General features: G+C 43.2%; 2 protein-coding genes and 1 long non-coding RNA gene across 7 annotated transcripts; 1 reads left to right on the forward strand and 2 right to left on the reverse strand.

Annotated features, from left to right (window-relative positions):
* The first annotated feature begins 14073 nt into the window (after window positions 1-14073).
* Window positions 14074-17930, forward strand: LOC119364305. 3 transcript variants are annotated; one of them, XR_005174820.1, is made up of 6 exons: window positions 14096-14471; window positions 14545-14780; window positions 14863-14964; window positions 16887-17075; window positions 17160-17235; window positions 17328-17930. It is a non-coding gene; the product is annotated as an uncharacterized LOC119364305 (long non-coding RNA). The 3 variants fall into 3 exon arrangements; XR_005174818.1 differs by having other exon boundaries at window positions 14074-14471; window positions 14863-17075; XR_005174819.1 differs by having other exon boundaries at window positions 14075-14471; window positions 14562-14780; window positions 14863-17075.
* A 752-nt stretch (window positions 17931-18682) lies between these two features.
* Window positions 18683-42402, reverse strand: LOC119364306 (DExH-box ATP-dependent RNA helicase DExH7, chloroplastic-like). 3 transcript variants are annotated; one of them, XM_037629757.1, is made up of 35 exons: window positions 41983-42400; window positions 41798-41903; window positions 41247-41449; window positions 40295-40394; window positions 39782-40155; window positions 38068-38286; window positions 37756-37867; window positions 37450-37665; window positions 36879-36955; window positions 36672-36794; window positions 34665-34751; window positions 31413-31513; window positions 31210-31267; window positions 30962-31027; window positions 30760-30842; window positions 30465-30648; window positions 29715-29873; window positions 29527-29628; window positions 29270-29422; window positions 29093-29197; window positions 26036-26176; window positions 25570-25659; window positions 25309-25365; window positions 25098-25181; window positions 24094-24192; window positions 23853-23990; window positions 23598-23668; window positions 23047-23116; window positions 22094-22192; window positions 21688-21900; window positions 20921-21013; window positions 20501-20623; window positions 19845-19931; window positions 19521-19591; window positions 18683-19006 (listed from the first exon to the last, which is right to left on the reverse strand). In XM_037629757.1, exons 1-33 carry the CDS (start codon window positions 42280-42282, stop codon window positions 19851-19853), a joined length of 4287 nt encoding a protein of 1428 aa, XP_037485654.1. In that variant the 5' UTR covers window positions 42283-42400; the 3' UTR covers window positions 18683-19006; window positions 19521-19591; window positions 19845-19850. The 3 variants fall into 3 exon arrangements, with proteins under 3 accessions (XP_037485654.1, XP_037485655.1, XP_037485656.1); XM_037629758.1 differs by having other exon boundaries at window positions 19492-19591; XM_037629759.1 differs by lacking the exons at window positions 18683-19006; window positions 19521-19591; window positions 19845-19931; window positions 20501-20623 and having other exon boundaries at window positions 21688-21884; window positions 41983-42402.
* A 16072-nt stretch (window positions 42403-58474) lies between these two features.
* LOC119364307 (cytosolic invertase 1-like) lies at window positions 58475-61051 on the reverse strand. Its single transcript, XM_037629760.1, has 4 exons — window positions 60401-61051; window positions 59788-60219; window positions 59099-59660; window positions 58475-59029 (listed from the first exon to the last, which is right to left on the reverse strand). Exons 1-4 carry the CDS (start codon window positions 60803-60805, stop codon window positions 58734-58736), a joined length of 1695 nt encoding a protein of 564 aa, XP_037485657.1. The 5' UTR covers window positions 60806-61051; the 3' UTR covers window positions 58475-58733.
* Window positions 61052-72089: the final 11038 nt, after the last annotated feature.

Consider the following 72089-nt stretch of genomic DNA (forward strand, 5'->3'; position numbering starts at 1 on the left):
GACCCTTTCTTTGCTTTCTTCAATTCCCTCGGAGACACATACGCTGGTGGAGGCGGCGGTGTAGCAGAAAAACTAGCAGGTGTAGCACTTGTAGCTCCCTTCTCTACCAGCACTAGCGCTTGGTTTTGGTCATTGATGACTGGATTTAATCCTATGTTGTTTCTCTCGCTAAAAAAGTTGCTACTAGCAGTAAGGACATCATTCAGGTTACGTCATGCCGCTGGTTCCTCACTAGATTCAGTGCTAAGGGCTGCAGTAGGTTTTAGTGGACTAGTCACATCTGCATCAATATCCTCTCCCTCATTAAAGCCAGCATCCTGTGATGACCTCTTGCGTGGGGCTTCCTGTTCCCTTGGTGGAACTCTGCCACGAACAGCTCTACCTCGGCCCCGGGACCAGCCCCCTCGAGCAGAATGACCAAACTACTGTTGTTTAGGGGTGATTCCTTGCGCTGGGCCAGTATCCAGCTTCCAAACTGCCTATGTTTTGGTTCCCACACCCCATAGCCACATTCTTCATGATTGTGCCCCATGAAACCGCATACCTGGCAAAAGTAAGGGATCTTCTCATATTTGACTGGGAGGAACGACGCCCCTCTCCCGTGACATTCAATGGCGTCACTCTGGTAAGGGGCTTATTAACCAGCACCCTTGCACGAACTCTGACATAGTCACCCTCATAGTAAAGCTTTGGAGAGAGTAAGACCTCCTTTACTCTGCCAATACGGCGAGCAAGTTGATCCACAATTTCTGTTTTGCGGTATAGATCAGGGATGTTGTGTATTTGAGCCAAAACGTACAGACCATCAAAGACCACCGATTCCGGGTCTGTCTTGCCATCGTAGTTCTCGATCAGGAGGCCCATCCCCTTGGACAGACATGTGCCACCATGAACGACCTTCTTCCAATCTCCCAAGCAGAACATCTGGAACACGAATGGCTTATCGCCGGCCTCTCTGAACTTCGGCACATGTGCTGGCCCCCAGGTCGATTTCAGAGTCTCAAACATTGCAGTGGAACTAAAACGGTGGGTCGTATTCAGCTTTCCGACTGCCATCCAACGTGCCTCTGCCTCAAATTTCCTCAACTCATCCTCGCCTACGACCATGTCATCCAGCTCCTCGTCCTTCAGATCGAGGTGCTGCAGCATCTCCTCCAAGTTCTTACCGGTCTAGCCGGTCGTCGATGAGGATCCTTCCAAAGTTGCCATCTAGGGTTAGGGCTAGGCAGCCACCCAGCGGAGAACCAAAACGATCCCACGCTCCCCGCAGCAGACCAGGGAGGTGTGCGCTAGTAGGAGGAGGACCGATTGCAGGGTAAACTCATAATGACGATGAGATCGTCGCCGGAGGACGAGAAACCCTAAACGAGAGGGTCCACAAACAATCAAATTGATGGTGATCTAAACCGTCTGAGTGGGAAGCCGGTGTCTCCTATTTGGACCCGCCCATTTTAGTTGTACCTTACCGGTTTTCTTGTTTTTCATTTGTTCCAGATTTTCTTTATTTTTTGTTTTTTTTTCACTTCTCTTTTTCATTTTTCATTTAGCAGTTTCTTTTTTGTTTTTTATTTTCTATTTATGTTTGTTTTTTATCTTTTTCTTTTGCACGAACATCTATGAAATTTGTGAAGATTATTTTGAAATCATGAACACTTTTTCAAATTGATATAACTTGTTCTTTAGATCATGAATATTTTGTCAATTCATGTACATTTTTTAAATATTCATGAATGTTTTTTTATTCGTGAATTTTTATTGGAATTCATAAAAAAATACAAACTTACAGTCATTTTTGAAATTGTGAACATTCTTTTAAACTCATGAATAATTTTTGAACCTGTAAACATTTTTTAAAATTTGGGAAAAACATTTATGAGCATTTTTAAATGCATTAACATTTTTTGGATCCGCGAATTTGGGAAGTTTGAAATTCGTAAACATTTTTCCGTTTTTTTGCATTTCTTAGAACTTTCATGATAAATGTTTGAATTCCCGTTTTTGTTCAAATTGATGAACAGTTTTTAAATACGTGAACATTCTTTGAATATGCGAACTTTTTTTAAAAAGCACAAACATTTTTTAAATCCCCACTTTGGGGGGAGTGGTGCGCGTTGCGTCTCGTCATAGCGAGGAAATTACCTATTCGCCGCGCGCCGCGGCAAGATGTCGTTGTTTCGCCGAAATCAGTAATTAAGAGGTATTCCTTTCAAAGATCACTAGCACCTCCTCAAGTTGCGATAAGTGGCGCATTGCATGCGCGCCAGTTGTCGCAATCTGGGAGTTTTTTTTTCTTTTTTTCGTACATCCGTTTATTAAAGATATTTTACCTCTTAAATCGTGCATCCAAATCTTGAACTGTTTTTATCATTGGATTTCTTATGTCAAGATCTTCAAAACTAGATCCCATGTTAATAGGTTTTGATGAACTTTTTTCACGGAAAAAAAACCGGTCAAAAATCCGGACGAAAAAACGAACCGGGGAGCAAGTTTTTTCCCTTTCCGAAAGAGCCACTGTCATGCCTCTCGTGAAAACACAACCGTGCCTCTCGCGAAAGCAAAAAGTACCTCTCACGGAAGAAAAAGACAAAAAAACATTTTTTTCGTTTTCCGAGGAGCACGACCATGCCTCTCGCGAAATCAGTACCGTGTCTCTCACGGAAGCAAAAGGTGCCTCTCGCGAAAAAAACAATTCGTTTTGAGAGGCATGGCCGTGCCTTTCGCGAAAGCACAACGGTGCCTCTCGAGGAAGTAAAAAGCAGAAAACTTATTCTTTTCGTTTTCGACAGGCACAGCGTGCCTCTCGCCAAATCAGAATCGTGCCTCTCGCAAAAGCCAAACCGTACCTCTCGCTGAAGAAAAAAGGACAGAAAACACATTTTTTTTGTTTCCGAGAGGCATAGTCGTGCCTCTCGCGAAAACAAAATCGTGCCTCTCACGGGATTTTATTTTCCCGTAGCTTTTTTCGATCTTTTTGTCCCAAAAGCTAAGGAAGACTGGTGGAAAACCAAAAGGTCGAAAAAATGGTTTAAAAATCCGAAAACGCATGCGGAAAAATAAAATACAAAATTCGAAGGGAGCGCCCAAGTGACGCGCTCTCAGCCACCTCCAAGTAATCGTTGGGGGCTCCCGAAGGAGCGCTCGCCAACCAGTTGCTCCCCTACTTCGTATAGGTGATTGACCAATCGGTCGGGTTGGGGAGGCCCATTTAGGTTCCCAGCCGGTTTTACAGTTTTGGGAAACTTCTAGAAGGTTCCTGAACCGGATTTTTCCGTTTTGCTTAACTTATCATTTTTTTTTCTTTTTTGTTTACTTTTTATTTCCATTTTTCTTTTATTTTCATTTTACTTCCATATTTTTTTCGAAATGTTTGCATTTTGCCTATTGTGTTCATTTTTACCAAAAATGTTCTTGTTTTAAAATTTCATTATTGAATTCCAAAAAACAAAATTTCAAAATTTCTTTGAATCGTTTCAGGAAATGTTTGGTAACTCAAAAAAGCTCACCTTTTAAAAATTTGTTCACAAACCAAAATCTTTTTGTTTTTAGAAAAGTTTCCATTTTTATAAAATTTGTTCATAAATTCAAAAAAGTGTTCACATGTTTAAATTTTTGCTGATTATTCAAAAAATGTTTGGGAATTCCAAAAAAATGTTCCTGTTTCCAAAATTAGTTCGAAAATTTTAATGTGTCTAGAATTTCAAAAATACTTCCTACGTTTGCAGATTTGTTCAGAAATACCAAATATATTTTCACTTTCTAATTTTTTCACATATTTAAAAATTGTTCATGTTTCAAAATTTGTTCACAAATTTAAAACTCTTCACGTGTTCAAATTTTTCACAAATTCTAAAATATTTTGGAATTTCAAAATATGCTCTTGTTTTCCAAATTTGTTCCCATATTTGATGCTACAGTTTTCAAATTTTCAACAAATTTAAAAAAATTTCATGTTTTTTAAGGTATTTATTTAATTAAAAAAATCACCTTTGCAATTTTTTATTGTTTTTCAATAAATGTTTTGTGTTTACAAAATGTAGTTCAGAATATAAAACATATTCTCGTATTCAATTTTTTGTTCTTATTTGTTTTTAGTGTTTTTTAGTTCCCAAATGTTTCAAAAAGTTTCTCCTTTTAAAAAATTACCCTTGAAATTTTAAAACAAGGCTTAATCTGTTGTCGATTATAGTTCATATATGCTGGGCTACCATTGTAAACACTAAACCTGTGTTCCCATAGTGGCTATGGACTAACTTCCCTAGCGTGAGGACATGAGTTTAATCCCTTGCCCACAAGTTTCATTTTATGGAATTTGGTGAACTTGTTTTATATTTTTTGCGGCTGCCGATAGTTTCTTGAATACTCTCGCTGCAAATCTTCCAGAGTAGCTCGCCTGTCGTAGTGGCTGGCTAGCGCATCATGGGCATCTATACCAGACTGCGGGCTCGATATGTAGCGCGCCCTTATTTTGCCATTTTTCATTCTGCCAAGGGCAGCGAATGGGCCGGCCTAGGTGAGTCGTCGCCTACGCGAAACCGCGGCTCCTTGCCGCAATAAGCGGCACATAGGAGGTCCCCCCAGCAAGGAGGTCCTTGGGAAGCTTCCCCAAAACGGGATGAGCTTCAGCTAAAACGTTCCCTAGATAGACTGGCCCATTCCAAACAAAAGTTATACGCTACATATGAATTGCATACCTTTTGGGCGCTTGGAGATGCATTACATAACATGTCGTTGAATAAATTGCGGTTTTTTCTGCTGTAAAAAAGAAAACTGTAGTTTCTTTTATTCCTCACCAGATTTTTCAAACCATTTTCTGAAGCTTCTGATCGCCTTTTTCTTTTCTTTGTGTTTTTGGTTCTCTTTTTTATTTTTCTCTTTTTATGCTCTCCTTTTTATTTTTCCCTTTTAAATTGCATGAACTTTGTTTGGAAAACTTGTGATGTTTTTAAATCATGAACATTTTTTTTGTTCACAAACTTTTTTCAATTTCATGAAATTTTCTAGATTTGCAGTTTATAAATTCGATTTCTTTTAAAATTAGTGATTTTCTATAATTCACGAAGATTTTTTTTGTATTTGTGAAGTTTTTTGGAATTTACTTTTTCTGAATTCATGAATTTATTTCCAATTTGCGAAGATTTTTCCCGTCCAAGAACATTTGAAAAATACATGATCAAACTTATTTTGAATCAGGAAGTATTTTTCAATTCATTAACTATTTTTGAATTCATAAAAAAATTGAATTAGCGAACATTTTGGAATTTGTTCATTGTTCTTAAGTTAAAATAAACAAACCAAAATAAAAGCTCATTTTTGTTTTCTTATTTAGAAGAATGGAACTGATGGACTAGACGTGGTGTTTCTTAGCTCGAGCTCAAACGAGCTCCGATGAACAATAAAAGCTCTTTGACAAATGCTTCGAGTACTCACCAAATTTCATCATGTAATGACATTCGTGGAACTTGTGGCAAAAGAATAAAATTGATGCTCCAAAAGTGTTGTGTTTGGAAGCATTTTCAAGTGTTAATTTTTGTGCCATGAAGGTCATAGCATCAGGAATTTTGGTGTGCGCTATATTTTTTTTTCAAATTTAAAGAAAACAGAAATTTATGGATTTCTTTTCATTTCTTTATTTTATTATTCACCATGAGCTCATTTGAGCTTGCGAGCAGAAGATGACTTGCGCCATGGAGCTGTTTTCAAGAACTAGCCAGACCAGTGAGGCGAAGTTCATGTTCGTCCCAACAGTAGCTAGACCTAAGCAGCGTGTGAGTAGGTGTCACTATAGGCGATTCTAAATAAAAGGCGTCACTAATTGGTGGTAACGCAAATCCTATATGACGCGGCGTACGTCATATAGGCGGGGCTTCGCTGAAGCGACCTCTAGACGGTTTGGCCCATGTAATAGTTGTTCTGTTTCGGGTTTTCTCATATTTTTTTCTTTTTTTTTTAGATTTTGCTTTTTTTTTGTTTCTCTATACTTTTGCAATATAGGTGAATTGTTTCTCCAATATATGGTGATTGTTTTTTGAAATACGCACTATTTTGTTTAGTATATGATGGACATTTTTTTAAATACATATTAAATATTATATTTATTATATGATGTACATTTTTATATACATTGAACACTTTCTGATATATGGTAATTTTTTAATTATACGATGAATATATTTTAAATGCACACTTACTTTTTATATATATGGTAAAACTTTAAAATATATAATAAATTTTATTATAAAATAGCTAGAAAAAATTCTAAATTCATTTTTCTATTTTATTTCTAAAAATATCTAGCTGCTAAAAAACAATATCCGATGTTTTGATGGAAATCCTAAAAGATCGAAGAGAAAAATAAAAACTGCTCGTGGGCGAAAGTGGGTCAGCCCATTTGCCTTGGCTTAAGCAAAGCCACCTGTTGACGCACGTGGGCTTCAACGCAATACGTCTAGGCAGACCTCCTAACCAGCGCCGATAGCACCCAAACTAGAAGCTGGCGCCTGAAGGCGTCCGTCTAGGCGGGCCCATATAGATCTCGGTCGCTCCCGCAGTTTTCTAGTTTTTTTTTTCATCGGCTCATATTCTTGTTTTGATTGTCGTATATTTCTATGGCCATCCGGGTACGGCCGCCCACATGCATGCATAGCAGCATGCGCGTCTGGGCGTCCTCATATCTTCCTCACATACGGACTACTTACGTGGGCCGTTTGAGATGGATTTGAAGGGTCCGGTTGGTTGGCATTTTTTAGGGAGCCCTGTCCGGTCCGGTTGTAGATGCTATAATATCATCAAATGCCGGCGTTTAGGATATCCACCAGGCTTTAAACAGCAAATTACAAAAGGTAGGCTTTCAAGGGAATCATCACCGGAAAACGACACAACCTAATTGATCCCACAGACAAAACACACACGGTGCCCTCTCGCACACTTGGAGACGAACAGAACCCGTCCAGAAGCAGCGTGCATTTCTGCCCGAATATCCAGAGCAAGCACGCAGCCGCACCCTTTCCTTTCCCCCCGTCGCCGTCGCGGGTGTATCTCCGCACCGCACTGGGATATTCCGCGCAATCCCCCGGAGACGCCAGGCCAAACATGCACTCCCTTGTTTAACTTGCGCTGCCCCGCGCTGCAAGCGACAAGCCAATGGCGTGGCGAGAGCGTCGCCCGGCGCACGACAAACATACGCGAACACGCGGCCCGACGGGGACAGATCCGGATTTGGGGAGATCTCCCGTGACACCCTAGACCTAAAGAAGAGCGTCTGAGCGACTTGTTTAACAAAGGCTGCTTGGCCGGCGAGGCGATGCCGGATGGATAATCCCTGGCCATTGGCTCGTTGACAGCTGCTCCATCCACCTGCCAAAACGGAATCTCCCCCCGTCGAGACGAGGGGTGGACTCTAGAGCCAGCGCGCTGGCTGGCGGCGACGTGACCCGAGTTTTGTCCCTTCGCTCCAACGGAGATGTTGACCTGGAAAGGTTGCGGAAAGTAAGCGGAGTTGGGTGGCGACGGGAATGGAATACAAGGAACGGGGCGGAACGGGATGCTGGATTGGCACAAGAGAGAGAGAGGGGGCGAATATTTGCTCAGCCGCCAGGGAGGGATAAACAACTCGCATCAGCCAGCCTATAGGAAAACTCGTTCCGATGTTCTCTTCTTGGCTGCGCGAGGGAGAGTCTGTGCTCCGACCAAACTATAGAGCATCTTTTTTTGGGATGGATGGATGGAAATGTAAAGTGGTATCTATCCTTGTAAAGTAGAGTATTCTTCTCTTCCGGACAAGATATGGATTCGGGACATCTTGAACGCGTCAGGAAAGATATTCGCGTCCGCTTTCACACCTCCTTTTGTTTCTAAGTGCCGCCACCACTCGTTCATCCACAGGAATCGATCGTGTCCTCCTGCTATATACGGTCGTTGTGCCATATATATCAGCTGAGCTGAGCTGAGCTGGAGCTGGAGCTGGGGCTTAGTCGACCGTCAAACCATGGTGTTTTTTTAAAACAAGGCAAAAGACTTATCATTTCATGATTAAGAACAGAGTAAGAATTGCCCGATTAATTTACGGAAAACTGGGCTAAAACCGATACAACCCAGCCCAGAAATGGGCACCACCGGCCAACCTGGTCACATGCCAATAGATGGCCACACGCGCCAGCGAACGACAACTTTTACTTTGACGACAATCTTTGCTAAGGAAGTATGCAGGGCTTGCGCCGACCGAGCCCTCCGCAAACAACCACCGGACGCCTGTCATCGTCACCACCTGGACACAATCCACCGCAGCTCCGACTCCACAGCAACCAAGCAACCACAGAAGAGCACACCGGACACGCCGGATAGACCGACTACCAAAGCCCGAGCCGCTACCAAACTCATTTTGACGCCATCATCGTTGCCAAACAGACATCGACGCCCCTGACCTCGACGAACCAGCCACCACCAACCACCAGTCTCCTAGTTGCAGTCTGCTTCAAGACTATGCCTCCAAGGAGGAGAAAGGCGCGGGGACGCCTCCATCGCCCGATCTGAGGTTTCCCCTGATAGCCAAGGCCGCGGGGAGCGGCGTGAGCACACCTCCACAGCGACGCTTCCAGGAAAGATCACGACACCCATGAACACCGCCGTCGCCGGTTCCGAAGAAGAGGATTTCTCCGGAAGATGCCTCGACCACCAGCATTCCACACGGCAGACCACCAACTGCAGCCCACAAACCACCGCAAATTATGTCGAGGCCGACTTCAATCTAGCCGCGGGACCCCTCGATCCGCCGTGCCCAGATGCGCTCCGCCCCCGGCCGAAGCCGTCACCATCAAATCCGAGGCCGCCGCCCCGGCAACCACAGCCCACCACTGCCGACGACATCACCACCGGTTCAATGATGAACAACATTTGCTTAGGCTTGCTGTACTTGGTAGCAACATTCTGACACGGCCATGTTATTTTCGTGCAAGCGGCTTCCTTTGTACTACCTCATTTCCCTCCAAAAAATGGATGTAGTAGTAATTTTTTCACTGTGGATGTTTATCCTCTTTTTTTAGTGAGTACTACATATCTTTATTATTTACAATCGGATTTGATAAATTCAACCTCTCAAACGTCTACGAACACGCTCGGGCCTGCTCGTGGGCACTGCCCGATCACACCTCAAATTTTCCTCTTCACACCCACCTACCTCATATCTGACACCATATATCTATACAACACATGCAACATAAGAGCTACACAACATGATTAAATAACGCAAAATGACATCAGCATGAAACGGAGAACCGTGCACATAAATGAATTGTACATCATCCAAAAGATTACCAGAGTTCATTGTCGGACAAGTTCTAAAGTTCAACAACTAAAAGACGATAAAAAAACATAAGAGGAGGAGCGTCTTGTCCACTTCCTCGCCTGGGCTTTTCCCTTCAAGTCGCCGGCGTAGCTGTAGGCGTTCGCGGTTGGTGGAGAATCATGGTCATTGGGGAAGGAGGTGGAGTTGTGGTCGTCGCCATTGTCGGGGTCGGGGAGGACGATCAACCCCTTCATTCAGCGGGCGGCCCTGTCCTGCTGCCGCTTAATTTGGCGAGCCGAGCCGTCTCCGTCGCTGCCTCCTTCGCCTCGCGCTCCGACTGCTCTATGGCAAGCCGGAACGCCTTTGCGTTCTTCCGCCGTAGGCGGCGAGCGTCCGTCTTCGCTGTCGTGAGCAACCGGCGGTAGACCCAAGCGAGGAGCCGCTCGTCCTCGTCGGGCTCCGCCAGCATCCCGCGGCGGTGGCGCACGGACTGCTCGGCCGCGTCCCTCTCCCTTGCCCGCTGCCTCTAGCGGTGGGCGGCGCGTGCCTCCGATTCCGGAGTACGCGTGCGGCCGGGGGTGCGAGCACTAGCACCAACCTGCCCGAACAGAGCATCGACTGGCGGGGAAGGGAAAGGGGACGAGGCAGTGGCGGAGCGGACTGCGTTGCCCTGGCGGAGCAGCGCGCGGGCCGGGATGGGCCAGCTCCAGCGTCCACGCTGCGCCGGCACGGGAGCTGCGACGACGCAGCAGATCTGGAGCTGCCCCCCGGTGTCCACCTTGAGCCGCTCCAAGGCAATGCGGAGGGCCAACTCCTCATCGACGTCCACGTCGGAGCCGGCTAGCTGCCGGAGCTCGACATTGCATCGGATTGGATTGAAATCGAAAGGCAGAGAGGAGAGGACGGAGCGAGAGAGAAGAGTGAGTGAGCTAGGGTTCCGAGCGAGGTGCTGGAATGGGATTTTTTTTTAGGCTAACGGTGGGGTCGATGGTGGGCCAGGCTTGTATGTGGACGCCCAGACCGTCCCATATCCGCCCTATATTTGGACTGCATATAAGGGGCGTCGAACAGTCCGACTTTTGAGGCGGGCATTTGAGACGGGTTTGAATAAACCCGGTGCTCTAAGAAGAAGTAGGAGTACCTCTCACGACCACAGGATCAAATGGCTACTACTCCCTCCGTTCCTAAATAATTGTCTTTCTAAAGATTTCAACAAGTGACTACATACGAAGCAAAATGAGTGAATCTACACTGTAAAACATGTCTACATACATCCGTATGTTGTAGTTCATTTAAGATGGTTAGAAAGACAATTATTTGGGAACGGAGGGAGTAGCATGCATGAAAGATGATTGGAAAGTCAAACCACCGGCATGCCGTGGCCATCTAGCCTCTCCATCTTATCTCGGTAATGATCTCTGTCGATCCGATCCATCTTCACTGTAGATGACAATTATATCTGACTAGTTAATGAGCCTTGTGCTTGAGTACCGGAAGACACAAATGGCAGCATGCATTATATTTCAACAATGCTATCTGCCCAGCTGCAGATCTTTATTAGGTGTAGACTGACCGCTTAACAGTTTGGTGAACCACTCCCGCATGTCTTCTGATTGTCCTGTGCATACATATCCGGCCTTTCCATTGCAGATCCCTTCACTGTTTTATAGTATACTGCTAGGAAGGAAGGATATGCTTTCCAGCGTGTTGGAGTCGAAGCAAAATGTCAGTTGGACAGTCTCGACGTCCATCGGAAATGCTTGCACGATTTTGTTATGGTTGATTAGTAAACTCACCATATTAAACCTCATCACTGCCAACCATGGTTAATTAGCGCACGGCTCGTGATGCGGTTAATTATTCATACAGTACGTATTTGAGGATAAAATGATTCATGTGTATATCAACGTACGTATGGTACCAACAGTATATAACCTCTTTTAACTTGTAGGAGTATACATGTATATATCACTCAAGAAATCAAGAGAAAAAAAAACTAAGAATCAAGCTCTCTCTCCTAATAAGGAACCAATGAGGAAACCAAGAAGAACCGGATGAACACACGTTCTATCACGATCTATGTACCGAATGAATGAATGGGCGCGTGTCTCAGGGCTCGTTCTTGCCGACCGATCGCCGGCACGGCCGCCACGCGCTGGCCGTGATGAGGGCCCTGTCTCGCCACCCCAGCGCCATGGCCTTGCCGTCGCCGGCCTCGATGACGCGGAACCCGCCGCCGCCGCACCCGCCGCTCTTCATCTTGAGCAGCAGCTTCGCCTGGCTCACGGTCCTCGAGCTCAGCCTCGCGTCTTCGAACCCCGCGCTCTCCAGCCTCTCCTTCCAACCGCGACTGATCTGGTCCGCCGCGCGATCGCCGTTGTGGCGCCGACGGTCTAGAGAGGCCATTGCGTCACTGATCTCCACGCCGAGGTGGTCCCTCTCAATGGCGATCCTCTCGGCGCTGTCGGCCGGGAGGCACTCGTGCAGCGACTCGAACACGGCCGCGTAGTACCGGAGGTTGGCCGCGAACTGCGGGAGCAGGCTCGCGCTTCCGCATCTTCCGGCACCTTTGCCACCGCTGCCTTCGTCGATCTTGTCGATCAGGAAGACCAAGGACGGGTTCAGAGACCGGATGTGAGCCAATGCGCTGCGGGTATCCCATGAGCTCGGCCTCGCGTTCTGTGCGGCCGGGAACACCAGGTTGACGACCACCGTCGCGGCGGGGTCATTCTTGATGCGCTCATGGCGGCCGTCCTCCGGCCCGTTGTTGACGACGCCCTCGAACTCGAACCGCAGGTTGGGGCAACCGTCCGCGAAGCGGGCGAGCCTGGCCTCCGTGTCCCGCAGCTCGTCGGCGCTCGCGCCGAACCCGGTGATGCGCAGGGACACCGGCTCGTCGCAGCAGTCGCCGCTGCCGTCCTGGGAGGACTCGGAGGAGCTGGTGGTGGCGGCGTCGGAAAGGGACTGGATCAGGGACGGCCACTGGAAGCCGAACGAGACGTCGAAGTCCACGACGTGGAGGCGGCGCCGGCCGCCGGCCTCGAACGCCTCCACGATGGCCTGATTGGCCGTGAAGTGCGCGAACTGGTAGAACGGGGACGCCTGGTAGAACATGGTGAACGCCAGGAACTGCTCTTCGCGAGTCGTCGTCGTCGTCGTCGTCGTTGTCTTCGCCTTCGCCGGCGGCGGCAGCAGGAGCCTCGACGCCAGCGCGTCCGCGAAGTAGGCCGCGACACGCTGGGCGGGGTCGCCTCCGCGGAAGGACGCCTGCCGGTAGACCTCCTGCAGGGCGACGGCCGCCGCGTGCGTGTCGCCGACCTCCCCGGCGACCGCCGACGAGAGGAGCAAGCGCATCAGCGGCGAGGCTCCGCGATCACTCACATCCCCGTCGTCGTGATCAAGCTCAACCTTGACCATGCGATCTCTGGCCTGGAGGAGCCGCATGACAGTGGATCGATCACCGCCGTCACCGGCGCCGAGGACGCCCACGTCGCCTGCGCCGTCCATCACCTTGCGCTTCTTGGCCGCGGCGCCACCACCATTGACGCCTAGACTCAACGTCAGGTTCATGTACACCCAAACACCCAATTGATCTCTCCAGCCTCTCCTGTCTAAGAAGCTCAGAAGCTAGCGCGGGGGACGATTAATGGAGATCGGCGAGGCGCGAGACGTACGTAGCGGCGGGGGGAGGGAGGGGGGAAACGGTCACGGCGACGGGGAGGGGTATATATAAGCGACCGAAGGGAATCTAGATGTTCCGCTCCGCGTGTAGCTTAGTTTGCAAGAAATGAAATGGCCGCCAATATGCTCCTCCCGTTTTGGCTGGTTCCCGGGCGCGCTGCCCTTGGATCCCAAGGATAGGATATGCCGGTGGAGTGCTCGCCTCTCAGACCCCTTGTTTTATGCGCAAGGATCTATCTGCCAAGTGCTAACCTATCATCTACCGGCTGCTACCAAGCTCCACCGCTAAGAACATCTCTCGCTGAATTAAGCATTGTTCAAACTTGGTGTTAGTTAACAATGTGTGTGTTTGACAGAGGAGAACAGAGTGGACTAGTAGCTTGTGATGAATATACAATGGCGGTTTCAATGGTATCTCGCTCTCTAGTCCACACTGCAAGATCCGCTTTTACACTGTATGTGCTAACCAAATGGAGGTGGGGCACACATATACAGATGTACTATAGTAGCATATGGCTTGGCTATGACAAGCCTAGATGGACGCCATTTTAATACGGTTAGGTGGAACAAAGATTGATGCCCAAGTTGAGGTCTATAGTTTATTTAAGCGTGTTCAAACTCGTGATTCTCTCGGAAGGTGCATGTGGGGCTAACATGGACTCGATCGAGCATCATCGTATACGTCAAGACGGTTTGGGGCATACGTTGTGTGGACTGGACTTCTTTGGACATGGAATCAGTAAAAGTCATAGAATCTCATTCCCTCAAGAAAATGTAAAAATTGTGGAAAGGGGGAGGCTGGGTGGTTGCCTGGTTGGGGGCAAAGGTGAAAAAGGGACTAGGAGTTGTGAAGAAGATGCAAGGAAGAGCAGTCAGGAGTGGACCCTTACCGAAGGAGGAGTAAAGCGACCAGACACGAGATTTGGCCAGGAAAATGGGCCGGAGAAAAGGAGGGCATCAACCACCGTCCCTGCTGACGAAACCATGGCCCTACCATACACCCCTGAAGCTGCCTCCTGTCGGGCTGCCCTGCTTTCTAGAAACAATATGGCTTCATATCATTCCATTCAAAGTACTTTTTGTGTATATGAATCTGGTCACTGGACGCGGAGTAACTGCACACGAGCTCAGATGGGCTGGATATCGGCGTCGTTGGTTAGTCCCTCTGGATCTGGGCCATTACATTATACACGCGCCTGTGGTTTCCCAGAAAATGCACACTGTAGCAAAATACGTACGCTTCCGCGGTGGGTAGTGGGCCATGTTGACGGAGTAGAATAGGCAGATTTAACGCGAAAGTGGGGTGAGCCGCGGATCGGAATTGCGCACCCCGTCTGAGCCGCGGCTCGGATAGTTCGCTTTCCGTTAGATGGCTGCTGGGACGAATTCATTGCAGGGGCGAGCGCCTCCTCCACCCCCAAGTGCGATTTGGTCGGTGAACACTTCGAGACACAGCCATGGAGCGCCGACGGCGAGGGACAATGGAGTTTTTTATGCAACCAATTGACTGGTACGTGGACCTGTGCTTTTCCAACAATCTCATCTCGGTTTGTAGGCGAATGGCTTAGCTGATTGACGGACAGGCTTTCCAATTTTTTAGATCCACTCTTATTGAGGAAGTAGGGGAGAGCTTGGTGCCGCCCCCTCTAGCTGCGAATGGCGATATGCGGGCGGAGCTGGAGGTGACGCAGTAGCATCCGGCGGTGGCCAGCGGCGAAGCACAGATCGTCGCGGCGGCGTCCAGAAGGGAGAGCTCGCCTCCGACCTAGGAGTTGTCGATGGGCAAGATGAATCCGCAGGCGCCCGAGTGGAATAAGCGGTAAGTGTAAAACTGCTTGATTCCATCATCAGTGTTCGAATTTGTGGGAAAACTATAAACATGACTGACAAATCGTGAAAAGGGAGCGAGTTGCTTTGGATGTTGCGTGCTTACTGCATTAAGATATTTGATGCGAACAGTCAATTGGTCAGATGGACCCAAAAGCTCCACGATGAATGCGAAGGTACGCTCTTAATCATTATGGAGTCTGTAGAAACTCAAAATGCAATTGTCATTACAGGGGGGGCTAGCATAATACTTGTAGCGGCTCATCTTGGAATTTGGTTTACCCGGGGACTAGCAGCTAGCCTAGAAACTGTCTGGAATAGTTAAAATGCGGATAGGTACAATTTATAAACTGTGGTGAACATATGAACCTTCATGAACTAAGGCTGTAAATGTCGTTAGAAAGGGGATGGCATAGATAATGCAGCTGGAACATAAATTGTACTGCACTTCAAAAATTATGAGGTTGCGCATGTCTGTAATTTAGGTTACACATTCAGTATCCGAATACCTCAATTCGCTTCAAAAAGCTGTAGCAACATAGTGATGTCCCTGAATTAAAATACATAATTATATTAACATTGGTTTGTTGCTATGAGTAATGGAGTTAGTGTGGGCTGGAGTACCTATTTGACAGAATGTGGCAAGCTGTCCATAATTTGGTATTCGTTTTCTGTTGCTTGATGCATTGGGACTACTCATCATATATAATATAATCGAATGATGTTTTATAGTTATTGTTACACTACAACGGGATTGGTACACTGATAAAGAACTTAGAAAAATGTTGGCTGCAATGCAGCAGTAGAGTTTTTAATTTTATGAAAGCTTACTTTGCTGGCAGTTTTAAAGGTCAGTTTCTCTATTTGAACATGCACCTTCCATTGAGTACAGACTAGAAACCCTATTCAATATAAGGTTGAGACAGACAGTTTCTAATGCAATCGATTGGTCTAATTGACCACTTTAAAATAGTGTGCTTGAGTGGTCTAGCTCGAATTGCATTTTCAGAATGGATTGCTGTAGGCAACTGTGCTTAATAGACATGTGAATTATAGGTAGATGTAACGTGTTAATTAACACATGGAATGGTTTTCATAATTGAATGTGTAATTCAACTGGGTGAAACCATAGTAAACTAGACATCTGACAACTAGAGGCAGCTTCTGTATTATGACGGCATATTAAGTATATTGTGTCCGTCTTGAATTTCTTACTGTTAGCCTCTAGCGTGGTGTTTCAAGCAAATATGTTGAAATTGTACTTCTGAAGTGGAGACACTGTGACCTGAAATAACAAAATGGGATTGGTTTATCCATCTTGTAAAAGCAATTAAGTTTGGTTTTAGTTTACTGAATATAAAACATTGAAACACCTTTGAAGTAAAAATTGGAAAATAGTAGGAACCATAGAATTAATTACAAAAAGATGTTCTGTGTCATGTGGTTGTGTGGAAAACTGTTTACATGGAAAATGATAGATATCTGATGGACAAAGGGGGGGCAATCTGAAGCACTGCATAAAAGCTAGGTGGAGTTGATTACATATTTTTGGCAATCAGTGGTCACATGTCTACCCCAAGGTGCCTGATGTCATGATCTCGAAGGTGTTGTTCTGACAAGTTAGAGGTGATCGCGTAGGTAGTTGGATCCTGAAGATGCAAGTCTTGACGACGACCCCTAGGTTATATTTTGATACTTCGAGCCGGTGATAGCTGTCATGCCAGATGCTGCTATGGCAGTCCCCAAATTCCTGATGTGTGTTCAGCGATAGTTACATGCATGTAAAGCAAAACTTATACTTTGGTCTGGACGTGACCTGTTTAACTTGCATCCCACATAGCTGGTGTGGAAGTTCTTTTGCTCACGGCGAGCTTACATAATGATTGCTAAATGTATGAAGACATGTCTTTATAACATGTCTAAGATTTTCAGTTGAAGGTGTGGATGGTGAGAGGAGAGTTCATATGCTGCGAAGAGAGTTTGTATGATGGTGATGTTAGATTTTATTTTTACTGCTATGATGTTAGAATTTGAATGATGTCCTTTCATTGCCGTATATTAACACCATAGCATGGTAAGAGGGATAGTTTTCTTCAAGATTGTGGTAGGTTACGTGGTAAGAATTTTGAGTCTGAAGAAGAAATGCGCTACAAGCATGAGGACAATGCTAACATCATCCTGGAAGGACTGCGTCGATGCATATACGTGCTAACATCACTGGATGGCATGTTCCAGCGCAAGGATGGAGGGTGATCTATAATGTGAACATGCATCCAAGTTGCGAAATGTGAGTGTTGTGGTCGGTTGCACTGTCAAATTACTCAGCATGCGCATTTGAAGACCATAACTGACTTGAACTCGGTGTGTGTAGTGAGAACAGCTGGCTTTACATATTGAATTACATTCGGGAATTAACTGGGTTGTACATCTACACTCCCCTGACCCTGGTAAGCAGCATGATTACTCTCTGTCCATCAAATGACTGGTTATATATATTATGAATGAGAATTACTAATGTTCAGCAAATACGAAACTGCAGAAAGGAGAACCTGTAAAGAAAGCCGGGGCAGAAATTGCTTTACGAGGTGATATCTATGAGGGGGAACCGTGCTGAGCTGCCAGATTTTATGATTGAGGTAGTTCCATTCTGATATGAGATGGGCTATTGGAGGAAGTTTGGTTATCATATATACAGTCTGGTTCTAGTAGTTGTGAGTTTGCTGCGAGAAGCATAACACACTAGAAGGAAATGTTAGCTACCATCCCGGCTGTTCTGGTGTGGTAGTGGTTACCAGGGAGGTCAAGTGTTACCATATAAACTCGTATCGCAAATGGAGGCAAGTGTTAGCTACCATCTCCTGAATTGTGGTGTAGTGATGATCTCTCAATGAATCCGCTAGCATCCAGGGTTGTGTTTTGAGCAAGGGATGTGAGTTAAACTATAATCCACACCACCTGTCTTAGATGTAAGTGTGTCTGAACCACGCGTGGATGTATTAAGTACTGTAGATGTGCATGACTACAAATTATGGTTGGGAGCATCAGAAATTGTATGCTTACAACGTGTGGTTTGTAAGCTGTGGTAGCCGATGATTTTATAATACATGATGCCTGGTATGGCTTGGAGTTGAGTGAGGTCGAACACATGTTGTCCCTTCTGCACACAGAATGGGTGAATTTAGAAGCAGGAACTCTGAGTCTGAATAAGAGACATGCATGCCTGTGTGATTATTTTTTGTAGTTCAATTGCTTGGATTTAGATAAGAATTCGATGCATGAGATGGAATGGAGTTGAGCACTTGGGGGAGCAACAGGGAGGGTGCTTTTGGGCGATAACTTCATATACTTGGTAGTTGTTGAACTGATTATATAAACTCTCTCTTCACTCACTTGTAGAAAAAAAGAAATGCTTCCCGGCGTTGTCGCCGGCTCGAGCCATACAGATGATAATCTGTGCGCCGCAGTCCAGGCATGGAATGGGCGACAGCATCTCGTCGTGGCCGCCGGAGGTTCGTGGGATTCTCTAGCGGTGGGGCTCTAATTTTGGGCGCAGGTGGACAAGACTGGTAGCTACGCCCATTTTTTTTTTTTTTTGAGATAGGGTAGCTGCGTCCAAATGGGCTCGCCAGTTGCCGCTAGTCCAGAATCCCGTGCCTCACGGCCCACATTGTCTATCTAATTCTGAGCCGCTCTGATGGAGGCCGACGGCGTCAACATGTCTGGCAGTCAGACGTGGGCCATAAGCCCTGTTTATTAATATAGATACATGATATATACCTGGGCCTGTATGCTGTACGCTGGCCATCTCGAGACAAACGGAGGGAGTCGATATCGAGTGCATCTGTGCTCGAGCGTAGAACGGCACTTTCGCACTACAATATTTAATTAAACAAGTTGGAAGTTGCAAGAGAGTATTTCATTTCAATGCAATTATCTTCACTGTAGCATATAAGCATGCATTGTGATATGAGTAAATCATACACTTCTGTTCTGTAAAGAAGTCAAGCCAACGAAATCTGGTCACCCTGAAACTTCTTCTCCATCGTCAGTCGCCAACACAGTAAAAGACCGCTTTGCAAGTGTATCAGAATGGGGCCCCGTAGAAATGTCAATACAGCCGAGCCCTGAGAATCAACCTTCGCTACTTGATAGCATTCATCATGTAGCATGAAGGCCCGGTATATACAGAAAGCTCATGTGCTCCAAAAAGGCCAGCAGCTGCAGAATATAATTATATGCATTATCACACTGCGTCAAAAAGTAAATGCTAGCTAAACATGATAGGCATGATAATTTCAAATTCCATGCTCCTTCAGCATTTGTGAAGAGTTTCCATGCACTTGGCGTTCAAATAGGTGGGTACTAGTGACCCTACTAAGACGTGCACGTCACTTCTGCTAGCCAATATGACAACTAGAATGGACAAGGTGGGACACCCATAATTTCATGTGTTCGTGAGATGAAATCATAAGATCACATGGTGAGTTGGTGACATGGAGGGCCACATAAAGGTATACGAAAATTGGCACTCATTGACCAGTTACGAGGCATCTGTTAGACACAAATGAAGTTAACAAACTAAAATGCCCAAAATCACTAGATCCAACTTCTTTACTAGTATAAGAAATTCACTAGCATGATTTGAGCACTCAGGTATCAGGACAAAGACTACTTAGTTACCAAGACAAACATGCTAGAAGTACCAGGTCATTTGCAATTTAGATCTGGGCACCTGATCTGAGGACAAGTTCTCAAGTTAATTCCGCCACAGTTCCACCATTATCTGTACAGTAATTCATTGACCTATTGGAAGTAACAGAAGTTAGTTCAGAAATCAAAACACTTAACCTCGAAACTTAATAGATGACATCCAAGGCTTGTTTTAACATGTTTTCTATGTAAAATTTGAAAAGTCGAGGACAATGATTTCTTCCATTGAAGAAGCTCTAGTGCTCCGCATTTAACAGTTAAATCTGCAAGATAATACTTGCCACGCTGTTTGCTCATTCTCCAAGTAAGATCATGTACAAGAAAAAAATCAATATGAAGAGATTACCACAATTCATGCTTGTTGGGCCTTTTCTTCTTCCAACAGCAAATGAATGATGGATCTGACCACTTCGTTGTCAACAAAAGTTGCCATCTGAAATCATACATTCAGACCAACTAATTAGAAAATTGCAAGATACAGCATATAGTATGAATACCATCTTCAAGCAGCCTTCTGTGCAGAGCACGTTATACATTTTTGCATATTCTGAAGCAGCCTTTTGTTGAAAGTAGGTTCCAATTTTTTACAAATGGTGAAGTGATACAAAGCAAATGTATGCAAAGATGGTATGAATACTATCTTCAAGCAGCCTTTTGTTTATAGCAAGTTATACATTTTTGCATATAATGAAGCAATCTTTTGTACAAAGTAGGTTATACATTTTTACAAACGATTAAATGATACGAAGCAAATGTATGCAAAGATGGTATGAATACCATCTTCAAGCAGCCTTTTGTTCACAGCAAGTTATAGATTTTTGCATATGGTGAAGCAGCCTTCTGTTCAAAGTAGGTTATACATCTTTTATAAATGGTAAAGTGATATGGAGTAGTATAAAGCAAATGTATGCACAAATGTGCAGGAGACGCTACAACTGCATGGCATATTCATGTTATCGGTGGTTTCACATTTATATATCAAACAAAAAGGAGACAACATACCTCCGGCTTTCTTGTCAATTCTTTCAGAACAGCATCAAGTGTAATGCGAAGTTGCTTGAATAAAACAGCAGTCTGTGCAGCAGCAGTTAACCTTAGCCATCCGTCTATAATAACCACTCCAGCCTGGAAACAAAGCCAATACAAGTTTTTGTTTCTGAGCATCAATAGGTTCATGACAGCATACCATGAAAGGCAGAGGACGAAATCTTAGTTGAAGAATCACAAATTTAGTATCATGTTAGCTTAACTGCAACCCAACAATTGTGAATCGTACTCCAGTAACAGAGTAGTATGAAAAATACAAGGGAATTAACGAACACATGGCCAAACCTACACTCATATACTATTTGCCAGATACTCAACCATTTTAAAATTTCTGTGTGCTTCTGCGTGTGCGCGAGGGGGGGCGGGGGGGCTTACCTGGTGTTGGATAACCATTGAACCACCAAACAGAAGGAGTGAGTAGGGGGAAATGACACTGGTATCACGTAGAAACACCTTACTAGTCTCAACCTGAAAACGGGGAACAGATATTTAGAGCTCGCATTTGCTGAATTGGTGTGCTGGGGCTGATACCATAATCACAGATACTCCCTCTGTCTCATAATGTAAGACGTATTTTGAGATAATTATAGTGTCAAAAAACGTCTTATATTATGTGACGGAGGGAGTACATTATTATACGGAAATGCTAAAAATCCGACATCAGATTTTCAGGCATGGAAAATCGAACGTTATTCATGGCAATTTATATTGGTGCGAGGATGGCAAATTTAGTTGGCAAGCACGGCAATTCCCTGGCAAAAAAATGAACTGAGGCGGATTTGCCATGCTCATCAACTAAACTTGCCGTCCTCGGCAAACATAATTTGCCATGGAAAAACGTTCGATTTTGCCATTCCTAAAAATCTGACATTCGCTGGATATTCGGGTCCTTATTATATGGCATATGGGTCACTAAAATCGAGCACTACTTCAAACAGAAATAGGAATCTAAGAAATTAATTAGTACGTGCAAATTTCTCTGAATCTGCTAGTGTCTAGAAGCCAAGGTAGTGGTACATATACTACCTGACACCAAAAACATATTATACAGAAACTAACTCAATAGACAACATCCACCTCAAGAAGAAAACAAGATGGCAGATTGAGAGATACTCTTCCAGTCATGCAAGTGTAAAACAAACCTTTTCAAGGAACACCAGAAATGGGTATTGCACTGACTTCAAGCTGTGATTCACAGACGATGGGTGTATATGAACTTCTCGCCTTCCATCATACCATCGAGGACGATCCTTACCAAACAGAACATCAGATGGCTTTCTGCCACCCAAAGCTCCTGGATCAACACCCTCCAGAGTTGCTGCAACATTAGGGTATAGACCTGCACTTATGACCGACTACAAATGCCACGTAAGCATTTTATAAAAATGTTAGCATAATATTGAATTTTTTAAAATAAACAATATGGTAAGATATTATACTACTGAACAAGTAACAGTACGAGATCATTTCATAAACATGGGCATATTTATTTTAGACTGGTGCACATCAACAAACTGACAAAAAGGTGTACAAAAATCACGTCATTACCTTGATAACTGAGGTGTAGCCAGCATATAAGTTGAACGGAAGAGATATATTGGCAAACCAACTCTCAAGATTGCTTTTCCTATTCCCATTCATTTGATTCTGGAAAACGGTAAAATATATTGGCATTAGAAGATTGATTTTTATGTCTGTCTCCACTCAAACTAGAAAAGGAGAATTCGGGCAACAGTGAGTAAAAGTAAAGTGCATTGTACCATCTGCAGTACCCCAAAAGAAAGGAAGCTACTTCCTCTCTTCTCTATCTGATGTTACTAAATTTTCAAGGTCTCGAGACAGGAATTTTAAACAGTACTTTTACAACTTTGTAGTCATACAGCAAATTAAGAAAACTAATTGTAAATATCTCAATTGCCACTAAAGTCTCTAAACTTCATAAATTAAATTAGCAGGTTAGTACTCCTAAACCTGTAATCTGGAAAAGTAGAAGCTCAGCTATTTTGATTTAAAAAGTATTCATATACGCAACTTGTGGAAGTGAAACTAAAGGCACCTCCTTTCTTTTGAGGGTGAGAAACTCCCAGAGATGAAAAAAAAACTGGAATAGATTAATTGTGAATCCTATATTCAAATTCAAATATAATGATATAAGTGTTTATGCCTATTTAAGGTAGAAGTGCACTGGAGGCAGAGTTAACTTGGACCATCATGTGACACAAACCGCCAGGATCACCCAAGTGATCCACATGAGCTTTGTGATTTCAGTACACAGTTGGGTGATCCACATGAGCTTTGTGATTTCAGTACACAGTTTGTAATCAACTAACAGGACAAAGTTATAAGACACATTATACAAATTTAGAGTAAATTATCAGGTTAATTTTTCAATCAACTAACAGGACAAAGTTATATGACACATTATCCAAATTTAGAGTAAATAATTATCAGGTTAATTTTCAGTTATTTACGAACTACTAATGCAATTCTTTAAGACATACCAGATTATCTTTAGGAAGATCCACAAGTCCAATGTCTGCTAACAGTGAGCCATACTGTAGACGCATGTCCCTGGGGATAAAAATCAAATTAGATGGTTTGTAGTTGACAGTTACTTTACAATTTTACTGTAAAATAAAATTGAAAAACTGATGTTTGTTAGCAGTAATTGTTCAGTTGACTCTATATTAAAGTATAACAAATTTGGAAGTAGGCGTGAACAAAAAACAGGTTAACAATCGCTTTTACAATTAGTAGTGACTACAGAAGATAAGTTCTTGCACAGACGCGGGTATAGAGGAGAGCTGCAAGTTACCAACCAATACTTGAGCTTTGCTAGGTTCACTTAAACCCTAGCTGGTATCACTAAGGTTACCATGTGATATTGAGATGGTTGGGTGGTTGCTGATGTGGTAGCGACAAAACGAGAAAATTATCTGGGCTTTCTTTTATCTCAAAAAAGGTGATAAGTGACTAGTTCCTTCTATCAAAGTATTACTAACCAGAATCTCAATCTAGAATCTGAAGATTAAATAACTGTTAGAAATCCAACCTGATCATATACATCACTGTACTGTTCAAGTAGAATGAACGGCAAAACTGATGAGCAGATCTAGCTCCATGCTGCAATTCAGAATCATCTTTTTAGAAATCCTTATATCTGTAACCCCTTTTAGTGTCTGGTATGTACAGCACAAACCATGCCAATTGTAAATTCTAAGATAAAGCCTGGTGCTAACTATTATGCATGCATACAACTCTTATCAAATGACAAAAACTGAATTCCATAACAAAAGAAAGCAGTTACCTCTTGCAGTATCCGGGACCACTTGTTGTATGCAATAACCATTAACAAATGATCTGATTGTTTGTTATCTATTATAGAAGTAGACCCATCAAGATTTTCATTCGACAATGCAGCCTTTGCTTTCTCTACATTTTGCTTCTGTGTTACAAAAAAACAGAATGTCAGGACATAATTAAAATACATAAAATACTTTTTTCAGAATAAAATACATGAAATATTTATCATTCTATACAAATAATACCTCATCTTTTGGAGAGATGAAAGGGGATTTATAACTCAGAAAAGCAGCAACAGAAAGAACTGGTGATAAGCAGCCAAAGATAGCCCCATAGAGCATCATCTGCAGTTCTCATGGGCTTAATTAATCAGAACATCAAAACAGGAAGAAAAAGAGTTGGTATAAACTACAAAAATTATTTTGGGCAGATACATTAATTTTAGTGAACCCTTGGACAGATACAAAACCGATATGTGGCAAAACTCAATTAATCACAAGGTATGAAAAGGAGCACACTACACATACAAATCAATGTAAATTCTTCTACATTAGTCAACTGGTACAGAAATGGATAAAAGGGGTGTAATATGCAACAATTCAAAGATACATGAGGAACACAAAATAGGGTCTATCGCTGAAATTTTTAATTCCATCTTGCATTGAAAATAGAATACGCCTCCAGATTTTGTGAATAGGGCAGTGTAGCGAAGACTAAAGACTAACTGACGAAGGGGAAGTAAAACGGTTTCCAAATTTGCATGGTAACCTTAAGATTACAAATAAGATTCATCCTAGTCCTTCCTCTCATGCAGTACTAACAAAATTAATGAACGTTACAACTGACATGGTGAGATTTTCTTATGGCAACCATCATAGATGATATGCTAATTAGGAAAGGTATCCCAGCAATCTACCAAGTTACTTTGATGAAACTGTATGCATCAAATGACTAGTCCCTCCATCCAAAATACATGACATTTTAGATATGTGCAGGATCTCTATGATGCAACCTCAGCCGCTATTTTGTATGTGAATACATTACTACAAAATTATAGGAATTGCAAGCTTATAAAAAGAAATTAATGACAAATCTAATGATATAATTTTGATTTGGCTAACCTCAGTAATCTTATTATATACCAATAGTTAAAGTTTGACTGTACACTTTCTAGGAAGTCGTCTATTTTCGATGGATGGGGGAGTACTACATATGATAAATGAACCAGTAAAATATATGTTAGCCGCACCTTGCCAATCAAAACATCAACGGGTAGTTTTGCTAAATGATAGCCAAGAGGTGATAACTCTTCATGTCCTTCAAAGGCTCCAACCTACTCAAAAGTCAAGACAACAAACAGACAGGATAAAGTTTGATGACGAGCTAGAAAAGAAATATGAATATTGATCTACCTATGATCAGCACACTGCAGGTTTACATGATAGAAAGCAGAATGGAACCTTAAATAACAAGTCAATTGCAGAGGAGATAGCTTCTTCTTTTGGGGGCTCTACAGCCTGCAAAATTATGATAGACAACGTAATGTGAGCACTCTGCAACACAATGTCACACAGCTGACACAAAACAGCAATCAAAACATATATAACTATAACGAAGCTCATGTTGTGACAGAAAACTTGAAAGGTAGCATGGATGTGACTGACCCGCCTCCCTACCCACCCAACACAAAAAAATGGTATTTGGGGGGAGGGGGGTTGTACCTTTAGTAGGAATGATTTTATGTCACCCAGATGAAGTGATTTTATTTGCAAACACAGCTCAGTCAATGGCATCCGCAGCATCTCAGGCACCTTATAAACAAGGTAGACAGAAATATCAGTGCAAAATGGTTAAATGTTCATCTAGGATGAGTGAGATTATCTTTAGCATACGAATACTACTAATGTAAGTGTAGCCCACTTGCGTCGAGACAATACATATTTGCATATGTTGAAATATTGGATGCAAAATCTCTTGTGCAGAATTCAGATTTGTAACTTCTTTAATAAATGCAGATGGCATGTCAGGACTGAGATAGCAAGTGCGGGAAAACTGGTAGGTTTTTATGAAGCATGATCAACAAACAAGGAATAGCAGAAAGGTCCTTATACTCTAGAGAATCTGACTGGTGTATCTTGGACGCAAAAGATCTTATACAAAAATAAAGTGAGTATGACATGCAATAACCTGAAATGGCCGCATCAGTTTTTCAAAACGATGGTGAGTATAAAGGCAGAAACACAACCCAGGCCTCACACGACCAGCTCGTCCCCGTCTCTGTTTTGCATTTGCACGAGAAATCCAATCTTCTACTATGCTTGACATTTTCTGCAAAAATATACGACAGAATAGTTAGAAATGTCATTTACTTGAGATATTATGTCTCAACTTAATCATCGTCATAAACATATTACATATGGCATCCTTATAGGATACCATTTTATCAAGATTTTATCATGTCAGCGAATGCATTAAAAGGTTATTATCATGGTCACGAGGGCAACCACAAAAAGAACAAAGCTGCTAAGTCATTGATGTGTTCCGCACGTGCATGTTTTCTACTGTGGGTAACTAGGCATCATAGGCTACAAGTCTAAATCACAGGCTTTACACAATGTGGCCTTGTAGAAACCTACACATGATGCTGTTATGGCGCTGCTAGAAGGAGGGCGTGAGAGGGCCGGCCGGGGCCTTTTTGCCCACGGCCGGGCAAGAGGGAAGGGATTTCCTTCTTAATTCTTGCTTTTCTTAGATTGATACATCTCCTCTCTTTATATGGAGAGGTTTACTTGACTCCCAAGCAAGGCTTACTTGACCCCTAAGCAAGCGACCCTTATCTCTAATTAACCATAAGACTAATGGGCCCATTAGGCCCATTACGTACTCTAACACTACACCCCACCTGGACATGCAGCTTGTCCTCGAGCTGCAGCCTAACCAACTTATAACCATGACTCGACGCGACACAAACCTAACACCTAAAAACAAGCCTTTTACATCTCGGCTTGTTTTATTACACTCAGCCTGAAATGGACTGGGACGCTTTATTTTGGACTCCTTAACAAAAAAGTGAACACCCTCCACACATCGAACGTGCACGTGTACAGCCACCTGGATCCCATGGACACCATCTGGACGAAAGCAGTGCATGTGTATGGCCACCTGGAAGTGGTTGCAAGAGCGACCAGCGGAGGCGCCCTCGCGGCGGCCGGCGGCGGAATGCAGTGGTGTTACGCGGTCCGCTCCTGTCGAGGAGGGGTGCGCTCCCCCAACCGCCGATGTCGCAGACTTTGAGGTCACTGCCCGCGAGGAAAACAGCATGCCCGTTTATGGGGGAAACCGCATGCCCAAGATCCCCGACGCAGCGGCCGAGATCGAGGTCTGTCGCACAGCGAAGGGCAACTTGGAGGAGCGGCAGCTGCAAACCACGCAGTGTTGAGGAGGGCTGCGCAAGGAGGCCGCGCGCAGCAGCCGGCAGCCTCACCGTCGCCTCGGACATGTCGCTGGACGGTTGCTTCGTAAGGGACTTCTGTTGACGGATGGCGGCCGCCGCTTCTGGCATGGCAACACCTGGAGGCTGAGGGGGCACCCACTGGTGCTGAGGCGGCGGCGGCCTTTCCACAACGCCGCTGTTGTATGCCAGCGGCCTCGGCTCCTCGGCGTGGAAATCAGGGGCCTTCCCGTTCTGGTGGTACGAGGGGGCATGGTTGTCCTGAGCCTGAGAGTATGACCCATCCTCGCTCAAGTAGGCGTTGGATCCATAACCATGCTTTTGCTGTGCATGTTGCAGCATCTCCAATGCCTGCTTGCTCCCAGAAGGTCTATTATCCCCTCGCTGTACTATTTGCTCAACATAAGATCTTGAATATGATCCAGATGTAAGTTCAGTAGGTGCTGGCGGCTGCAGCGGGCCGAAGGGTGTGGCGGAGGCCGCCAAGAGCGGCGGCTGCCTCGACAGCCAGGGCTGCTGCTGCAGCTGGCCGGCGACCGCGGCGGAGTCCGGCAAAAGTGGCGGCTGCCATGGCAGCAAGGGCGGCCCGGTGGTGGCGGGTGGCGGCGGAAACTGCAGCTGGGGCTGCAGCGACCCGGCAAACGCGGCGGAGGCCGCCAGGGCCGGCGGCTGCCACGGCAGCCATGACGGCCCGATGGTGGCGGCGGCCGGCGGCGGCCCGTAGGATCCGATCAAGTAGAGCTGGATGTCCTGGACCGCCAGGGTTAGGGCACGCAGCACCCCGGTCATCTCCTCCGGTGTGAGGACAGGGGGCGACGTGGCGATCGGCGGCGAAGACATGATCGAACGAAGCTAGCTGATACCAAATTGTTATGGCGCTGCTAGAAGGAGGGCGTGAGAGGGCCGGCCGGGGCCTTTTTGCCCACGGCCGGGCAAGAGGGAAGGGATTTCCTTCTTAATTCTTGCTTTTCTTAGATTGATACATCTCCTCTCTTTATATAGAGAGGTTTACTTGACTCCCAAGCAAGGCTTACTTGACCCCTAAGCAAGCGACCCTTATCTCTAATTAACCCTAAGACTAATGGGCCCATTAGGCCCATTACGTACTCTAACAGATGCACATATGACCACTACACCATCAAGTATGATTTCATGAGTGCACTACTTCATTTGTTTAATTTTCTATAATGGGGTTATACTAACTACTCCTGAAAGGTATTTCACTCAGAAATCCATGGCCACTACTTCAGATAAATAACTTAACAATCAATGTCTGCATGCCCAAAAACCATCAGAGTAACTAGTATTGAAGTGTATATGTGGATTGCCTAGCCCTTTCCATCAGTTTGGACTTTTGGCTGTGTTGGCTAGTGCATGAAGCTTAAAATGGTATCAAAGCCTAAGGTCTTGAGCTCAAGTCCTGGCTTTCGCAATTTATCCACAAATTGCTGCTTCCCCCCTGTGTCCACGTATAGGCCTCCTGAGCCATACCTCTGAGTCTATTCACGCGTTGACTTCCCGCGTCACACGTGAGACGGGGTGTTGAAGTGTATGTTGATTGCCTAGCCCTTTCCATCAGTTCAGACTTTTGGTTGCGTTGGCTAGTCCATGAAGCTTAGCAACTAGAATTTTGTGACGAAACCCATAGGCTAATAAAGAGAGTGCAATAGTATTTCACCCAGCAGTTATACTTGGTGAACTTGTGCTTGTGGTTTGCATAGTGTATTGATCCTTGTTGGAAAAGTTTTACTTGTTGAAAAAGCACAAATGACAGCTACAAACAAGAGAGATACCTTCTGTGGGTTATAACGATTCTCTTTGTGTTTTCCAGTATCAACTACATATACAACATCATCAATTGTAATGCTAGTCTCTGCTATGTCCGTGGCAAGAATAACCTGCAATACCTTGTCGTAAGTACTAATAAGTAACTAAGTACTTGCTAGATTTAGGGAGACAAGAGTACTCACCTTGCGAATGTTTTCTGGTGGAGACTGGAACACCTTCCTTTGATCAGTGGGTGAAAGCATTGAATACAAAGGAAGGATCCAATCAGATGATGCCCCTTTGAATCTAACTGAAGCAGATAATCTATCAATCAGCATTTCGATCTCTGCAACTCCCTGTAGTACAATCAATGACAAATGGATGCTCCACATGATAAGAAATAAGAAATATATATATTTGAAAAAACAAACATTAAGCTGACATAATGCAATAAACTTACAGGAAGAAATACTAGAACAGCGCCTGAGGGGCAGTTCTCGTCAATATAGCATATTAAGTCTTCCAGCAGATCAAAATCAATGACATCTTCGTTTAAGCGTTTCTGAGTTGACAATTGAAGATTTTCAGCGAGAACTGAAACGTAATAAAAAAAAGGTGCAAGGCATATGGTTCAGAGAACAAACTCACTAGATTCAGGTTGGTCCTTTCACTGTATGACTGATAGCAATCGGAGCTATAGTGAGGATTAACATAATTTTCAGAAAGCATTGACTCGTCCCCCCATGAGGACATGACAAGGTTCTTCATTCCTCTCCGGTTATTCACTGAGCTACTAGCATGCTTCCACTGGAAAAGAAATTGAGAAGGATTTAGGCATTGATATAGCACACAATTGATGAGAAACAGTGAAGGACAAGTATCATGCATATAAACTTGCCCACTGGCTAGCTTCAAGGATTTGAAGGCGTAGATACTTGCACAAATGCCTATCACTGTATACCATAAGATTAAGCATATGTATAACACTCTTCCCCTAAAACAATTCAAATTTCCAAGTTTCTAACAGGGAATTCTAGCTTGTGCAAGTACGAGCCTCATCATATCCTTGCATCATATTGGGCTGGCAGTACATGGAAAATAAGTTACATGCCATCCTTGATTCTTGAAAACAACTGTGATCAAACACAGAAGATCAAGAAAAAGATATCTAGCACTCACAAAAACCAAAGATGTGTTCTGTGCTAATAATATCATATAATGGAAAACTAGATCAGTATATAATTTGAAAACAGGGGATATTTACAAGATATAGTATGCAATTTGAAAACAGGCGATATTTACAAGATATAGTAATTGAGACAGAGCAGCAGTAGTCAAAGGCTCCAACGGTTGACAGATTTGTATTACACTGAGAATAAAAATTGAGCAAAGGGAAACCTTTTCTCCATGCTGTGCGTAGTATGCTCCTGATGCAGGAGAATCCAAAGCAAGACAGTACTCCATTTTCTCATAAACATCTTCAAGGAAGTGAGTTGAAACTGGGTGTGTTCTTCCTTCAACACTAATCACAGGGCAATCTCCAAAGTATCGTGCGAATAGGCTTGAATCAACAGTTGCAGACCTGAAGATAAAGCACAAAGATATAAATACACAGACATCATAATAATCGGTGCAACAAAAAACTGCAAATGTGAAAAGAAATAAGAAAAATATATAAGGGAATGGACATTACATGAGAATCACTTTCAGCTTTCTTCCTGGTTGATTAGAGCGTTTTTCAACAAGACTCTTAAGAACAATCAGCAAGAAGTCGCTCTGAAAGGGGCAAATTAGGATTAGGCAAATTAGGATTAATCATGTGCTTCATCTATCATACGAATAAACAAGACATTATGTAGCAGATAAAGAAAGAACATACACGAGCAAGTACATACCAAAATAGTGCGTTCATGTACTTCATCTACTACAACATGAGTAACATCACTTAAGTCTTTGTTTCCCTGAAATATGTGAAGTTTGTAAGAACGAAACCTTAGCAGCTATTAAGAAATGACAAAGGCAGAAGAACAAATATTAAGAAAAAACAGTATTATTTTTTAGTAGCCGAAAGCCTGAAACTTTGGCGCACAATCAAAACACTTCATGAAGACACAACAATGATAGATATGAGGACAGTACTTACAGATAACTTTCTCAGAAGGATACCAGTTGTACAGAACAGAAGCTTTGTTCTCTCATTCCTAAAGCAGTAGCAAGAATCAAAATTATTACAAACATATCTACAATACATCGCCGAGACTTGTAATAACTCCGAATGTATATCACCCCTCAAAAAAAAAACTCCGAATGTATATCATATGCATATGAGAAAGAAAGAACAAGCACCGAGCACTGTCGAGACGAACTTGATATCCAACCAAGGAATCTTTAGAGCCAGGTGAAGATTCACACCTTTCATCAGACACTCTTTCTGCTACTGAAATGGCCTATAAATAAGTAGACTAATCCAAGTTATATTTAACAATGTATGTCTGTTCAATCAAAAAGAAGATATGGATTGATGTCAAAAAACAAAAAGATATGGATGGTCATCTCCAGTGACTGCAAGATCAGTGCTTTAAATATAACAGACAGAAATAGGCAGTTACCGTCCCAAATGATCTCATAATAATGCAGCATTGTTATGATGTACGATCTCTATATGGTTGAAGCCTGATTTTTTTGGGGAGGAATTCAAAAAAAATCTAAAGCTAAGGATGTTGCAACATAATCTTATATTATATTGTATTTTATTTGGGTTGCTCAAATTAATACCAAGTCGTTTGGATTTAATTTAGCATATGACAGGAGGAAAATAGTTTCCATAATACCCTGAGTCGATTCAATCGTTCATAGGCATTTGGTTTTTATTTGAAGTTCATCTTGTCTATCTTGCTTACAGGTTTTTCCAAGCCATTTGGTTTTTCTTCTACTGTTATTTTTTGTGTGTTAAATAAATTCCGAAAATCAATATTTAATTATATTGATTTTCTCTCTCTTCGGACCTTGGACAAATATAGGCACGTTCCTTGCCTTGTGTATCACCACCAAAGCATCTCTCTATTCTCACTTTTTTTCTTCTATTCTGTTCAACCACCGAATTAACTAGACGCCCAAGGCCCAGCGAGGAGAACCAAGCCGCACAGCCCAGCCGAGCAGAGAACAGCAGGTCGCTCGTCTTACACCTCCAGCCTGCGCGTACAGAAACATCCATGGCTGCCCTCTTCTCCTCCTTGCCCCATCACTTCTAGACCTCTTTACTCCTTAACATCAACACTAGAATTATAGCCCATCCAACCACGAGTCCATCCAGCCTGATCATTCCTCGTTTAATTGACTTAACACCACACAAGAAAATGACGAATTTAATGTCAACCATTGGCATTCGTCACTTGATCTCCCTCTCCCAGCCATTATTCTCCAAACCACTCGCGTCACTACATGCGCCTCCTCTATAAAAGCCCTCTGGTCTCATTCACAATTCCTTTCGCATCACCCACAATCTTCCCCCCAACAGAGCCACATCTACATTGTATTTCCTCTACCGTCGCCGCAGGTGAGCACTTTGGCCTGATTCCTTCCACCAACCGAACCCCCTCACCATATCCCACCTCCTAGACATCTTCCTCTGGACGTTCGTCGTCGTTGGCCGCGCACATGACGGAGCCATGTCGCCGCCACCACTTGGGGCCGCCGCCGCCGTCACCCGTGGACCTTTCATCGATTCCATCCGCGTCACGGAGTTCCCCTCGTCGCAAGGAGCAGCGCCTACCATCTCTACATCACCGTAGTTCAACGACAACGACGCGCACCGAAGCACGCCAATGTCTTATTCAACTTCCATATCTCCAACAAGTTCTCGGTGATCTAAACCCATAGGGCGATTTTGGATGATGTTAGCAACATGTAGGAGTTGTGCGCTTGGACCTCCTCTATAAAAGCCATATGGTCTCATTCACCAATTCCTTTCGCATCACACACAATCTTCCCAGTAACAGAGCCGCATCTACACTGTATTTCCCTTATCGTCGCCGCAGGTGAGCACTTTGGCCCGATTCCTTCCACCAACCAAACCCCCTCCCACCTCCTAGACATCATCCTCTGGTCGTTTCAACGTTGGCCGCGCGCACAACGGAGCCATGTCGCCGCCACCACTTGGGGTCGACACCGACCTTTCGTCGATTCCATCCGCGTCACGGAGTTCCCCTCGTCGCAAGGAGCAGCGCCTACCATCTCTACATCGCCGTAGTTCGACGACAACGACGCGCACCGGAGCACGTCAATGTCTTATTCAACTTCCATATCTCCGACAAGTTCTCGGTGATCTAAACCCAAGCTTAAGAACTCTTGTGACGCAGATGGAATCGACTAAAAGCATCGGCCCCAAGTGGTCGCCTCACTACGTGCGCTTGGACCTCCTCTATAAAAGCCCTATGGCTCCGTCGTGCTGCGGCCAACGATGAAACGGCCAAAGGAAGATGTCTAGGTGGGATATGGGGAGGTGGTTCGACTGGTGGAAGGAATCAAGCCAAAGTGCTCACCTGCGGCGACGGTAGGGGAAATACAGTGTAGATGCGGCTCTGTTGCTTGGAAGATTGTGGGTGATACAAAATGAATTGGTGATGAGACCATAAGGCTATTATAGAGGAGGTCCAAGTGCACGTAGTGACGCAAGTGGTTCTGAGAATGATGGTCGGGAGAGGAGGATCAAGTGACGAATGTCAATGGCTGACATTAAGTTCATCAGTTTTCTTATGTGGCGTTCAGTCAATTAAACAAGGAACGATCAGTCTGGATGGATTTATGGTTGGATGGGCTATAATTCTAGTGTCCATGTCAAGGAGTAAAGAGGTCTAGAAGTGATGTGGGAAGGAGAAGAGGGCAGCCATGGACGTTTTGTTTCTATAAGCGCGGGCTGGAGGTGGAAGACGAGCGACCTATTGTTCGCTACTCGGCTGGGCCGTGCGGCTTGGAAGCTCCTCACTTGGCCTTGGGCCTCTGGTTAAATTCGGTGGCTGAACAGAATAGAAGAAAAGAAAAAAAATGAGAATAGAGAGATGCTACGGTGGTGATACACAAGGCAAGGAACATGCCTATATTTGTCCAAGGTCCAAAGAGAGAAGAGAGAGAAAATCAATATGACTAAATATTGATTTCCGGAATTTATTTAATACACACAAAATAACAGTAGAAGAAAAAAAACAAATTGCTTCGGAAAAACCCAGAAAATCCATGAACGCAAGATAAACAAGACGAACTTCAAATAAAATACTACGAACGATTAAATCGACTCAGGGTATTACGGAAATTATTTTCCTCCTGTCATATGCTAAATTAATTCCAGACGACTTGGTATTAATTTGAGCAACCCAAATAAAATACAATATAATATAAGATTATGTTGCAACATCCTTACCAGTTTTTGTATATCATACAACTACTCCCTCCGTCCCAAAATTCTTGTCTTAAATTTGTCTAGATCCGTATCTAGACAAATATAAGACAAAAATTTTGGGACGGAGGTAATAATATAATATAGAACAATGATGTTGCATTGGAAAGAAAAGACGAAACATAAGTTCTAAACCGTGATTATACCGCTATCCTCCTAGGCTGTGTGCAAACAATGTTGCAATTACCACCAAGCTCAGACTCAATCATATCATCCAAAATAAACTGTGGCACCTGCAAGTGGATGACAAATAACCATGAGAAATTCCACGCTTCTGGAAAGATTAGAATTAACAGCCCAAGCTGGTATTTGTGCTGCATCGTCTTCAGTACCAAATATATTTCCAAGTGCTCTAGAAAAAACATGTTAGAAATATAAAAATTGTAGGCCCGGGCGCAGGGGTGTGCGGCCGCACAAGGCCTCCAGGTGGCAGGGGCACCAATTTAGGTGCACATCAGTAACTTCTCTTTGAGCAGAAGTGCACATCAGTAACTAGGCCTTCATGTTAGTTAATGAAAGATGCAGCCAGCAGGCCGAAAGGCCCGGATAGCGCTGCACGCCTGGAGAATACCAATTGTTCGCACACACACAAAAAAGGCCTGGAAAATACCGATCATTCGCACACACAAAAGAAGGCGTGAGCGCAGGAGCAGTAATCCCAATCTACAGTCTAACCCTAACGGCGCAGCAGACGGATGGCAGCTGCGGGCCGAGGACGCAGCAGAGGACCGGCAGCCGCCAGCATAGGCAGGGTCCTCAACACAGCAAGGGACAGCAGCAACAATAGCAGGTGAGTGGGCAGGCACACGGACGTATTCCGGCAAAGTGCTAAATCGACTTAATCAAATCAATCTCTAAATCAACTAATACAAAGCACTTCAATGTACAGGACAGGTGCTAGCTCGCTCGTTGCCACATTCATTTTACAATCTTCATAGTACTCCCTCCGTCTGGAAATACATGTCGGGGAAATGGATAAAAATGAATGAATATAGAACTAAAATACGTCTAGATACATGCATTCCTCCGACAAGTATTTTTGGACGGAGGGAGTACTAATCAAGGGTGTGTCATATTTGTCCAACGTGCACGTCTGATCGATCTCGCTGTGATGGCATCTCGCCTCTCCATCAGTCCCTCACGCCTCGTCCAGGACATTTCAACAAGGCCAAATTTGACGTCTGTGAGTTCCACAGTCTTAGTTCTACAAATAATATCCTGCTAACTGTTTGATGTGTATACCTTCAATTTTGTAATTTTCATCATTTATATACTTGTATATTAATATCCAAGTTGTGTCCTCTAGAGAATATGAATCTAGTTAAGAGACATGAGAAGAAAATTAAAATTCGAGGATTTAATTCAATATCATAAAGGAGCTGTAGATAAATTGATTATAGTTTGATCTTTCTAGGGAAATAGGCCTCATTTTAGAATTTGGCACAGGGCCCCAAATTTCGCCGGCCCGGCCCTTACAATTGTATTGGACAGACAGGGCACCCATATATATCACAAGATTACTCTGTTCGCATATTGAATGGTGAAACTGAATCATGGAAAGATTAAGATCTTAACTGCGCCCATATTATGAGGATGGCACTATGCTGAATCTGTCAAGCATGAGCCCCACATGTTATCATCATGGACATGGATTCAACAGTCGGCCAGCATGTCCAATGCAGCAACTTGCATTTTCATTAAGGCATATGATACGAAGTAGTCATGTACATCCAACAAAGCCAGGTCGAAATTAACAATTTTTCAAGTTGGCTATACAACCTTTCTCAAATGTGGCAAGCAAGTGAGAATTTCAGAGTCAAGTAGTTTATGGCCAAGGTATTGCAAACCACAACTATTGGCAGAATTTGTGATAGCCAGAATGCTTGTGCAGTACAAAATTGGATACTTCCCTTGCTTCACCCATAATTAAGATATACTTATCTCTAGGGAATCAAATGAAAAACTGTGATGAATCATCTATGTGCACTCACAGAAAAGGAGAGGATACGGTTGTGTGATGTGATGCAAAGGCGTGTTGCCTGTCATGTGAAATGGTTATCTTGCAATAACCATTGGCACCAAAGAAAGAAGATACTAAAATAGGAAATAACATTAAAAACTAAGGAACTTGGATAAAAAACTACTGCAGGTACCTGAGTTGTTTTCCCGCATCCAGTTTCTCCGCTGACAACAATTACATCATTCTCTTTCAGTAACTGTAGGAAATGTTTTTTCAGTCTAGCGATTGGTAAAGAAGCTCTTGCTCCCAGCATTTTCTGAATTCAAGGTGAATAGAGAATCTTTAGAACAAATAAAAAAAATGGAGAATACTTGTAGTGCAATGCACATTCACTGCATACCAGATACTTGGGCAACTTCCTTTTGTGTTCCAACTGCTTTTTCAAAGCTGTGCTCTCTGCTTGCTCTGGTCTTGATCCTAATTACAGAAAGGCCACATTAATAGTTACACTTAGTTTCTTAACACGCATATGAAGGAAAATTAAATAAGTGGAATTACAGTTACACTTGATTTATTAACACATGTATGAAGGAAAATTACAATAATACAAGATAGTTTTAGAGAGTGAGATACAGTAGTGATATCACAATAGAGAAACAATGTTAACTAAATACAAGGCAAGATAAACAATCCAGGATATAATATGGCTCAAGTTGAAAAGTACCGCTGGAACAGATTCGATGTAAAAAGATGCAACCATATTGGTGCCAGAAAGTTCAAGGAGAAAAGGCAGGTGTCATTGCTAAATACACTACACATCAGAGACAAGCATGCTGCTAATAACATACTAGGAAGATCTTGGAAGGAGGAAAATGATAACCAGACACATTCATGATTGCTTGGTGTACTGATGTTATTCAGAAAAATCTTTCGAGATAAAAACTTCAGTAATGATCTGTTCAGCAAAATACCTGCACGGTTCAGCAAAGTTGCCTCTTTCTTCTCATAGACAGAATTCGTCTCCTTATCATTCGGAGAGTCAATGGATGTGCTGCCCTCAGGAGCACCTCTGATTTGATATGGAAGAGTATTATGTACGTCCATATCCAATAACATATCCACAAACCCAGCTCTTCGACTATCCTCGGTATCCAGCACCCTTGATGTTGATGAAAATTCTAATTCACCTATTTTTTCATGACCATGCAATATTTAGCAGAAAGGCACAAACGAACTATAATTCATCAGGTAAGAATGCATGATCAAAATTTTCTAACCTTCTTGCCATCTTAAAACAAGTGATGAGTATGGTTCAATAAGCAATTGACGTAGTGGAAGATCAGCAAACAGTTGATATAGAGCAAATGTTGCCACTCTACTTTGTGCTTCCTGTTTACAAATTAAGCAGATGTTTATTAACATTCAAGGCAAGGAACAATAAGGCTATTCATTTTTCAGATGTTATCTCAAGAAATAGCATTACAAAGTGTATCTCAAGAAAGTTATAAGAATAATTAATTGAATTTGAAATGGATTGCTTTTTAAGAAACATTATAAGATACATATATATATGGTTAGTAAACACTAACCTGAACAGATACGTATTCTTCATCTTTCTCAGGTAACTGAATTTTCGTCAAACCTCCAGCCTTCCGACTTTTACCACGGCCAGTAGAACCACGCAATACATTAACAGCATATATAAATTTACCATCCTTTTCTGATGTTTTACTATACTTCGGTGCATCCCAACCAAGTTTTTGACAGAACTTCTGTAGAATAGCTTTTGGCATTTTACCACAATCTCCCTATAGAACACCATAATAATGAAACAGTTAGAGACAAATGCATAACAGGACAAAACAACACCTAAATAGCTTTGGCAGTGAAAACATGTTGGATCACACCATAGGAAAAAACATGGGAATAATTCCAGTATGTTTGAGTAAATGGAAATTCTCCTATGGAATATAGTGCAAAGGAATCTTTAGGACAAAGACCTGTGTATTGCAACCCTACAAATCAAACAGAACACACAGGAAAAAATCTTAAGGATTGCAGTCTTCCAGATATCCTTTGAGAAGGCCCTTACTGTTTCAGATTGTACAGATGTTTTCATTGCCGAAATAATGAGTCTCCAGAAACCTCGACTTATGAAAATTCCATATATGTTATAATTGGTTGTTAGTCCCATGGAACCATTGAACATAGTTGCCATTGACAGACATTCTGTTCAACTTCAGTCATTACGATTTGTATAAGCTCAATTTAACTTATGCACTTAGCTGTCCTACTCAATGTAACTTCTCTCCCATACATCCTCGAAGTTTTTTTAGCAATCCTCCTGTTGCAGTACTCCATTAAGGTATTTCCCAAAAAACTAAGGCCTCGTTTGGAACACAAGATCATATCATTTCCTGCAACAGTCCTGACTCAGAGACAGACCCTCCATACGGCGAACCTCACATAATAATACAGCTATACAAATGTAGCAAACTGGCAATCTAGATAACTTCAATAATGTGCATGATATATTTATTTTCTCGAACACACACCCAAATATGTATCATCGTGTATTAGAAGGTAACGTCAAGATGATGCCAGAGTACAAAGGGCTCAGAACTCAGCGAATCGAGAACAAGACGCAAGGCGCAAAAAGTGAACAAAACAGAACTGAAAAGGAGAGAAAACTAAAACTAAACTGCACAAGGGCATATGCTGGAACAGGTATATGTTTTCACTCTACTGCATTCTGTGTTTGGCTCATGAATTTGTGTCCGCAGAAGGGGGCCAGCAGGAATGGAGGTAAACTTGACGGCTCATAGGAGATTGTGTGCAAAGTTGCATGGGAGATGGCAGTCTCCCGCTGCCGCCTCCACATGAACCTTAGGGTTAATATCCAACAGACAATACTACGGAGTAAGGAAATATTAATATGGTGGGATATGCTCTCTTCCCACTTTAACAAAAACAACCTAATCTAAATCTTTAGTAGTAAAGCTGTTGCAGCTTACTAGAGCATTCGGGGGCAAAATGTTTACACACAGAACATGGGCCCATGGAGCGCAAAAGGATTCTCCGATTTTCCTACTCAAAATTGGAAGATCCAAGCAACCTTAGAGAAGCAAGAAGGTGAAGCCAACTGTATTTGACTTGACATGTCCAGCTCCAGTCTAGAAATCTAGAGCTAAGCTATGCAAAACAGCCCTAAAACTACAAATATGAAAAAAGAGCATACGTAACCACAGTAAAGAGCAAGGGTACATGATTCCTTCACATAAAGATCATGTAAGAGCACCTGACCTTTTTCCATACATCATCTATGTTCCCAAGAAGATGGCCATAACCGTCATGTGATAATTTCTCTATTTGTTGCTGTTTCAAGATTTCAGGGGCCACAACCTCCCAAACAGACGAGTCTTCAAAAAACAAGTTATTAAGCTCTACTTCCTCTTCTTCAACCTCCTTTGTGCAAGTTTCACCGGCATTTTTAGGAACTTCCTTTTGTAAATTGGATCCTTCATCAATATGGACAAGACTGGGAGATTTGTTCTCACTTGCACCCAGGCCAATCTGACCATCCTCAACACTTGCAATTTCCGAATTAGACAACACAAGAGATACAGATTGGCTTATATTATCCTTTGAGTTTCCATTTTTGGAGTTCTCCTTTTTACCTGAAACAAACGTTCATTAGATAGAACTCCAGCAACCACAAATACTTTGAAAACTTATAAGAGACATGTTAAAAACTACTCAAGAGTAGGAAAATGATTGATATAGCTTTCATATCACTAATACAATCGTTAAACTTACCCTTTTTCTTTCTCCTACTTGGCTTTGTTTCAGCAACTTCAAAACTTGCTGCTAAACGATCTTCCCATGTGGAGGAATCATTAGAATTTGCATCCTCCTCCTAACATCAATCGAAGGAATGGAACAATATACAATGAAATAGGACATGAAACAAGGGAATAAAGAAACAACATGAGAGAGGAATAATGGCATAATGTTAACAAACTTAGGCTGGAGGATGGGTCAATAGACATAATATGGTTCAGTCCATAGTGTACCAATATGCATTTGAAGTTGTGCCCCTTTGTCAATCAGCATCGTTGTCTACAATGTTTACTTTCTTACTGAACTGGTATCATTTTAGAATGAAGATGTAAAACTTTTCAATCTTTAATGACTTGTATGCAAATTGACCACATTAAAATAACATTAGTATATTCTGCAATATAAATACTTTATATCATACTTACTGACATATAATGTGAAAATAAACAGTCAAATATGTACATTTCCAAACCGTGTCAATGTCCAAAATTACATCTTGCACTCCATAACAGAGATAGTAGTTAACAGACCGTGACAACATACATAATCATGGGCTTAACAGATAAATTGGACTTCAAATGGTGTGAATAGGGTCCTAGATGATTAGTTACTATATTGTATAATTAATTTGCTGTTCAAACAACAAATAAAATTTTCAGGAAGCGACTCAAATTAGCACACAAGTGTCAAAACAATGAAATAGGTCTCCTAAAAACTAGTTTATAACTTTGTATGTCTGACAGGTGTGATGTAGAGGCACTAAATAAACAAACTTATTTCAGAATATAAAACAGAGTGGTCTGAGCACTTAACTGTTAACAGATAAACAAAAACAATTTATGCCTAATGAACTCCAATGTTTATTGAAAGAGTATTAAGATTTGATGCAGCAATCCCAATGATAAATCACTTGTTAATGTATCTATACCTCCTCTTGCTGTTCCATGTACTGCAGGATCCATGCAGCTTGCGATGACCGCCCATCGTCCAATGTGACATCCTCTTCTTGCCGTCTCCCAATTTTAATTTCCAACCCGTCAGTGCTAACCTTTGCCTCCTCCACAGGCCCACGACTCTGCGGCACCCAATTATCCTTCGCTGCTGATACTACCTTAACTGAACCCTCTGTACCTACAGAGTCAAACAAAAGTAATCAACGCATGATTTAAGCATGGCAATCTAACACCCAGCCAGTCAGTGGAATCCATGTCCCGTCGCATGCAGAGTGCCTGTGCATTGCCCTGGCATGCAGAATACAAAATCCAGTATCCACAATTAAACCATTGAGCGCAGAATGCAGGCAAATGGTCATGTGCACAGCTGCAAGTGCTGAAATGAACTAAAGCGCGTACATAAATCGCAACTATGCATACGAGATACAACGATGCGGACGCGCGCATGGCAGCTCACACAAATGCGCCTGATTACGCACTAGCCGCCGCTTCAAAGCACAAAACCCTAAACCCTCCAAACCAATACCTGCACGAGAAGAGGAGGCGGCGGCGCTGGCGAACTTGAGGGGGAGCTCGTCGCCGGGCAGATTAAAGCACAGCCAATCCAGCGCCGACTCAAACGTCGCCGAATCCTGCCCGACAACAAAATTCATCAATGAAGAGCCAACTCGATAGCACAGCAGGGTTATGTATGCGTTTGGGGGTACGAACTGGTATAGCGGAGAGAGCCTGCTCGATTTGCGAGGAAGAGAAACCCTCGAGGGCCAGCTTGTCGTAGACCCCGCGCAGACGCCGCCCCTTCTGCTCCCTCGATTCGGGACGCGCCGTCGGAGCATCTAGGGGCGCGGGGGAGGGGGCGCTGGCTGCAGAGGAGTTGAGGAGGAGTTGTCGGAGGCGGCGTTCGTTCTCCGACGAGATCTCGAGGCGCGGCGCGGCGGATGAGGAGGAGGGCGCGGAGGGCTTGGGCTTATGCTTCTGCTTCGAGACCGGCTGCTTCTTCTTGGGCGCCATTTAGCCTGGCGGCTGTGTCGTCTGATCGTCTCCGGCGACGGCGCGCTGGGGTATCGAGTTCCGGAACAGCGGGACACGTGACGGGGGCTAGTGGGGAAAATCGGCTAGGGGGGAGTCGCTTCTGGTGGAAGATTGGAGGCTTTCGACTTTGGAGCCCTTCGAGCAAATAGGCCCAAATGCATGCTTTGACAAATTTAACTGTCCAAATTTGATCACTGAGGCTACTCGTAGTAAAGAGTATCATAGGCTAGTAATATCATTCATATGATATTAGTGTATAATATTATTTTTATAGTGCATAGTATTAATATCAATGATCGTATTTACTGCCATGCATGGTATATGCTCCCTCTGTTCCTAAATGTAAGTTTTTATAGAGATTTCACTAGATGGACTGCATACGAAGCAAAATGAATGAATCCACACTTAAAATGCATCTATATACATTCATATGTAGTTCATAGTGGAATCTCTACAAAGACTTATATTTAGGAACGGAAAGAGTAGTAGCATAACAATTACTCCCTCCGTTCCTAAATATAGCATAACAATTACTCCCTTCGTTCCTAAATATTTGTCTTTCTAGAGATTTCAACAAGTAACTACGTACGGAGCAAAATGAGTGAATTTACACTGTAAAATATGTCTATATACATCTGTATGTGGTAGTCCATTTGAAATCTCTAAAAGACAAATATTTAGGAACGGAGGGAGTATTATGCTATGATATCTACCTATATTACTCTAACTCTCTCTTTTTTAATTGTCTACCACATCAGCGTATTTGCTACTCCCGAGTGCATGATATCGGCTAAGATACCATCACTATGGCCAACCTGAATAATTGTTTTCTACTATAACATAGTACTTCCTCTGCAAAGTGATCAAATTTCCAGAAGGAGTGCTAGTTTGTAAAAGGGATGGTAAAATCAATATTGTAACCAATGTGAAGAGTTAGGCAAGAAAGCCTATATGCAATGCGATATTAAATTTGAACTTACTTTAATATATACATTTTTAAAACATCTGGAGAACAATCCGCGGAGAAATGACCTACCGGCTATATGTGCCATGGTAGCCGGATTCTTGCTTGCTTGAACATGTCAATAAAAAAGAAGGGGGAGGTCACTAGGATGCGGTCTGACTAGTGATGACTTTTCGGTATATGTGAATTATAATCACTCATCCTACATTCTTTCATTCTTACTGCATTCAAATTGTAGTATGTACATTGTAAAATGTCAGGTCTCATGTCATATACTTGTGTTATTACAGTACAGTACTTGCTCTTTGTCAATAAGTTTTATGTGTCTTTTTCAATGAAATGTCATGTGATGCTTGAAATGTATGTGACGTTCTGTGCTTAAGTAGTGCTTGCCAAATCATATAATTTGGGGTGGTTACGATAGAAAATTATGTGAATGATATGCTCAGTATTGTAGGTGGTTGTACTGGACAAGTCGTCTCCACAACATATGGTACTGCAAACGGTTAGTGACCGCGTCTGGTACGAAGATCGGCTCTTGAATGAGATATTTGGTTATAATAACACACTCCTTAGGTTAGAAACCGATTCAATTGACTACTTACTTAAATGAGGAATGAATTTGCAGATGTTTGCAAAGTGATGGAATTGGTCAAAGTAGTTTGCGGGGTAACCGGTAAATTGGGTAATAAGCTAGTATATGGGAATGAGGTTTTTAGAACTATACAAAACTATTGTGTTCAGACCGAGGTTCCACTAATGGTCTATTATGACCGCTTGAAAAGAAAAAAAATCCACGATCAGACTAAAAGAAAGCACTAAAATCGACATAAGAAAGATTATGACCTCTACCTTTGTTAACTTCATCCATCAGAGGGAAAATAACATATTCTTTTGATCGAAGGAACGGTGCACTTCGGGGATCGATCATTGATCAAGTGTGATCAGTCCCATCCGTCTAAGGATCCGATGCGATGAGTCTCATCTGTGTAATATTTTGAATTTCCTCCTCCAGCTTGTCCCAAAATGGGTGTCATGGCAAAGAACAAGAAGGAATTTGCCCAATAGTAACAAATGGCGTACAACTACAGATTGGATAAATGGTTTATCTTCGAATATATGCTACAAGAAATGGGTTGAACCGATCTACGGGGAATGCAAGAGCGAAAAGAGAGACAACCTGGCGAACTGAAACATCTTAATAGCCATATAGCTTAGGAAGTGCTGAGTGGAACATCTCTATCAGCTTACACTCCTCGGAAGTACCTTCTAGAACATCATTTGGCCATGGGAATGTAGTTGTAAATACGTGAGTTTTAGTGGGTCATTGAATTACGGATCGAAAAATGGATTTTTGAGAGATCTTCATCGATCTAGTGGCCGGAAGTAGTATGAAGTGAACAGGAACCTTGCGCATGCAACGGTAACAACTTGCCCACTACCTTTTTCAATCTTACAACGAATATGGCTCTCGCTAGTCTAGAAATCGTTAAAGAAACATGCCTTGTGCCGAATGGAAGGGATGCACAGGTCTTATCTCTTTCCCTTGCCTTTTTCAGCTAGTGAGCATACCTAGCTGGCTTGGTTGGTACACCAAGCATATGACATATTGATTGTTTGGTGTGGTACACATAAATGTCAATGTCAATCAAGTAAGAAAATGCATTCCCATAGAAAAGTCTAAAAATATATTTTCTTTGTCTATCAGTGGGAGAGAAAGCAAGCTTACGGTGCTTTGGATGTTAATGTTTTTACCACGGACAAAAACGACTACGCTACAAAAGCATTGAAGGCATTGCTGTTGGGGAACGTAGTAATTTCAAAAAAAATTCTACGCACACGCAAGATCATGGTGATGTATAACAACGAGAGGGGGAGTGTATCTTCATACCCTTGAAGATCGCTAAGCGGAAGCGTTTATCAACGCGATTGATGTAGTTGTACGTCTTCACGATCCGACCGATCCAAGTACCGAACGCACGGCACCTCCGAGTTCTGCACACGTTCAGCTCGATGACGTCCTTGCCTTCTCGATCCAGCAAGACGGGCGAAGTAGTAGATGAGTTCCGGCAGCACGACGGCGTGGTGACGGTGTTGGTGAAGAACAATCTCCCCAGGGCTTCGCCTAAGCACTACGGAAACTATGACGGAGAATAAACTAGAGGGGACGGGGTTGCCGGCACACGGCTTGGTGTTTCTTGATGTGTCTTTGGTGCTAGCCATACCCCTCTATTTATATGTTGAGCCTTGGGGTCGAAACTTGGAGTAAAAGCCTCCACAAAGTCGGTTTCACCCGAAAGGCAAGAGTCCTTCTCGGACTCCAGGGCCAGACGCCAGGGTCCCTGGCGTCTGGGTCCAGACGCCGGGAACCCTGGCGTCTGGCCCGTGGACTCCGCAAAACTTCCTTTTGCGCTTTCCAAAAACCTTGTGGGCTTTCCCCTTTGGCCCAAATAACGTGTTCTCGTTCCCAACATTTCGGGAAACATCCGGAACCCCTTCCGGTGAATACCGGAACTCTTCCGGAGATTAAACACTATTATCCCATATATCAAACTTTATCTCCGGACCATTTCGGAGTTCCTCGTCATGTCCATGATCTTATCCGTGACTCCGAACAACATTCAGTTACCAACATACATAACTCATATAATACTATATCGTCAACGAAACGTTAAGCGTGCGGACCCTACGGGTTCGAGAACTATGTAGACATGACCTAGAACTTGTTTCCGGTCAATAACCAATAGTGGGACCTGGATGCCCATATTGGCTCCCACATATTCTACGAAGATCTTTATCGGTCAAACCGCATAACAACATACGTTGTTCCCTTTGTCATCGGTATGTTACTTGCCCGAGATTTGATCATCGGTATCCAATACCTAGTTCAATCTCGTTACCGGCAAGTCTCTTTACTCGTTACGTAATACATCATTCCGTAACTAACTCATTAGCTACATTGCTTGCAAGGCTTATAGTGATGTGCATTACCGAGAGGGCCCAGAGATACCTCTCCGACAACCGGAGTGACAAAACCTAATCTCGAAATACGCCAACTCAACATGTACCTTCGGAGACACCTGTAGTACTCCTTTATAATCACCCAGTTACGTTGTGACGTTTGGTAGCACACAAAGTGTTCCTCCGGTAAACGGGAGTTGCATAATCTCATAGTTGTAGGAACATTGTATAAGTCATGAAGAAAGCAATAGCAACATACTAAACGATCAAGTGCTAGGCTAACGGAATGGGTCAAGTCAATCACATCATTCTTCTAATGATGTGATCCCGTTAATCAAATGACAACACATGTCTATGGTTAGGAAACATAACCATCTTTGATTAATGAGCTAGTCAAGTAGAGGCATACTAGTGACTATATGTTTGTCTATGTATTCACACATGCATCATGTTTCCGGTTAATACAATTCTAGCATGAATAATAAACATTTATCATGAAATAAGGAAAAAAATAATAACTTTATTATTGCCTCTAGGGCATATTTCCTTCAGTCTCCCACTTGCACTAGAGTCAATAATCTAGTTCACGTCGCTATGTGATTTAACACTAATATTCACATCTGCATGTGATTAATACCCATAGTTCACATCATCATGTGATCAACACCCAAAGGGTTTACTAGAGTCAATAATCTAGTTCACATCGCTATGTGATTAACACCCAAAAGAGTACTAAGGTATGATCATGTTTTGCTCGTGAGAGAAGCTTTAGTCAACGGATCTATCATATTCAGAGTCGTATGTATTTCACAAATATTCTATGTCCACAATGCTCTGCACGGAGCTACTCTAGCTAATTGCTCCCACTTTCAACATGTATCCAGATTGAGACTTAGAGTCATCTGGATTGGTGTAAAAGCTTGCATCGTTGTAAATTTAACGACGGGCTCTTTTATCACCTCCATAATCGAGAAACATCTCCTTAGTCCTCACTAAGGATATTCTTGACCCATGTCCAGTGATCTACTTATTAGATCAAAATTGTATTCCTTTGCCAAACACAGAGCAAGGTATACAATATGTCTGGTTCACAGCATAGCATACTTTATAGAACCTATGACTGAGGCATAGGGAATGACTTTTCATTCTCTTTCTATTTTTTGCAATGGTCGGGTCTTGAGTCTTACTCAACTTCACACCTTGTAACATAGGCAAGAACTCCTTCTTTGACTGTTCCATTTTAAACTATTTCAAAAATTTATCAAGGTATGTACTCATTGAAAAATCTTATCAAGCGTCTTGATCTATCTATATAGATCTTGATGCTCAATGTGTAAGCAGCTTCATCGAGGTCTTGCTTTGAAAAAAAAATTCTTTCAAACACTCCTTTATGCTTTGCAGAATAATTCTACATTATTTCCGATCAACAATATGTCATTCACATATACTTATCAAAAATGTTGTAGTGCTCCCACTCACTTTCTTGTAAATACAGGCTTCACCGTAAGTCTGTACAAAACTATATGCTTTGATCAACTTATCAAAGCGTATATTCCAACTCTAAGATGCTTGCACCAGTCCATTCATGAATCGCTGGAGCTTGCACATTTTGTTAGCACCTTTCGGATCGACAAAAACTTCTGGTTGTATCATATACAACTCTCCTTTAAGAAACCATTAAGGAATGCAGTTTTGACATCCATTTGCCAGATTTCATAAAATGTGGCAATTGCTAACATGATTCAGACAGACTTAAGCATCGATACGAGTGAGAAAATCTCATCGTATTCAACACCTTGAACTTGTCGAAAACCTTTCGCAACAAGCCGAGCTTAGTAGATAATAACACTACTATCAGTGTCCGTCTTCCTCTTGAAGATCCATTTATTTAACATGGCTTGCTGATCATTGAGCAAGTCAATCAAAGTCCATACTTTGTTCTTATACATGGATCATATCTCAGATTTTTATGGCCTCATGCCATTTCGCGGAATCTGGGCTCATCATCGCTTCCTCATAGTTCGTAGGTTCATCATGGTCCAGTAACATGACTTCCAGAACATGATTACCATACCACTCTGGTGCGGATCTTACTTTGGAAGACCTACGAGGTTTGGTAGCAACTTGATCTGAAAATTCATGATCATCATCATTAACTTCCTCACTAATTGGTGTAGGAATCATTGGAACTGATTTCTGTGATGAACTATTTTCCAATAAGGAAGAAGGTACAATTACCTCATCAAGTTCTACTTTCCTCCCACTCACTTCTTTCGAGAGAAACTTCTTCTCTAGAAAAGGATCCATCTTAGCAACGAATAACTTGCCTTCGAATCTGTGATAGAAGGTGTACCCAATAGTTACCTTTGGGTATTCTATGAAGACGCACTTCTCCGATTTGGGTTCGAGCTTATCAAGTTGAAAACTTTTTTCATATAAGCATCGCAACTCCAAGTTTTAATAAACGACAACTTAGGTTTACTGCTAAACCATAGTTCATACGGTGTCGTCTCAACGGATTTAGATGTTGCCCTTTTAAACGTGAATGCAGCTGTCTCTAATGCATAACCCCAAAACGATAGTGGTAAACCAATAAGAGACATCATAGATTGCACTATATCCAATAAAGTACTGTTATGACGTTCGGACACACCATTAAGCTGTGGTGTTCCAGGTGGCGTGAGTTGCGAAACTATTTCACATTGTTTTATATGAAGGCCAAACTCGTAACTCAAACATTCTCCTCCACGATCAGATCGTAGAAACTTTATTTTCTTGTTACGATGATTCTCCACTTCACTCTGAAATTCTTTGAACCTTTCAACTATTTCAGACTTATGTTTCATCAAGTAGATATACCTATATCTGCTCAAATCATTTTGTGAAGGTCAGAAAATAACGATACTTGCCACGAGCATCAACACTCATTGAATCGCATACATCGGTATGTATTATTTCCAATAAGTCAGTAGCTTGTTCCATTGTTCTGGAGAACGGAATTTTAGTCATCTTGCCCGAAAGGTACGGTTCGCAAGCATCAAATGATTCATAACCAAGTGATTCCGAAAATCCATCTTTATGGAGTTTCTTCATGCGCTTTACACCGATATGACCCAAACGGCAGTGCCACAATTAAGTTGCACTATCATTATTAACTTTTCATTTTTTGGCATTAATATTATGAATATGTGTATCACTACGATCGAGATCCAACAAACTATGTTCATTGGGTGTATGACCTTCGAAGGTCTTATTCATGTAAACAGAATAACAATTTATTCTCTAACTTTAAGTGAATAACTGTATCGCAATAAACATGATCAAATCATATTCATGCTCAACGCAAACGCCAAATAACATTTATTTAGGTTTAACACTAATCCCAAAAGTATAGGGAGTGTGCGATGATGATCATATCAATCTTGGAACTACTTCCAACACTCATCATCACTCCACCCTTCAACTAGTCTCTGTTTATTCTGTAACTCCTGTTTCGAGTTACTAATCTTAGCAACTGAACAAGTATCAAATACTCAAGGGCTACTATAAATACTAGTAAGGCACACATCAATAACCTGTATATCAAATATACCCTTGTTCACTTTGCCATCCTTCTTATCCACCAAATATTCAGGGCATTTCCGCTTCCAGTGACCATTTCCTTTGCAGTGTAATCACTCAGTTTCAGGCTTTGGTCCAGCTTTGGGCTTCTTCGCGGGAGTGACAACTTGCTTGTCATTCTTCTTAAAGTTCCCTTTCTTTCCCTTTGCCCTTTTTTTGAAACTAGTGGTCTTGTCAATCATCAACACTTGATGCTCTTTCTTGATTTCTACCTTCGTCGATTTCAACATCACGAAGAGCTCGGAAATCGTTTTCGTCATCCCTTGCATACTATAGTTCATCACGAAATTCTACTAACTTGGTGATGGTGACTAGAGAATTATGTCAATCACTATTTTATCTGGAAGATTAACTCCCACTTGATTCAAGCGATTGTAGTACCCAGACAATTTGAGCACATGCTCACTAGTTGAACGACTCTCCTCCATCTTTTAGCTATAGAACTTGTTTGAGACTTTATATCTCTCAACTCGGGTATTTGCTTGAAATATTAACTTCAACTCCTGGAACATCTCATATGGTCCATGACGTTCAAAACGTCTTTGAAGTCCCGATTCTAAGCCATTAAGCATGGTGCACTAAACTATCAAGTAGTCATCATATTGAGCTAGCCAAACGTTCATAACGTCCGCATCTGCTCTTGCAATAGGTTTGTCACCTAGCGGTGCATTAATGACATAATTCTTCTGTGCAGCAATGAGGATAAACCTCAGATCACGGATCCAATCCACATCATTGCTACTAACATCTTTCAACACAATTTTCTCTAGGAACATATGAAAATAAACATATGAAAGCAACAACGCAAGTTTTTGATCTACAACATGATTTGCAAAATACTACCAGGACTAAGTTCATGATAAATTTAAGTTCAATTAATCATATTACTTAAGAACTCCCACTTAGATAGACATCCCTCTAATCCTCTAAGTGATTACGTGATCCATATCAACTACACCATGTCCGATCATCACGTGAGATGGAGTAGTTTCAATGGTGAACATCACTATGTTGATCATATCTACTATATGATTCACGTTCGACCTTTCGGTCTCCGTGTTCCGAGGCCATATCTGTATATGCTAGGCTCGTCAACTATGACCTGAGTATTCCGCGTGTGCAACTGTTTTGCACCCGTTGTATTTGAACGTAGAGCCTATCACACCCGATCATCACGTGGTGTCTCAGCACGAAGAACTTTCGCAACGGTGCATACTCAGGGAGAACACTTCTTGATAATTAGTGAGAGATCATCTTATAATGCTACCGTCAAGCAAAGCAAGATAAGATGCATAAAGGATAAACATCACATGCAATCAATATAAGTGATATGATATGGCCATCATCATCTTGTGCTTGTGATCTTCATCTCCGAAGCACCGTCGTGATCACCATCGTCACCGGCGCGACACCTTGGTCTCCATCATAGCATCGTTGTTGTTACGCCGTCTATTGCTTCTACGACTATCGCTACCGCTTAGTGATAAAGTAAAGCAATTACAGGGCGTTTGCATTTCATACAATAAAGCGACAACCATATGGCTCCTGCCAGTTGCCGATAACTTCGGTTACAAAACATGATCATCTCATACAATAAAATATAGCATCACGTCTTGACCATATCACATCACAACATGCCCTGCAAAAACAAGTTAGACGTCCTCTACTTTGTTGTTGCAAATTTTACGTGGCTGCTATGGGCTTAGCAAGAACCGTTCTTACCTACGCATCAAAAACCACAACGATAGTTCGTCAAGTTGGTGTTGTTTTAACCTTCGCAAGGACCGGGCGTAGCCACACTCGATTCAGCTAAAGTGAGAGAGACAGACACCCGCCAGCCACCTTTAAGCACGAGTGCTCGTAACGGTGAAACCAGTCTCGCGTAAGCGTACGCGTAATGTCGGTCCGGGCCGCTTCATCTCACAATACCGCCGAACCAAAGTATGACATGCTGGTAAGCAGTATGACTTGTATCGCCCACAACTCACTTGTGTTCTACTCGTGCATATAACATCAACGCATAAAACCTAGGCTCGGATGCCACTGTTGGGGAATGTAGTAATTTCAAAAAATTTCCTACGCACACGCAAGATCATGGTGATGTATAACAACGAGAGGGGGAGTGTATCTTCATACCCTTGAAGATCGCTAAGCGGAAGCGTTTATCAACGCGGTTGATGTAGTTGTACGTCTTCACGATTCGACCGATCCAAGTACCGAACGCACGGCACCTCCGAGTTCTGCACACGTTCAGCTCGATGACGTCCTCGCCTTCTCGATCCAGCAAGACGGGCGAAGTAGTAGATGAGTTCCGGCAGCACGACGGCGTGGTGAAGGTGTTGATGAAGAACAATCTCCCCAGGGCTTCGCCTAAGCACTACGGAAACTATGACGGAGGATAAACTAGAGGGGACGGGGTTGCCGGCACACGGCTTGGTGTTTCTTGATGTGTCTTTGGTGCTAGCCCTACCCCTCTATTTATATGTTGAGCCTTGGGGTCGAAACTTGGAGTAAAAGCCTCCACAAAGTCGGTTTCACCCGAAAGGCAAGAGTCCTTCTCGGACTCCAGGGCCAGACGCCAGGGTTCCCGGCGTCTGGACCCAGACGCCAGGGACCCTGGAGTCTGGCCCCTGGACTCCGCAAAACTTCCTTTTGCGCTTTCCAAAAACCTTGTGGGCTTTCCCCTTTGGCCCAAATAACGTGTTCTCGTTCCCAAACATTTCGGGAAACATCCGGAACCCCTCCGGTGAATTCCGGAACTCTTCCGGAGATTAAACACTATTATCCCATATATCAAACTTTATCTCCGGACCATTCCGGAGTTCCTCGTCATGTCCATGATCTTATCCGTGACTCCGAACAACATTCAGTTACCAACATACATAACTCATATAATACTATATCGTCAACAAAACGTTAAGCGTGCGGACCCTACGGGTTCGAGAACTATGTAGACATGACCTAGAACTTGTTTCCGGTCAATAACCAATAGCGGGACCTGGATGCCCATATTGGCTCCCACATGTTATACGAAGATATTTATCGGTTAAACCACATAACAACATACGTTGTTCCCTTTGTCATCGGTATGTTACTTGCCCGAGATTTGATCGTCGGTATCCAATACCTAGTTCAATCTCGTTACCGGCAAGTCTCTTTACTCGTTACGTAATACATCATTCCGTAACTAACTCATTAGCTACATTGCTTGCAAGGCTTATAGTGATGTGCATTACCGAGAGGGCCCAGAGATACCTCTCCGACAACCGGAGTGACAAAACCTAATCTCGAAATACGCCAACTCAACATGTACCTTCGGAGACACCTGTAGTACTCCTTTATAATCACCCAGTTACGTTGTGACGTTTGGTAGTACCCAAAGTGTTCCTCCGGTAAACGGGAGTTGCATAATTCTCATAGTTACAGGAACATGTATAAGTCATGAAGAAAGCAATAGCAACATACTAAACGATCAAGTGCTAGGCTAACGGAATGGGTCATGTCAATCACATCATTCTCCTAATGATGTGATCCCGTTAATCAAATGACAACACATGTCTATGGTTAGGAAACAAAACCATCTTTGATTAATGAGCTAGTCAAGTAGAGGCATACTAGTGACTATATGTTTGTCTATGTATTCACACATGTATCATGTTTCCGGTTAATACAATTCTAGCATGAATAATAAACATTTATCATGAAATAAGGAAATAAATAATAACTTTATTATTGCCTCTAGGGCATATTTCCTTCAATTGCGTGAGCAGCGCAGATGGCTGCAATAATAGCTTGCGCGGACCGTGAGTATTAGCAATGCAGGCTTTAAGGCGTAACATGGAACCGCAGTTGGCTCATGCACCAAAACCGCCTCCAATGGTCGTCCATGTACTAGTGAATGGAGCATGGGAGATTTTAAGCTCAACCAGCTACTAAAACAACACAAGGTTCTAGTTCGGACTGTTTGTATGTGTGGCTACCAATTGCAAGGTATGTGTACCCCCATGAAATGCAATGTAGAAGATTTTGTATATGTGCATATGAAATGGAGTATTGAAAATATTTGTATGCAATACCGCGATTTGTATTATTGTGGAGCTAGGGTTGCACTGCTAGCTATAGTCCTACTTGACTGTTGGACTGCTAGCAGTGCAACCCACATCTGCCATCCAGAATTTTACAATTTGCTTAGGTCGGTCAGTGATAAGACTCTGGTTGGTGCCTTTGTGATATGTAGCATTGACAGTCGGCCCGTCAGTTATGAGACATATCACATACGGGTTAGGTGGCCCATCTATGATAACAATGTCATCATTGACAATGATACTGGCGGGTCTCATGCTCGTCGGTAATGACTACATTTGGTCGGTCAGTGTTATTCGTGTTTGTAGTAGTGATGAATGGTTGGAAGGATCTGACTAGAAGAGCTCCTAGGTTCTAAAGTATAGAAGTGTAGGTAGATATAATTGAGAAATGAAAGTATTTTTATGGCACTAGAGTTTTATCTTTAAGCACAAATATAAGAAAACCCAACTTAGCAACCTCATTCCTCTTTTAATAGTGTTCGCATGTCTATGGACTTCGTCACGGGGATTTCGTGACAATAGTCACGTTTTGGGAAATTTGTGGAGCAATGCACGTGTGTAAGATGTGGGAACGAGATTCACACAAGGGACTTATCTATGTTCGGGCTCTCTGTTTTAGAGGTAATACCCTACTCACGCCGAGTGTTTTAATCAAGCCTCGTGTGACCAATTAAAAATGCATCTGTATATCTGTATCGATCTACCCGTGCAAGAACCCTTATCCATGTCGTATATAGAGATGACGAGGTTGAGTAATACGACAGTCGATTTGGCCACGTCATGATAATAGCTCATTAAGATGATGCCATTATCTTGGATCAACTACATTGTGGTAATGTTTGATCTTGATGATGAGTAGTGCCTAATTGATGGTGCCATAATAACACATGATTTTATGAGGTAGCAACCGTCCATCCAGGTGGACGTCGCGGGGATGATTCAGCCGGATGGGATGCACGGTATCGGTTCAGATGAGTGGATTCCTAGAATAGACTCATGCCATCTCAGGCCTGCTAGGCCAACTCCACGTCATGGATCTCATCGTGAGACTCCTTTCAAAAGGAGCATCTATAGTCATGCCTAAGGGAAGTATTGAACCTCATTAACAAATCTTTGTATCGTGGTTAGTGTGATTGCTTGCCACCTCGGTATACCTCTTAGAGCATGGTTAACAATACAACCAACAATAGGCTATAAGGAGTTGCCATGTCATCTAGAGGTGACCTAATAGCTGGCATATACAATAGTAATTTTAAATGTGCACTACTTTATTAATAGTTGTCTCACCTTACAATCTCACAAAGTGTTTTGGGGCTCGTGCTGCAGCTGACTACTAATCCACAGCCCGGTTCTCTTGTCTCTCATCTTCATTCTCTCTCCTCCAACCAAGCAAAGATATATTGTTTTAATCCTTATAGTTTATGTCACTTTATTGTTCTTGCTCTTAGGTATATAGGAGATCCTACTCCCATCGGGTGTTTTAACCAAGCCACGTGTGACCGTTTACAAATGTCTCTGTATATCTGTCTCGGTCTGCCCGTGTGAGGACCTTAGCCATGTCGTATATAGAGATGACGAGGTTGGGTAATACAAGGATACATGATGATGATAGCACAGTAAGATGATGTCATTATCATGGATTACCTACATTGTGGTAATGTTTGATCTTGATGACATGTAATGCCTGATTGATGTCATAGTAACACCTGCTTTTATGAGGTAGCAACAGTCCATCCGGGTCATAGGGATGATTCGGCTAGATGGGATGCGCAATATCGGTTCAGATGAGTGGATTCCTTGAATAGGCTTCGTGTTATCCCAGGCCTGCTAGGCCAACTCCACATCATGGGCCTACCCGAGGGGATCTCATCGCGAGACTCAGTGTGATAAATGCCCTTTCAAGAGGAGCATCTATAGTTATGCCTCAGGGAGGTATCACTAGTAGAAGAACGACTTTTAGTACCGGTTCGTAAGGACCTTTAGTACCGGTTCTGGAACTGGCACTAAAGAGTGGGGACTAAAGGTCCCCCCTTTTAGTACCGGTTCAACACGAACCGGGACCAAAGGCCCACCACGTGGCACGAGGCGCGCCGTGGTCTCGGGGACCTTTAGTCCCGGTTGGTAAGGATTATTTTTATTTTTATTTTTGAAATAAAGCAAAAGCAGCCCGCCTATTGGGCCGGCACGACCTGCATACGACTAGAAACCCAATCTCTAGTTGGGCCAAGATGCAGGCCCGTACGGCCCAGTAGGCCCCACAGGGTAGAAGACTTGCAATAGGCCCACAAAGGCTTGCTTAGAGAGGAGCTCAACACGGTAGCCGCGGCGGGGCTTATAAACCGGTGCGAGCTCCTCTCAACTAGCGAGGTGGGACTAAACATTGTGCACTGCGGGTGGCAACGCACCATCTTTAGTACCGGTTGGTGGCTCCAACCGGTACTAAAGCCCCCCTTTAGTACCGATTGAAGCCACCAACCGGTACTAAAGGTGTCTTTAGTACAGATTGGTGCCTCCAACCGGTACTAAAGACCCCCCCCTTAGTACCAGTTGAAGCCACCAACCCGTACTAAAGGTCACCACCTCTTTAGTACCGGTTCGTGGCATGAACCGGTACTAATGAGCGCCGCCCGCCTGGCCATTGGAACCGGCACTAATGGTCACATTAGTGCCGGTTCAATTGCAAACCGGGACTAATGAGTTTCACATTAGACGCTTTTTCTACTAGTGTATTCGATGTTCAGTGAACCTTATTAACAAATCTTGGTGTCATGTTTAGTGTGATTGCTTGCCTCCTCACTATATTGACACATATGCGCCTCAGTTTTTCTAACACAACAAATTAAATTAGGTTTTTTTAGGATAAAAGGATGGATAAACCATGAATCAACCTGACTAAAGGCTGAAATGCTCGTACACACATTGTACAACGAGGGTCCGTGGGAGACAGTCAAAACATGCCTTCTCAGATAGGACAGCAATTATGGGAAAATTCGCTTTCTATAGCAATTATGTATTTTCGATAAGAAGATAATCAATGATGTAGAGAACAGCTTTGCTAAACCCGAAAATCAACACGTTCTTTTTTCCTTCCCATCCACATCCCTGAATCCTGACCAACATCACGTCAAGTTCACGCCAAGTGGCATCGATCATCATCTCACACGGCGAATAATTTTTTTTACCGGAGACGGGATGTACCGGTTAGAAATCCACCACACATGCATTTCATCAAGATTCGTGTAGTCTGACGACGTAAATCATATCTCACTTTATACATTGCGAATACTACTGACACACCCTGGCAGAAAGTACATATATCTACTGGGTGTCAGCCTTTTACAGAGGAGAGAGATAGTAAAGAGATAAATAACCGTGCATGCATGCATTCTCTCTCCCATACATCTAACATGTATTAATTTCCATCCTCATATTTTGTATGATCGATATCTTTTTAAGCAAATGTCCCTTTTTAAAAGTTTTTATATATTAGAATTCGCGCCGACAAGACCTTCAAAACAAGATCAATCTAGGATATATTTCAACTACTTTTTATTTTATATATTTCAATTATCTTTGAAATCACTTTCAGAAAACATAAGATTATTTCGGTATTTCACAAAAGTGATTTCGACTGTTTCACTAATTTCCCAAAATAATATGATTTCACTCGTTAAAAAAACTAATTTCAATCATTTGAAACACTAGTTTCACTTATTTAAAAATATATATTTCACTCATATTCAAGAACAAGTTCACTAATTTCACAAAAATGATTTCACTCATTTAAAAGAACTAATTTCACTCGTTCTTAAACACTAGGGAAAATAGATGAAATTACTTCTCTGAAATATATGAAACTGCTATTTCATATATTTGTAACTTGTTATTTCGATGAGATATGTATTGAAATATATGAAATTACTTCCCTGAAATATATTTCAATGTGGTATTGCAAGTTGTGAAACTAAGTTCTGTGAAAATATATGAAATTATTTCTCTGAAATATATGAAACTGCTATTTGTTATTTCTGTAACTTGTTATTTCAGTGAGATATGTATTGAAATATATGAAATTACTTCCCTGAAATATATTTCAATGTGGTGTTGCAAGTTGTGAAACTAAGTTCTGTGAAAATATATGAAATTACTTCTCTGAAATATATGAAACTGCTATTTGTTATATCTGTAACTTGTTATTTCATAGAGATATGTATTGAAATATATGAAATTACTTCCCTGAGAAATGTGTAATTACTTCCCTGAAATATATTTCAATGTGGTGTTGCAAGTTGTTAAACTAATTTAACTGTAATGGTTTGTGCAAGATATGTGAAATTTATATTTCAATGTGGTGAAACTAGATAATTTTTGAAAGAGTTAGATATGATTTCAGTTAGATACGAATTGAAATAGCTACGTGTAGATGAGCTGTGGACAAAAAAAATGTGAAACTAACATTAAATATGAAATTATAGTTTAAAAGGTACGACTTAATTGAATTATCAAATAAACGGTAAATGTAGGGATTTGTGAAGATAAATAGGAGAAAGAGTGAGTTTATTCCATGCATGCACATGCACTTTTTATGACCCACTCATACCTGTGTATGACAAAAGGCTGTCAATAGTACGCATGTGGTGGAAAAGTTGTCAGAGGAAGAAAGAGAGATACGAAATTGTGTGAAGCTGAATACATGCATATACTTATGAGGTGATGGGACCGACGCACACATCTGAAAGCAAATCAACCGTGGATGTTCCACCGGTACATCCCTGAACCGGTAAAAAGAGGTTTCTGTCTCACACGGTCCATGAGGCAGACCTCTTGAGCACAGGGTTCATGGCCTTGTCCTCCTCGAGGGAGATCATGCCCAGGTGGGACGGGTCCTCCAGCATCATCTTGGCCACCAGGTACCCCGCGATGGACCACGTCTGGTGCTTCCTCGCCTGCTTCCCGACGTACCGGCCGAGCTTGCCGTCGTAGTACTCCGGCCAGCTGTCCCTCGCCAGCCTCGCCTCCGCCAGATCGATCGCTCGCCTCGCGATCTTGAGCCTCCCGGTCTTGATGCAGGCCGCCGTCAGGAGCCAGATCAGCACTGCGCGAATCAAAGAATTAATGAAGTATCCATGGAGCTTCGACTTCGAGCATGTGTATAATCACTTACCAGGCCAGGAGCCTCCGTTGTGGTAGCTCCACCTGGTGTTCTTGGGGTCGCAGCCGGTGACGTTCTGCCACTCGTGGCCCTCGATGGCCGGGTAGCAGATCTTGAGCGGCATCTCGCCGATGAGGTCCTCCCACCGCTCCTCGATGAGGTCCATGATGGCGCCGGCCTGCTCGGGCGTGGCGAGCGATGCCAGGATCGCGACGCAGTTCCCGAGCGCGAACCAGCGGAAGTCCATCCTGGCGGGGCTGACGTTGCCGACGAAGTAGCCGCCGCGGGAGGGCATGAAGTCGAAGAGCCAGTCCGGGATGGACTCCGGGATGACGTTGAACTTGTTGACGGCCGTGTGGGAGTACTCCTCCGTCTTGAAGCGGTAGATGACGTTGAGCTGCTGGAAGTCGAGCCAGAAGTAGGTCCGCATGTGGTAGCTCAGCGCGTGCAGCCGCGTCACGATCCGCTCCATGATGTCCTTGTTCCCCTCCGCCTCCGGCTTCAGCAGCAGCAGCGCGCACCGCAGCGACATGAAGAACAGGGCTTGGATCTCGATCGGGTACCCGTACACGCCCTGCCCAACACGATGATCCATCGATCGCGATCGACCACTCATTATATCACTACTACTACATTTAATCCCAGCCATTGATTCAGCTGCGACGTGTGTGTGAGGTTGACGGGAACATATTAGGACATACCATCCGGCGATCGATCATGCAGCAGCCGTCGGCGCAGAGGAGCGTGGGGAAGGTGTCGAAGCCTTCGGCGAGGCACTGGTTCATGATGAGGCGGATGCCCTTCTGGCATTCGGGCGTCTCGGCCAGCGTGTGGTCGCCGGTGGACTTGGTGTAGGCGCGGAGCAGGATGATCCACCAGAACCCGGAGTCAGCCGGCGCCACGCGGCCGATGGCGCTCTCGCCGAAGTCCGCCGCCAGGGTGTCCACCCCGCGCTTCGGGTCCTTGAGCACCTTGAAGCTCGCCGGCATGGCGCCCTCGCCCAGCTTGAACCGGTCGATCCTCTTCTCCCACCCCTGCAGCAGCAGCGTCTTCAGCAGGAAGTTCTTCACGATCTCAGGCTCCCCGTTCATCAGGAACGCCAGCGCGCTCGGCACGAAATCCCTCACGAACACCTGCTCAATCCAATGCTAACTATACTTAATTACGCGACACGTTTAACAAAAATACGTATCTCTATCGACAGAATAGTAACAAGAGGAGTACTACAATCCAAGAGGGAGCTTTACACGGGACAGCCCGAACAAGTGTGAGAACTGACACACGAGCACTGCATGCATGTCGTCGTGCCGTTACCTGGTCGTAGTTGAGGACTTCGCCGGAGGAGCTGTCGACGGCGGCGATGGTGCCAAGGGGCTGGCCCCGGAAGCAGACAAGCGAGCGTCTGAGGGCGTCCCAGGCGTCGCCGACCAGCGGGTGGGGCTCGAAGGAGAGCCGCGTGGAGGAGGCGGGAGTGCCGGTCAGCGAACGGAGCCCGCCGCCCGGGGAGTACATGCTCTCGTAGCTGTCCATATACCCGCCGGGGCCGCGCCCGTCCATGGCGGAGAGGTAGAGGTCGCCGAGCGAGCGGTCGTCGAAGGACCGCTGCCGCTCCACGTTGATCCGCGGGCGGTGGTTCAGCAGCCGCGACAGGTCAAAGTCGTCCGAGTCCACCACGGACGCGTGCGAAGGCGTCGCCGCTCCGCCCCCCGCCGCCTCCATCTCGCAGACCGCCGCGGTCGCCGTGGCCGCGCGCCTTGAGAATACCCACGCGACGAGAAGGCAAAATACGTCGACTGGACTAGTCGCCGTGGCACGACGCACGCGAAGCGGATACGGCGACGAGGACGAGTGGGAACAGAAACAGACCAAAAGAGACGATGTAGAAAGGCAGGTGGCTAATATGGGAGCTCGCCGGCGTTGCGTTCCTGGGCGGTGCCGGGTGCCTGCTCTGCTGCTGGAGTATAGCTTGGCTCCGGAGTGGTACATATAGGAGTCTGGATGACGTGTGGGGACGGGAAGGGCAGCGGCCCGCGTGGCAGGGACCTATTGGGAAGCGGGAGTTCGGGGTTTTGTTTGCGGGCGCGATGGCCGAACGGGGCTGTGGTTCGCCGGGTGCGTGCTTGGGGATTTGGGGTGGTGCCTGGTTGTCAGGGCCTACGACTGATGAGCGATGACCAAAGTTCTGAAGTTCTGACTCGTTCCCTCAACATATTTCAGTTTGGAGGGTTTCCCATTTGACTTGACTTTCAAAATATCGACATGTAATTTGAGTCTGAAACTAAAGCACGAGTTTCAACGTTTCAAAATGTAAGACATGTTGAAAGAAAAAAAAATGCCCATGTCGCTAATGCGGCGGTTTGGGCGGAGCCCTAGTCCGCAGTCGCCCCCTCCTAGTGCCTGCTGCCCTGCCGCCAGCGACGGCCTAAGCCCTTCCGGCGGACAGCGATGGTGGAAAGCTCCCTCATGCGCCCGCATGTTCTCTTGGTGAGGGAGACCACACCCCCTCCCAATCCGAGTGTTGCTCCTTTCCGGCGGCCAGCGGTTTCTCCGGTGCGGTGCGGCGACCTCTCTGGTAGCGTGTGCTCCCGTGGAGTTAGATCCGAGAGTTCTTAGTTGCGTCACCACCCCATGCGCACCGGATCCATCCGAGTGATGCAAAGGGGGTGGCGACCTGGGCTCCGTCTGGCTGGTTACGACGACCGACTGCTAGGGTGTGGCGGTGTTGTCGTGAGAGGCTGCTAGATCCGTCGGGTGGCTGGATCTGGGCCGCCGACTTTAGTTCGCTGCGAGGCTTTGGTCTATGGTGGCTCTCGTGGGTCGTCGGCGCATCGGCTACCGGGAGGTGGGTGGTTGCTGCTACTTGTGAGCTGCGATGGGATTTCTTCGAAAAGGAGAGGGTGATGCAATACAGTCGAGATAAGTATTTCCCTGAGTTAAGAACCAAGGTTATCAATCCAGTAGGAGAACCACGCAACACCTCGTGAACAGTACATACACACAAAATAACAAATATTTGCACCCAACACAAACAAGGGGTTGTCAATCTCTTCACGGTTAATTATATAAGGATCAAATCTCGTAGTGATAGATATATGAACAAAAACACAAATAAATAGAAGTAAATAAATTTCAGCGAAGTATTTTTGGATTTTAATATATGATAAAGATAGACCTGGGGGCCATAGTTTTCACTAGAAACTTCTCTCTTGAACATGGCATATGATGGGTAAACAAATTAATGTTGGGCAATTGATGGTAAAGCGAATAATTGTGACAATATTCAAGGCAATGATCATGTATATAGGCATCACGTATAAGACAAGTAGTCCGACTCCTGCCTACATCTATTACTATTACTCCACACATCGACCACTATCCAACATGCATCTAGAGTATTAAGTTCATAAAGAATGGAGTAACGCCTTAAGCAAGATGACATGACGTAGACAAAGTAAACTCAATCAATATGAATAAACACATCCTTTTATCCTTGATGGCAATGATACAAGTATGTGTCATGTCCCCTTCTGTCATTAGATTGAGCAACACAAGATCGAACCCATCATAAAGCACCTCTCCCATTGCAAGATACATCAATCTAGTTGGACAAACCAAATCAATTGATCGGAGAGAAATACAAAGCTATAACAATCATGCATATAAGAATTCAGAAAAGACTCAAATAATATTCATGAATAATCTAATCATAAACCCACAATTCATCGGATCCCAACAAACATACCGCAAAAAAGGATTACATCGAATAGATCTCCAAGAACATCGAGGAGAACATTTTATTGAAGATCAAAGAGAGAGAAGAAGCCATCTAGCTACTAGCTATGGACCTGTAGATCTTTGGTAAACTACTCACACATCATCGGAAGGGCAGCAAGGTTGATGTAGAGACCCTCCGTGATTGATTCCCCCTTTGGCAGAGTATCGAAAAAGGCCTCCAAATGGGATCTCATGAGAACAAAAACTTGCGGCAGCAAGAAAAAGTATTTTTGGGTTGCTCTCTGGTGTACAAAGGATTTTTGGGAATTTATAGAGGTGGAATTGGGTCAGGAGGTGCCACAAGGGGCCCACACGCCCTAGGGCATGCCTGGCAGGCTTGTCGATGCCTCGTGGCACTTTAGGTCTTCTCTCGAGCTTCTAGGGTCCTTTTTGGTCCAAAAAAGTTTTGTAGCGTTTGGAGTCCGTTTGGTACTGATTTTCTGAAAAGCCAAAAACAAGCAAGAAAATAGCAACTGGCACTGGGCACTAGGTTAATAGGTTAGTCCCAAAAAATGATATATAATTGCATAACAAACATCCAAGATTGATACTATAATAGCATGGAACAATAAAAAATTATAGATACGTTGGAGACATATCGGTGGTCTAGTGCACGTGCGGTGCATGGTGGCGCTGGTTGAGTTGCTCCAGGCGAAAGTTTGTCGGGTTCTTGTCAGCTAATGGTGTCAACTCCCATGGAAGTTTCACCTCCTTGGAGGCGCTGTCGTGGAGGCCTGCCACTTCTCCCACCCTTGGATCATGCTCTTTGATAAAAGCCTAAGGCCCATGTTAGGTCAAGCAATGACATCGACATCATTGTTTTCCCCAATGGGGTGTTGCCTTGAAAACCTTCGATCCTAGCCATGCTTTTGGGAACTGGACGCTCACGGTATTGCGGTCGACTGGGTGATCTTCTGGCGATGTGGGAATGTCGGGGTGTTGATCCTAGGCTGTTTAACGTGGTCTTCTATTTTGTGAAAATGGTGGCTTCATGTGGAGTTGGGTTGTGGATGAGGTTTGATAATCGATGTCTCTTCGCGTGTTCAAGAGTTCTCCATGCCCTACCTTGTCTTTGTGGAGTCAGAATTGCAAAGCAGGGCCTTGACGGTGATGATGGCACGGTATGGGTTCGATGGTGGTGGCTTGCTCAACACAAACTCATCCATATTCTCCAGCATGGTTTGTTGCTTGAGTCAGAGTTGTTTGGTCACCAACATGAGTGTCCGACTGTTGTGGCATGGACTAGTATGTGATCCGGCGTCTGTTTGCGGCGAGGGATTCGTTTGTGGAATTCGATGGTGAAGTATTGTTGGCTTGTGGATGGGTGGCGATGGTGACACCTGGTGATAGTTGATCGTCTTCGAGCAACATAGATAGAAATCTGAATCATAAGGAACTCAGTTGTTTAAACCGAAGTAACAAGAAGGTTTTGGTTCACTTATGATCGATATGCCTAGATAGCCCTCCGCTTCTTGACCTGAAAATTTAGTATAGCTGTAGCGGTGGCATGGTTATTGTGCAAGTGTTAGTGAAGCAAAGATAATCAACACGAAGTTCTTGATATACTAGATAAAACAACTTTGCAGCACTCTATTTTGTTTATTCTAAATAACACTTGCTTGTCGGAAATGCACGGAAGAGTTTTCTTTGATAGATCCCTAAAAACATATATTAGGGAGTGCAAGGCATGTAGAAAAACATGATGCTTTGGTTCTCATAAACATGCCCACAATTATTTCATTCTCAAGGCTCTTAAGCACTTAATTTCAATCATTATTTACTGAAACTTTGGTCATCAAGTGAAGAGATTATGCCAAATAAGTGATCATGCAAAGAGTTACGCTATGGCTTAATGTTTGGGAACTATGGACCATTGATAGTTGTCTCTTTCAAGCTCTTTTGACCGGTCCCCGTTATTTACTACATACACACCCATTCAAGAGAAAGTCAAGTAATATGTGTTTGTTGTGTTGCCACTACTTATGGTAACAAACTCATAGCCGAAATCCGAGCTTTTGCTCTTGGTGGATCGTTCATTGGCTAGCGGAGTCTTCAACATAACATCAAGAAAGGTGACGAAGCCACAATTACACATGTACACGTGTATAGAGTAGAAGGGCCATGACACTAGCAAGAAGCTGAAGCACCATGTAACAGATACAACACATATTTTTGGCATAATCCCGTTCATCCTCCAACTAAGTTCCACTAGACAGTTGAATCCACAAGTGTTATCAAGTCCGTTAAAATTAACAATATCGGGTTGAGCATTTCAAACATCATTTTTTCTACAATTTTTCTCAACTCCCAAGTCTTTGAAAACTTTCTCTTGTGCATGGTTATCCTTAGTTAAGATTACTTCATTAAAAAAACAATCCCACGACAAGTATTGATTATCTAGACTAAACAGAAAAAGGCTACCAAATTATTTCAGCTACTAGAACAAAACATTTATCTTAATTATCAAGACTTACTCCCATTTGCACATATTACACATACTATTACTACATCTACTCTAAGTATTTCAAGTGCACAAGACGGAAGTCATAGGATATACCTTCACATGGTTGCGAATTTACACACTTCTCTTACTCTTGCATTCCTTGATGTCCGGCGTAGATCAACTCCTCTGAAAACGAGAATGCAAACGAACTCCAAGGGGCAAAAAGAGTAAGAGCAAAACAAAGCTTATTCTATTTTTTTGGGGTTTTTGAAAACTAACTTGCAAATGAAAAGTCACAAAGGCAAAATGAAAAAGAAAAGAAAAGAAAAGAAAAAGCAAAGTGCTGGAACAAACCAACACAAGTGTTTTGAAGCTCCTTTAGCTTAAGTACAACCTCAGTACAATTTATACAAATATCGCCATATCTTGATGAAGAAGTGGTGATGACCTCCCCCAAGCTTAAACTTTTGCAAGCCCAAACCGCCAGAATCATTCCGGCGGTTGGTCGGGAGCCCATCCTTGGCGCCAATTGGAGGAGTTCATGTTCATGTAGGCGGGCGTGCCTTGAAGGGACTCGTCAAGGTTGCTTGTATCATTTGTAGAGCACTAGATACTATAGAGGTCCGCATAGGTGGTGTAGGATTCTTGTTGTGACTGCTCTTAGGGTTGCTCCTCTTCTTCGTCGGTGACGAGTTCTTCTTCATCTACATGCTCAGGTTATAGGCCTTCTTGATGAAAAGCTACTTCTCCTACCTGTGCAACATAATGCAATTGTCCGTGTTAATGGGGCGAAGGTGATTGTAGTTGAAACTAACATAGTTGGCCAACACGGTGACCACTCCTCCACACACGATATCTCTTGTGCATGATTTACTTGACGCGTCAGGTGTAGCAAATGTATTGCCCCTAAGTTGGGCGAATGGACGAGAACTAGCATGTTCTTGATACGTCTCCAACGTATCTACTTTTTCAAACACTTTTGCCCTTGTTTTGGACTCTAACTTGCATGATTTGAATGAAACTAACCCGGACTGACGCTGTTTGCAGCAGAACTGCCATGGTGTTGTTTATTGTGCAGAAAACAAAAGTTCTCGGAATGACCTGAAAATCCACGGAGACAACTTTTGGAAAATATAAAAAATACTAGCAAAAGAATCAAGGCCAGGGGGCCCACACCCTGTCCACGAGGGTGGGGGGCGCGCCCTCCCACCCTGGGCGCGCCCCCCTGTCTCGTGGGCCCCCTGATGCTCCACCTCAACTCCAACTCCATATATTCCATTTCGCGGAGAAAAAATCAGAGAAAAAGTTTCATCGCGTTTTACGATACGGACCCACCGTCAAGCCCTAATCTCTGTCGGGAGGGCTGATCTGGAGTCTGTTTGGGGCTCCAGAGAGGGGCATTCGTCACCGTCGTCATCATCAACCATCCTCCATCACCAATTTCATGGTGCTCACCACCGTGCGTGAGTAATTCCATCGTAGGCTTGCTGGATGGTGATGGGTTGGATGAGATTTACCATGTAATCAAGTTAGTTTTGTTAGGGTTTGATCCCTAGTATCCACTATGTTCTGAGTTTGATGTTGCTATGGCTTTGCTATGCTTAATGCTTGTCACTAGGGTCCAAGTGCCATGATTTCAGATCTGAACCTATTATGTTTTCATGAATATATGTGAGTTCTTGATCCTATCTTGCAAGTCTATAGTCACCTATTATGTGTTACGATCCAACAACCCCGAAGTGACAATAATCGGGATACTTCTCGGTGATGACCATAGTTTGAGGAGTTCATGTATTCACTATGTGCTAATTCTTTGTTCCGGTTCTCTATTAAAAGGAGGCCTTAATATCCCTTAGTTTCCACTAGGACCCCGCTGCCACGGGCGGGTAGGACAAAAGATGTTATGCAAGTTCTTTTCCATAAGCATGTATGACTATATTCAGAATACATGCCTACATTACATTGATGAACTCGAGCTAGTTCCGTGTCACCCTATGTTGTAGCTATTACATGAGGAATCGCATCCGACATAATTATCCATCATTGATCCAATGCCTACGAGCTTCACATATTGTGCTTCGCTTATTTACTTTTCTGTTGCTACTATTACAACTATTACAGAACTGCTATCTTTACTTTTGCCACTGTTACCTTTATTATCATACTACTTTGCTACTAAATACTTTGCTACAGATACTAAGTTATCCAGGTGTGATTGAATTGACAACTCAACTGCTAATACTTAAGAATATTCTTTGGCTCCCCTTTTGTCGAATCAATAAATTTGGGTTGAATACTCTACCCTCGAAATCTATTGCGATCCCCTATACTTGTGGGTTATCAAGACTAATTTCTGGTGCCGTTGCCGGGGAGCATAGCTCTATTCTTTGAGTCACTTGGAATTTATATCTGTTGATCACTATGAGGAACTTGAAAGACAAAAGAATCACCTCAAGTACGAGGGGAGGTAAGGAACTGCCATCTAGCTCTGCACTAGATTCTCCTTCTGTTTTGAGTAAGCTTGCGGCACCTAAACCTGCTACTGCTATGAATTCCGATATGTCGCATGTTATTGATGATGCCACTTCTGCTATGCATGATACTTATGATGAAACTACTTCCGTGCGTGATACTACTTTGCCATTAGGTGAATTTCTCGATGAACAACTTGCTAGGGTTAGGGAGAATGAAATTGTTGAAGATGCTATTATTGATGATAGTGATGATGAAAGTTCTCCACCTGATTATGAATTACCTGTTGTTCCTGAGGGTTATGTTATGGATGAGGAAGCTGCTAGAGCTATCTTTGCTTGCAAAGATAGATATGATCTTAAGAAGTTATTAGCTAAATGGAAGCAACAATCCCTTAATGCTAGAATGAAACCTGACCCCGCTTTTGCTACTTCACCTATCTATGTTACTGATAAGGATTATGAATTCTCTGTTGATCCTGAGATAATTACTTTGGTTGAATCTGATCCTTTTTATGGTTATGAATCTGAAACTGTTGTGGCGCATCTTACCAAGTTAAATGATATAGCCACCCTGTTTACTAATGAGGAGAAGTCTTGCTATTATTATATCCTTAAGATATTTCCGTTCTCATTAAAGGGTGATGCTAAGACTTGGTTTAATTCTCTTGATCCTGGTTGTATGCGTAGTCCCCAGGATATGATTTATTACTTATCTGCTAAATATTTCCTTGCTCATAAGAAACAAGCTGCCTTGGGGAAATATATAATTTTGTGCAAATCAAAGAAGAGAGTCTCCCACAAGCTTGGGGGAGGCTTCTCCGATTACTTAATGCTTTGCCTGATCATCCTCTTAAGTAAAATGAAATACTTGATATCTTGTATAATGGACTAACCGATGCTTCCAAGGACTACTTGGATAGTTGTGCTAGTTGTGTTTTCAGGGAAAGAACAGTCGACCAAGCTGAATTACTATTGAATAATATGCTGACTAATGAAAATAATTGGACTCTTCCTGAGCCAATTCCTGAGGCAATCCCTGAGCCAATTGAGCCAACTCCTGAGCCTATTCCTAAACCTACTCCGAAGAAGAGGGGCATTCTATTTCTCAGTCCCGAAGATATGCAAGAGGCAAAGAAATCAATGAAAGAAAAAGGTATTAAAGCTGAAGATGTTAAGAATTTACCTCCTATTGAAGAAATACATGGTCTTAATATACCGCCTGTTGAAGAAACACGTTTTCTTGATAACCCGACACATGTAGTAAAGGTAAATTCTCTCTGTAGATATGATAAAGTTGAAATTCCCTCTACTAAATTCCATAGCCCATGCTTAGATGAATTTGATGACTTTATGGCTAGACAAGAAAGTTTTAATACTTATGTTAGTAGAGAATTAAAGAATAATGCTTTCAAGATAGGACGCTTGAGTGATTATATGGCTAGAGTTAAAGGTGAACTAAAACTCATTAGCAAATATGCTTCTATGGTTACCACTCAAGCTGAGCAAGTACTTAAAGCTCAAAGTGAATTGCTCGATGAATTAAATAATAAACATGACTTCGCTATTAGAGTGGCTACTAGAACTGGTAGAATGACTCAGGAACCTTGGTATCATGAAGGCCACCCTAGGAGAATCGAGTAGGATTCTCAGAGAAATAATTTAGAGACACCTAGTTCTTCCAAAAAGAAGAAAAAGAAAAACGATAGGACTTTGCATGCTTCTAGTGAACCTGTTGTAGATGCACCTGAGAATTCCAATGATATTTCTATTTATGATGTTGAAACACAATCAAGTGATGAACATGAACCTGGTGAGAATGCTAATGATAATGTTCATGTTGAAGCTCAACCTAGCAAAAGTAATGAAGTAGAGATTGAACATGCTATTGATCTTGATAACCCACAATCAAAGAATCAACATTATGATAAGAGAGATTTTGTTGCTAGGAAGCACAGTAGAGAAAGGGAACCATGGGTTCAGAAACCCATGCCCTTTCCCCCTAAACCATCCAAGACAAAGGATGATGAGGATTTTGAGCGTTTTGCTGAAATGATTAGACCTATTTTCTTGCGTATGTGCTTGACTGATATGCTTAAATTAAATCCTTATGCTAAATATATGAAGGATATCATTACAAATAAAAGAAAGATACCGGAAGCTGAAATTTCCACCATGCTTGCTAATTACACTTTTAAGGGTGGAATACCAAAGAAACTTGGAGATCCAGGGGTACCCACTATACCATGCCCCATTAAAAGAAACTATGTTAAAACTGCTTTATGTGATCTTGGAGCCGGTGTTAGTGTTATGCCTCTCTCTTTATATCGTAGACTTGAATTGAATAAGTTGACACCTACTGAAATATCTTTGCAAATGGCTGATAAATCAACTGCTATACCTGTCGGTATTTGTGAGGATGTGCCTGTTGTGGTTGCAAATGTCACTATCTTAACGAACTTTGTTATTCTTGATATTCCCGAGGACGATAGTATGTAGATTATCCTTGGTAGACCCTTTTTGAATACTGCACGGGCTGTTATTGATTGCAACAAAGGCAATGTCACTTTTCATGTTAATGGTAATGAGCATACTGTACACTTTCCGAGGAAACAATCTCAAGTTCATAGCATCAATTCTATTGGAAAAATTCCAACTATCATTATTGGAGGTTTTGAATTTCCTATCCCTACCGTCAAGAAAAAGTATGATATTCTTATTGTTGGGGATATTCATATCCCCGTTGAGGTAACTTAGTATTATCTGAAATTTCTCCGGTTCCGTGTTATTCGGAATGAGTTTGTTAACAAGACTTGATCAACCTTGTTAGTGGGTTCATTTTGATGATCATGAGATGGATGAAACTAGAAAGCACAACCTTCTATACCCTCTTTTTACTTTTTGTTATTTAGATTAAATAAAGCAAAAATAGTATTATCTATCTATTTTCTGAATTATCCGTGCAATAAAAAATATCCCGAAAATAAAAGTGCTCCAAATGCCCTGCAAATTTAGTATGATTTTTTATGGAATATTTGAGGATTTTAGGCACTGAAAACACTGCAGGGGGCAAGCACCTGGCCACGAGGGTGGAGGGCGCGCCCACACCCCCTAGGCGCCCCCCTATCTCATGGGCCCACGGTGGCCCCCCTCCACTTATTCCTGCTATACATTGTTTTGCTCTCTTCATTGGTAGATGCATTAACGGTAAATATGAAGCATGTCACATGTGTGTCCCTGATCTTTGTGTCCTCAAGAGTGCTGTGTTAGGTAAAAAAGATTACAACTTGGGGGCAATAGTTGCACGTAGGTTGCATAATAATGGTATGTCTGGAGATTTATTGGAGGGATTTATGCGACCCGTGTTGCTAATTATCTTAGTATAGCCCCACGAGAGGGGGATATGGAGTTGCCTCCTGCTTATTTGGATTACGACGTGATGGTCAAACATCATTTTCTTTTGAGGAACGAACAATTCCTCCAGTATCGACTAATCTTTGACAGACGTAGCTCTATCCATGTTACTCTCCCTGCTCCTTTCATGTTTGATTACCAGGCAAAACGAAGATATGTTGTTACCAGGGAGGAGGCAGCTGAACACGAGGGAGAGCGGAGGCTGCTCGCCAACATGCCGTAGCTCAGGATGCATTTGCTGCTGCATCTCAGTACGACCATAGTTATAACTATGGATATCAGCCAAGCTATCCTTGGCATTAGACCAACTTAAGCCAAAAGCGTAAGCTTGGGGGAGTACGTATTTCTCACCAACTTTACATTCATGTTCACACATTATTCTAGTTGTCGATGCTCATACTCTTTCATTGTATTATCCATGCTAGTTTAATTTTCTTTTTCTAGCTTTCTTCTTGTCTGTTTGATAAACCTTAAGAAAAACAAAAAAAATTAGTTAGTTTAATTTCCATGCTTCTAGTAGTAATTAAAATGAAAACCCAAAAAGATTTATCGTTCTTCTTTTACTTGTTGGGAGCTTTCCCGTGTAAATAGTTTCATTTTTATTTCCTTTGGGGGTCGAGAGTAGAAGACCATATGAAAATGTTTAGTGGCTCTCATATGCATGATTGTTGATTTAACTTAGAGCCCATATTACTTTGTCTTCTCTCTTGAGTTGAATGCTTGCAGATTCCAGCTTAGTCCAATGCACATGCACTATTATTGTTATACACATCGTTCGGTCGTGCAAGTGAAAGGCAATAATGACGATATATGATGGACTGATTGAGATGAGAGAAGCTGGTATGAACTCGACCTCTTTTGTTTTTGTAAATATGATGAGTTCATCGTTCCTGGTTCAACC

The sequence above is a fragment of the Triticum dicoccoides genome, chromosome 2B (assembly GCF_002162155.2).
Source record: "Triticum dicoccoides isolate Atlit2015 ecotype Zavitan chromosome 2B, WEW_v2.0, whole genome shotgun sequence".
In the NCBI taxonomy this organism is placed as follows: domain Eukaryota; kingdom Viridiplantae; phylum Streptophyta; class Magnoliopsida; order Poales; family Poaceae; genus Triticum; species Triticum dicoccoides.

Coding starts and splice junctions, on each gene's coding strand:
- LOC119364306 (XM_037629757.1), bottom strand. CDS start 42,282: ATGGCGCCCAAGAAGAAGCAGCCGGTCTCGAAGCAGAAGCATAAGCCC. Junction 40,156..40,294: donor AAGTAGGAGAAAGAAAAAGG/GTAAGTTTAACG, acceptor CGTTTGTTTCAG/GTAAAAAGGAGAACTCCAAA. Junction 34,752..36,671: donor GATGCGGGAAAACAACTCAG/GTACCTGCAGTA, acceptor ATCCACTTGCAG/GTGCCACAGTTTATTTTGGA.
- LOC119364307 (XM_037629760.1), bottom strand. CDS start 60,805: ATGGAGGCGGCGGGGGGCGGAGCGGCGACGCCTTCGCACGCGTCCGTG. Junction 60,220..60,400: donor AAGTCCTCAACTACGACCAG/GTAACGGCACGA, acceptor TGGATTGAGCAG/GTGTTCGTGAGGGATTTCGT. Junction 59,030..59,098: donor CAACGGAGGCTCCTGGCCTG/GTAAGTGATTAT, acceptor TGATTCGCGCAG/TGCTGATCTGGCTCCTGACG.